The sequence below is a fragment of the Alnus glutinosa genome, chromosome 11 (genome assembly GCF_958979055.1).
Source record: "Alnus glutinosa chromosome 11, dhAlnGlut1.1, whole genome shotgun sequence".
Taxonomy (NCBI): domain Eukaryota; kingdom Viridiplantae; phylum Streptophyta; class Magnoliopsida; order Fagales; family Betulaceae; genus Alnus; species Alnus glutinosa.
In genome coordinates, this window is record NC_084896.1 from 1,904,446 (window position 1) to 1,955,451 (window position 51,006).

Below are 51,006 nucleotides of genomic sequence, written 5' to 3' on the forward strand. Positions count from 1 at the left end.
AATTGTAATTTCCAATCTAGTTGGACCTAAGCTTGGCCATGCCCCACAAACGCTAGCTGATCCAATATAACTCAATCTGAAAAATTAATGTCTGCTAATGATGCCCAAAGACCACTAACGATAATAGTGAAAAATAACTATTTATGGTGTCCATATTCTGGCCTGCGATGGCCCAAGCCAAGCAGTTTCGTAATTATTGAAACCAGAAGATTTGTCCAGGGTGGAGATTTGGGTGGTGCGGAAAGCGAAGGAGGAGACCCGGTAGATTTTTAAGAGCATCTCGGACAGATACTTTGTTTTGTTAGAAAGTTACTACAAATCAACTTTTAACAGTGGCAAGTGTGTTTTTACGTACAAAGTATATATATATATATATATATATATATATATATATATATATATATATATATATATATTTTTTTTTTTTTAAAAGAAAAGAAAATTGGATATAATTTTTACATATTTTTTTAATAGCATAAAAGACACATATAGCTTTTAAGAGTTAATTTGTATTAGTTTCTTAAAAATCAATTTATAAGAAATTTATGCCGTTATGTAATATGAATAATAACCATTTGATTTTGATGATTAATTAGATTGCAACAATTACTTAATTTAGACGTTGAATTTCAAAGATTACACATTTTACAGTATATCCCATGTTCTTGTATATCATGACCGTCAAATGCGAGAAAATAAAATCTTGATTATTCAATCACACTAAATCTTAAGAGTAATGTTTCTTGCATACATTTTACACACACTTTGTACACAAAGTCCTATGTGGCACATTGTTTTAATTTTTTATTTTAATTTTTTAAATTTTAAAACAGCGTGCCACGTAGGACTTTGTATATATAGTGTGTGCAAAAAATATTATTCAAATCCTAATAGGTCAAAGTAGCAATGGAGGGGCCAAGTTGTTAGCTAATGATGGTGATGGTGCTTGGACAGTTGGACTCATTAAAAAAACATCTAGCTATACTTTTAATTAGAAGGCAATGATATAAATAGGGTTGTAAAAAAACCAGTCCGTTCGACAACCCGCTCAATACCAACTCGATTTAGTTCTATTTGAATTTGAGCTCGATACTTTAGAAACTTGCTCGATTAGTAAGTGATATATACTCGACTCACTCGACAAATTTTGATAGGGGCTTGCAAATTTAACTTGTTTAAAGCTTGACCGGATCGCTCGTATGGCTTATTAGTTTGTTCATATCTCTTGTGTGTGTGCGCGCGCGCACTTGCGTATATTAATATATTACTAAAAGTGAGTTGTATACATTTAAGCATGTATAATAGTAATTAAATAATATATGTTATATATGTTACTTAATATTTATATGTGTGTGTATTAGTTACCATACTAACTAATTAGTTCATAAACTAACATATTAAATTATTAATAGTTAGTATATATATATCACATGACATATGGTTAACAATAGTTATATATTATACTTATATTATAGTTACTTAGTTATATAGAATATATTAGACTTATTACTTGCCAACATTATACATATATCATAGTTTATACTCTGTAGATATATATAATAACATATTGTTAATTTGTTACTTATAAAATATAGTTATGTACTATATTTTATAATATACCTTATATAGTTGTATATTATATATTTATGTTGTTAATAAATGTATAAAGATTATTCACAAACTCGAATTTGAACTCCGCTTCTAGTTGAGTCGAGCTTGTTAAGTAACTTGGCTTGGCTCGAGTGAAATTTTCAACAAGCTTGAACTCGCTAGAATTTTAAACGAGCCAAGTTTGAAGACACATTTCATAGCTCGGCACAAGTTCGAACTCAACTATTTAAGCTTGACTCATAAATGAGTCAGTCTTGAAATCTTAAAACTCGGCTCAAGCCAGCCCGATTAAATCCCTAGATATAAATGAGAGACGTGGAGATAAATATTTTTCAATATGCTCTTATCAATTTAGCAATATTTAACTTATAAATTATCCGAAGCATTATCTCATAGGTAGATTGGGATCTTCAACAATTTCTTGCCTTATTTATCAGAATAATTCTAGACGTCATACTCATGTCCATTTAATAATAATGTGACTTTTAAAATTATCATTTGACCAAAATTCAATAATGATCACTCAAAAATTCTATGGTGATTTTAAAATAAAAATCATTATTAAAAGGACATAAAAGAGATATGAGTATAATGTCTAGAATTACTCCATTTGCCGAACTACCTACATGGGTCCTATATATAGAAACTCTAGAAACTCTCACATTTGCTGTATCAATTACTAGCAATCAAGATAGCAAAATTACTTTTGAATCTCTATCCCCCATAGTCGGTCCAAGTATGCCAAGTGATTAAAAGGTTTTTTTTTTTTTTTTTTTTGGCAACTCCTTAAAACACAAAGCACTCTTCAAAACAAAAAAAACATGTCTAGAATTCTTATTCAAAAAAAAAAAAAAACACCTTATTGGTTCTTGTGGTTTGACAATTTTATTTTTTGCCCATTGTCTTTTCATTTGTATCACAGATGGTACCTGTGCTATGGGAAAAGACGGAGATGGTACCTTCGTCAATTTTTCAGTCCAAAATTAATGTCTAGTCATGTCATCAGACAAGTGTCGGTGTAATAATACAATACCTGTCCCCAGATGAAACGTTAGCGCTGACTAGTTTGGCTACCATATATATATATTTTTTTTAAAAAAAAAGAAAAAAAAAATTGTAGGGGTGGCTGGCACCCCATTTTAGCCACTCCCTTGGCCAAAATGGGGGTGGTTGGCCACCCCCATGTGGCCTAAAGGGGTGGTTGAGCCACACCTATAATTTTATTTATTTATTTTTTTAAATCCTTAATATATATATATATATATGTATGGTAGCTAAGTTAGTGCTGATGTGGCGCTGACGTTGCATCTAGGGACAAGTGTCGCATTATTACACCAACACTTGTCAGATGACATGGCTAGACGTTAGTTTTGGACGGAAAAATGGACGGAGGTACAATCTCTGTCGTTTCTCATAGCATAGGTACCATTTGTGATACAAATGAAAGCATATTGGGCAAAAAATAAAGTTGTTAAACCACATGTACCATTATTGTGTTTAACCCTAATAAATATGCCTAGTACACTTATAAAATGAAAAGAAAAATATGAATAAATTAATTAAGACAAAAAAAGTCACCAATTAGTATGTAGCATCTCAATATGCATAAAAGTGAGATAGAAACATTATTGGTTCTACAAAAATACTTTTCTTTGATGTATGAAACAGTATTCATTGAGCTTCCATTGTTGAAATAGTTATGCTATTTTGTGAGTAATTTCTTGCAATGTCAATTATTGGATTTGTGTCCATCATATTTTGACCTGTGGTAAGCGCTGGTTGCTTGGGTTTAGGTAGAGGTGCATGTTTATTGCTAATCATTGAGACTACCTCAGGCATGGTAGGTCAATCAGTTGGGTTGTCTTGGACACAAAGAAGGCTAATCTTAATGAATCTCACCATAATAGACATAGAAGAAGGATACCTTATTGTTGGATCCATCAACTCCAAACTTCGATCATCTATCCACAACTCCTAAGCCTAGTATCATTTCAAATAAATGTAAGTTTTATTGAAAGCTAAGGGCATTTCAATTTAATTATAAGACTAATGTACAAATTAAACATAAGGGATTTGGGAGGGTATAAAAGCTACTCACGTATATAAGAAGATTGAGTGAACTTCTATTATAGAATCCAATATTCTTCTTGCCACTTATAATCTCTAGGAGTAATACTCCAAAGCTAAATACATTAGACTTTATTGAGCACAAACCATCCATAGCATGCTCGGGAAATTTAGTAAATGAATTTATTAGTAGTTGACTCAACGAATTGAGCTGAGAAGAGTAACATTATATACCACACGAATATACTACTTTTATCCCACCATGTTGATGTAGGGCTGATCAATTGCTACTACACCTTGTCGTATCAGGATACTGGAATAAAAGTGGGATTTTGGCGTGATATATAGCGTTCCTCAGTTGAGAATTGCAAATAAAGTGCTACCATGGAACTACAACTTTTACTAGAAGCCCCTTACAAGCTTGAATAGTTGATAAAATAATTAAATAAAAAATTTGATTTTTTAATTTAATTAGTTAGTGATTAACTTATTAATCATACAATCTTAATTGTTTTATCAATTATGAACTATCAAATAAGTTTGTAAAAATGTTGTAGTTAGAACTGTAGTACTTCAAGTGTTTTCTTTGCATATACTAGATGTGAAATATATTGCATACTTACTAAGTTCCGACAATTCGATATGTGTTTGTTTGTATTTCATGTTCTCCAACTATTCAAGCAAGCCTAAAATTTGATATTTTTGGATTCATTTCACTATCCAGTAGAATGTTACTAGGTTTTAGATCTCTATGTATGATCCGTAATCTTGAATATTGATGTAGATAAAGAAGTCATTGAGCAATTCCTTCAATAATGCGTATGCGTTTCCTCCAATCTAACATCTTTTTCCTGCTTTGAACTGTTTAAACAGTACAACTAAGAAAATTATTGCCAAAAAAAAAATTAAAAGAAAAAAGTATCATAAAAAAGCATGATAATGAAACATGGACGAACCAAAAAGGTAGAAATCCAAACTTTTATGGGGCATGTACTCATATATTAACATTTTTTTTTCTTCTTGCTCAATATAACAACCCAAGAGTCTAACTAGATTTTTGTGCTGGATTTTGGCAATTAATATTGTCTCATTTTTTAACTCCTCAAGCCTCTGTCTAGATCTTTTTGAAAGCATTTTTACAGCAATTTCTTGCCCCTTAGGTGATTCTCCCTATGAAAGAGAACCATAAGCTTTTTAAACTTTCATTAAATTTTACCATTATGGGTTGTCTTAATTGTTTTGAAGCAAATTCATGAGAAGAATGAATCTTATATACCTTGTAGACTTGTCCGAAGCCTCCTTCTCCAAGCTTATTAGTTGTTGAGAAATTATTAGTTGTAGCTGATATGCTCTCATAACTGAACAGTGGTAACTCAACATCATTCTTCTCTCTTTTATTCAGATTATTGTCGGTGTTCATTCCACCACTGATTGCATGGAATTCAATATCAAAATCAAATAATAGTAGATTTTTGCTTGAATTGTTTTGTCCTGTTTGATATAAATTGATAAGAGCATTCATAATGAGTTCTTTGAAATTTCTAAAATTTTAATTCTAAAAATATACTTTTATTGATTTGGCTAGTCACTTTTTAAAACTATAAATAACAAACCCTCTAAATGTTTATCTACTTTCAATTCAAACTGGAAAATAAAGAGACTTCTAATTAACAGTGTGTGTGAACAGTGTGCAACAAAATATTAAATGCGGAATTAAAGGAGACAAATATTTTGTTGGCAAAGTAGAAACTCAATTAAGAGAAAAACAACTCTGGAACAGCCAAACCCAAGATATCCACTATTTAGAAGACAAAGCTAGTTACAAAGTAGTAACACTTACATACTCTTGATGTAGTGGTCGTACCATGAACTCTGACGTGTAACCCAACACGAATGCCTCCTACCTGAAGGGGTCTTCAATGGAATCCTTTACCTTAGGACCAACTCCTAAGATAGATTTTACAACTGATCAAATCACACACTGGCAAAAGCTAGAGAGCTAGCAGATCTTCAATATCTCCTTAAACACCATTTCTAAGCTATAAGGAATTCACCACCGAATTTTGTGTCGAATGCATGCCTAGAACTCCTTATTTATAGGCTTTAGAAGCCCTAATTCAAGTAAAAAACGGAGTCTCTGGCACGCACGTCCAGACGGTAACCTTGGGCATCCAAACGGGCAACTGTTTCTGTGTCCGAAAAGCAATTCTGGAAAATTCTAAATTTTTTGGCAGGGCCGTCTGGACGCTTGATGTTTCCACCGTCCGGACGATTCTATTGGCCGTCCAGACCATCAATTTACAACATTTTTTGTTAGCTTTCCAACGACGCCGATTTCGTCCCAATCCGATATTTGAGTAAAAAGTTATGACCAAAATACCAGAGGGTGTCCGGACGGCTTAACTGAGCGTCTGGATGGTTAACTACAACCGCCTTTTCAAAATAGCACTGAAAGCTTCCATAACAAGGCTGCGTTCGGACGGTGTTGCCCTAACGTCCGGACGGTTGCACTTTGACTGCACTTAATTACTATAATAAGGCTTTGAGCGTTTAGAGCCTGAAGGCTGATATTTGGACGGTTGAACTGGTGCACGCAATTTCCATATATGATGCTTGATTGTCCGGACCATGAAGATTGAAGTCCGGACGGTTGAACTTTGTATGCACGACTTGCCTTATATAGGACATCGTCCGGACGGGATCACACATCGTTCGGACGGTTTCAGCCGTCTTCCCATAACGGTGTCTTGATGCAGAAACCCTAATACTTGTCAAACACTGAATGGCGTCCGGACGGTATAGTCACGTTGTCCGGATGAATTTATTGGAACATTGGGATTTTCTCGAACTCTGAAGAGCGTCCAGACGATTTGCCATTACGTCCGGACAAATGGAAACTTGAACTATTCGAAGCTTCTAGACATTGATGGGCGTCCGGACGAAAAGTTTTTGTCGTTTGGATGGATGTTGCTGACTGATGAGCGTCCGGACGGAATACCACGTCGTTCGGATGGATGCAAGGGAACTGAACTGACTAATTTGAATTCTGCACTGAATCTTTTTGAAGCTCATAACTGAAGTGTAGACTTTGAATAAAGCAGGATCCCTGTGAAAGTAGCAACATTACATAGAAGTGATTTTGTCCAACATAATGCAACTAACACAAAAACTAACACAAGCCAAACGTTTTAGAGCATTCAATGCAAAAAATAATATAAAAAAAATTGTAATATTCATTTTTTTGGCTCTTTGAATGTAAAGAGGGGTTTTGACAAATCTTAAATTTAACATTCAATAAAGAGCTTGTTAAATGATAATTTTTGTTGATTTTGTTAAAAATTTAAAGAAAAACCAAATATAAAAGCTTTACGAGTACTCTAAAAATTAGTCGATCACTTTATGACCTTAAGAAGAAATTCAAGGCTTGAGGTGACATCATTAGAGTTCACCAGTGTTCAATCACTATGTGCATTGCCAGTACCCTAAGGTGAGTAAGTTTATTTAGTCATTTTCGTAAATAAATGTTATACTCATTCCCATTTCAGTGAAATGACCAAATAACGGGTTGGAGTTTGTAGGAGGATCCCCACAAACTGACGACACTAAGTGTTTTTCATTGTCTGGGAATAAGAAAAGTGTGTTAAGTGATATTCTCTAAGTGTTTCGAGTGCACTCCTGAGTATTGAGTCCTCCTTTAGAAAATAAATAAATAAATATATATAAATATATATATATATATATATATGCTCTTGAAAGACTCTATAGGTGATTCTATTCCTTACAAATTTGTATCAGAGTCATGGATCAGTTTTTGCTTAAATGAGTGTCTTGGTTTAGCTCCGATAAAGAGTGTGGATGGCTCTTGAAGCAAAGTTGCATTTGGTGACATATAATTGGTGCAACTTTTGTATGTGTGACACTCTTGAATTTGTAAAGGACGTGCGAGTGTCGAGTCTTACGTTGAGAGAAAAAACAAAGAAAAAATAAAATGAGTAGTTAATCTAGATTGGTGGACTCAAATATAAGCTCAATCTTTTGGGTTCAAATGGTATATATATACATATTAATAATGTGCTGTTGGTGAACTCCCTAGGATTGATTCTCTACCTAACTCTAAGAACAAGGATTTGTCACAGTTTTCTGGGGATGGTTAGGACGTCTACATTTACCTATGCGTTTGAGTCGTTTGAGATTTCTTTTGTTTGAAAAACAAATGAAGAGACATAAGATAAGGATGATAAGCCCCGTTGCTGTGACCAACACAGCTACCCATTTTTTGCCTGACTATGATGACAAGAATCACTGTTAGCTCAACCATAACAGAGAATGAAGTATAATTAGTTCATAACGAAAATAACATAAATTTGTCTATATTTCATTTCACCTATAAGACTTTGATGCTCAGCAGCAGAAAGTCTGAGATAGATACCTTGTCCAATACTCTCGGGGCCGCCATATGAGAGTTGCTCTAAGTTCAAAAGAACTCCTTCCCATATCATACAGTACCCACTCCTATTATAAGCATAAGCTGTGCAAGAACAATTTTCCAAGCAATCCAGTTCACATCTTCTAGCACTCATGGCGGAATGTGCTTTCGGGTAAACAGGTAATCGCATGTTTGAAATTTTCAGGAACCAATCTCTTCCTTCCAAAAACGTACTATTTTCACATTCCAAAAGAGATTTCCTCACACAGCCACCTGACCAATCATTTAGTGCGGTGTTTTCCATAGAAAATGGTTTAAAACCTTTTAGACATTCACAGGGGCTCGAGGAATTCTCATGGAACACGCCAAATGCACCACAAGAAGCATACACATCAGATAGTTCACTCGGATATGACCGAAATAAAGTCCATTCCAAAGGGCCAGACAGCCACACCATTAGCAGCATCTCTCCTGTTGAGTTCAACACAATTTTAGAACGGAAATCAAAAGGATCGAGGAGAGAATATGTAAAAATATATCTTCCATTTAATTCATTTGGCAGAAAACCGTAGATGAAGCGAGAATCCCGGCTTATCTCAGGAACAAAGGTGAAGCCGAGAGTTGTTTCATTCCAAAGTCCAGAAGTCCAATAGATTTGGGATCTGTTCCACGTTAAGAAATATTGATTGCTTCCATTTGGGTCTAACCCCAACGAGAACAGACCCGGTGCCGGATCTTCTGAACTTGTCCATGAAATGAGCTGCTGTGGTTTTCCAGTAATGTTATCGATCCCAAAGCTTTGCCTCTGGCAGCCATGTATCGGTTGGATGGTCGAAACGCTCCCAAAATATACAAGACACGTTCGACCTGTTTCTCAAAACAAAATTCCCATCATCACCAAGCACTGCTTCAGACATATTTGACCCGGGAAATGTCAAACTTGTCGACCAAAATGGGACCTTGGAGAAACCTTCAAACAGGAGTAGATTACCATCTTCTGAGAGGATAAGCCTTGAGGAAGATGGGTCAGACAAAGGGTTTTCTCTATTTGCCACCCAAACAATGTTCCTGTCATCAAATTTTTTTTTATACCATATGCCCAGGTAGATGTTTGAAGAAGTCCCTGGTATGAAGAAACCGAGCTCAAAATCGCTACCTTGACATGGTATGGTCTCGCCCTTTGAAAAGGAAAGAGAGTTACCTGGTGAAAGTGTATCACCATCTATGGAGAAGCATGGTCTGTAATGACACAGGATTATAAGCACATAAAATAAGAGCCATGGCCTACTCCTCATGTTTACTCGTCACGCCGGCAATAAAACTTGAAACTTTTCTCGTGACAAAGATCACTTGCAAAAGATTGCTGGCTATTTCTTGCAGAACGTATTACAGTTTTACGTATTCATCTATGATTAGCTGGAGGTTGGCATGGTGAACTGAAGACAGTTACATGAGCTGCTGGCAGAGCTTCATCTCCCATGCACGTGTTTAGCATTTAGCATGACTGATTACACGATAGTTCGCTTAGTTGTTTTCTTTCTGTTAACCAGTTTCAGTTTTCCATGTTCGAATATAAGCAGATATGTATCATTTGATTCATTTTAATGAGAATTCAGAATATTCCCTCATCTCTCTCTCTCTTTTATTCCGCACACTCTGTTATGCTCTGTTTTGTGAAATGGTATCAGAGCAATAATCGATTGCTTCTGTTTTCCTCTTTTCTTTCTCAATTCATGGATCCTTTATCTCTCATGCATGGCTTCCACAATATCTCTATTTACATTATATTTTAATTAAATATTTTACGTGTTGAGCTTCATTTATTAAAATGGAGTTTAAATTTACACGTGAAAGAGAATGCTAAAGCATTTAATTAATTAATTAAATTTATCTCTTCCTATCGATTTAAATTTTTAAAATAAATAATGATTTAACATAACATTTGAAAAACAGTAAGCTCTTCCTATATTAATGTCAATATCTTTCATTCTCTAAAGTGACTTCAAGTATCAACTTGACTCAAATTTTTAGCTCCATGATCATAATTCTTGGGATAACAGTAAGGATGGGCTCTTTAGTAGATGGAATTCTCTCCATTTTAAACGAAATAGATAAAATTATATCCATTTTATAATTAGAATTTAAAGTTTACATATCTAATTTTAAAACATAATTAACTACGTACCTACATATAAAAAAGATAATTACAAAGAGTATAAAAAAGTGGCATTTGCAGGAAATACAACCCAAGTCGTCGGAGGAGAGCACTGGGTTGTATTTCATGTTAGATGTGTTTGTGTATTCTCTAGTTTCTATGTACAGTTGTTTATGTGTGGCTCAAGTTTTACCGAAATTTTCTTTGTTAGGGGGCTGATTTGTAATTTTAGTAAAATTTGAGATTCTGTATATGTAATTGTTTTTTAAGTCAGATCCTTTTGGCTTAAGAGTGGTGGGGGTATGTCCCTAATTTCTCATGATGTAGCATGTGGGCTTTCAGATGTTTTAATAGCACATGCTATTAGTTCAAAAAAAAGAAAGAAAGCGGCCTTTACCTTCAGTTTTCAAAAAAAAAAAAAAAAGAGCACCCTCATATCTCAATAATTAACTACCTATAAATTTCATGCACAGATGGCACACAAGCAGTGGTTTGGTGATCTCAATAAAATTTCCAAAGAGGTTTGTCACGGAATAGGGAGTGGTTTCAACTCTCCGCAATGGAGAATAACACCCACACGCTTAATTAGTATTAGTCGCATTGGGTTCCATTAATGTTTTGATGAGGTTAGAGCGGTTATGACTTAATTAATCTTAAGAAAAGTATATGCAGTTCCCATTGTCTATCTTTACAAACACAACACTTTTTCATCTCCATTTTAAGGCATCGACATAGAGACATCATACAGATAATGGAAAGCTTGTCGTGTAACAATAGAGGTATGTTATTCTCATACTTGATCTATGCATGCTACGGAGAAAGAGCAAAATTATCAAGGAAACTTCACAAAATTCCCTTGAACTCTCATTCGATTTGAAACTATTTCTTTAAAGTTTAAAAACTTTCAATTCTTATTATTAATATGTCATATTTTTAACAGGTAACATTTTTCATACCGTTCAATGCATGAAACAATTTAAATTAACATAATTTGAGAATCTACAATTTTAAAAAAATTTATAAGGGATCCTTATCCTTTTCAACCGGCGTGTCACGCTCAATCTACCATTTTTTTTTTTTTCATTAAGATTGATTTAAAGGTAAATTAAACATAAACTAAAAATACTAAAAAAAAAAAAAAAAGTTAAATATGTCATTGAGTTTGTCTATCCAAAAAGGCTTTTAAGAAAAAGCCCATTTTCTCATTACACAATTTTGAGCTTTTTTCTTTTAAAAAAAGTCAAGTAAATACTTTTTAAATTTGTTATTAAACGAACACAACTTTTTTTTAATCTCAAACAAGCTCTAAAAATTGGTGAATACAACACAAACGATAAGTGCGGGTGTGGCTGGGAGCAAGCGAAGAGAGAATATGTCGGCATCATCTCACATGCTCTACCACCTCCTCCGTCCACCTCCGCCTCAGACACCACCATCACAGCTACTACCACCTCCCTCTTCTTTCTTTTCTTGGTTTCTCGGACTCAAACCCCGCCTCATCTCCACCGCAACCACCACCACCACAGTAACAAGCCCTCTTTCCAAACCCCTCCTCCAAACCCCACTCCGCAAAACGACCCACTTCACCAAATCTCCCCGTACCCTCTTCTGCCACTCTTTCTCAACTCTCACAACTTCCCCACCTCTTTCTGATGACCCATCTCCATCCTTACAACACCAAGAAGAAGAAGAAGAAGAAGATGATGATGCTGATGATGAAGAAGAAGAAGAGATTGAAGAATGTGATGGTGAAGTTGAAAGTGGAAGCGAAGAGTTGGAAGCGGGAGGGAAAGAGAGGGAGGGCTCTCGTGTGATGGGTGTGGGTTCTTCGTCGTCTTCATTGCCGAGTCTGAGCGTGAAGGAGAAGAAGGAGCTGGCGTCGTACGCGCACAGCTTGGGTAAGAAGCTCAAGTCCCAGTTGGTGGGAAAGTCTGGTGTTACCGCTAATGTGGTTTCTTCGTTCATTGAAACCCTCGAATCCAACGAACTTCTAAAGGTATCAACTTTTGCAATAAATAATTTTTTTTTTTCTTTTCTTTTACTTGTATTCTGGTCGATTGGCTGGTAGTTTGGTGATTTGGGTCATGACAATTGGAGTATGGGGTTTAGGGTTTATGCTTTGGAAAGTTTTTGCCTCGTAGTTAAGCAGATAATTAGGCTTGCAATTGTCAATATGTGTAAGTTTACCATTCCTTTTGGTACTGAAAAAGCAAAAAGGAAAAGGGGAAAAAGAAATTGTTTGGTTTTAATTTTTAGGGCCAATTTTTTTGAATCTCCAAAATTTGGGGAAAATTGCACGTTTCATAACACAGTAGAAAGAGTTGATCTTTTCTGCGTAGAATGTTGATTTTGCACATGAATCCATGATTAGCATTCAAGCGTAGTCTGAAACTAATGCACTGTTGTTTGATGAGAGTCCATGGTTGATTTCTTGAAGCACTGTCTTAGCTTTAGCAGCAGTTGCAACTATTCCCCTATTTAGAGTATCTATTTCTTAGTGTTTTTGTAGTGGGAAAGTTGGATTGATGAAACTGATACTTGTAGGATGCATTAGCTGGCCAAAGGGGTCATGGACATTTGAAACGGTCATTATAGAATAGGTATATTTGCAATTTGGGAATATAAATTGTGAATCTCAAATTACAGTCCTTGAAGCATCATCGTGAAATGGGTATACAGTTTGGAAGGGTCAGCCAATATTGGTGCATCACTAACTTTTAGTTTATTTAATGTGTAGTTCTAAACTATTAAACTCAGCTTGCTTTTAAAACTGGAGATATTACCTTGGAATCTTCAAATCAAACCTCTTCCTAGTTTTTGTCAAGGGACAACCGGGCAGGAACCCTCCATCCTGCCTGAAACTCGTCCTCAAAATGGATCCAGTTTCACTTCAAGCTCTGCATTTTTTATGTGTTTTTCATCTGCCGCCAGAACTTGGCTGAACCACCAAGATATATGGCAGCCGTATTCACCAACGCTTCCTTGGACGTAGTTCGACAAGCCACTCCATATCCCAAAAGTCTTCAATCCTTAGCATCTCAGATGTCAAACAATGCCTTTGGTTTCACTTGATCTGAATCATCTTTGTCTAGGTCTGCAAAACTTGCGAATTTCTACAGATTATGCTCAGGTTATGAGCCTTTTTTAAGCCGCTGAGATGCTGGTCACTACTCACTAGTCCATTTTCCTAACCAGAATTAGCATATGGCACAGGAAAACCATAATGTTTTGCCAGCTGTATTTAACTTGGACAGAATGGCATCTCAGCTTACACTTACATACTAATATATGAAACTCCCTACCGGCCATCTTGTCTAAAATTTGATGTTGCTGTAAACTTTGTTCTGTTTCCTTTCTTGTACTCTGTTTCTTTAAAGAACTTAGCAGTGTTTGGTCTACTGAACTAAAACATTCTGCCAATTTAAAAATTGTAAACAGATTAAAATACACAGGACCTGTCCAGGGGAGCTAGATGATGTGGTCAAGCAATTAGAGCAAGCAACTGGTTCACTGGTTGTTGGTCAAATTGGTCGAACAGTGATTATTTACAGGCCCAGCCTCACCAAGTTGAAGGCAGAGCAGAAAAAGATGCAGGCTCGGAAGGCTTTCGTGAGAAAAATGAAACCCACATTGCCGGTAAAAGATAGAAAAACAAAAAAGTTTCTTTTGTTATGCACAAAACTAGGTTTGCCTGACTGCTGATCTCCCTAATTGTCTCTCCCAAAAATGCAGAATAAAAGACATGTACCAACACCATCTGCACGTGGCCGTCGAGGAAGCAGCAGGTTTAAGCTCGAAAATGACTTTTGAGGCAATGCTTGTGTTGTGTTGATACTCCATGTTGAACTTTCGGTCCCAATTTCGACCTCCAATTAAAATTAGCAGGGAATCTGCGACTTTTGGTCATTAGGAGGTGCATGCGCCCAAAGAGAGACCCTCGTAGTTTGTATGTTTCACGATACTTGCAATGCAGGTTAAAGAACAGTGAGGCAGCGGTAGGTTTTTTTTTTTTTTTTTTTTTTTTTTTGTGGGTGGGGGAGGAGTTGCAGCGTACAATCCGAACTGAGGACGGGTTTTTGGTGTTAGCTCGCCCTTGCGGGATCTTGACCTTTTGTGCCGGCCATTGTAGCACTTGTGTCGTCCCGGGCATGATGACTTGAATTATGCTAATTTCCTATTTATACATTTTCAGTTGCTTCTGAATTTTGAGAATGAGGCTAGTTACCACGTTTCAAAGTGCAGATGAATCTTAATGTCCCTCTTCCACCCATGTAGTATCAGAAAAGTGGAATTAATTTGAGTAATTGCAATTCTTTGCATACTTATTGAATACTTGGGATTTCTCTCTTCGTTAATTAAATATTTATATTACTTATTAAACTCATTACTGCATTTAAAATTCACATCTTCTGTTTAACACCTTCGGGGCCCTTCCCCATCCCCCATATCAGTAAAAGTCATACTCAACCTCCCCATGTCTTTCTTGTTTTCTGGGTTTTTTTTTTTTTTTTTTTTTTTTTTTTTTCAAATTTAATTTAATTTTAAAAATAAAGTAAAAAAAATTATCTTTCTTATGGTGTGTTTGGAATTGTGATATTGTAGATAAAAAGTGCAATTATAAACTAAATCATAAAAAATGAATTTGAAAATTGCATTTTAAAAAAATTACAATTTGAAAACGCAAAAAATTGTTTTTTTAAATTGGCGAAATCACAGCCAATGGGATGCTTTTTTGAAAACGTAGAATTTTAGAGGCTAACCTGAGATTTTAAAGGTCAAACTCTAGTTTTGTCAAATACTTAATTACGTTTTTAAAAACAAGCACATTTTAAAATTGCACATCAGAAAAATTGGAGGAGATAAAAGTCAGATTTAAACACCGAGTAAATTGAAATCGTGGAATTAGTTAAAGAGTGATTACAAAAGCGCCGAAACATTTAGGGTAAGTGAAGTTTTTTCAAAAAACTTTTCATGTAAATAAACAAATAAATAGGGGGGGGGGGGGGGGGGGGGGGGCAGTGAACGATGGTGATATTCGCTAACGTTTACAAAAGTCTTCTTGAGCACACTTGTTTTGCAAATTAATTTTGGTATGTCCACTTTTTGTCTTTTCTGAGGCTTGTTTCCTTCATCGGTCTGGATATACAGTTTACATGGCCATCAGATTTTCCTTCACAGAAGCTACAAGCAACGTTGATATAAGCTTTTTCCTTTCCCATCCTGTCCTCTGTAAGCATTTACATTTGGTTCTGATCTTGACTCTTGAGACCATTGGAGAAAGGAGTTCGCAACAATTTTATGTAATTAGAGGTTTTGGTCACCCCAATCATGTGCATGTCAAAAGGTTAAACCGCCAATCTTTTATGCATGCTCTTAATGGGATTGAGATCTCCAACAATTTGCTGGGCATGTGAAAGAGTCCATAGAGTTCACATTAGATCCATTTGCCCGAATTCATTTTGGACTAAACTCTCTCATGCAATTTGAACAGCAGATTATTGGAGATCTCAATCATTCTCAAAGACATTTGGATTTTCGATCAATTTACTGCTGCAATAGCTGTAATAATAACTCCGGCACTGAATTTCTCATCCTCAAACACAGGCCAGCTTCCAGGAAGTATTTTTGGGTACAGAAGGCATTTGTTACAGAAATAATGAAGATGGTGCAGTGATTCCATGAATATAACTAGCAACTTCAATTAATTCTTAAGCGGCACAGAATTCTTTCTTGTCAGATACAAAATAATACAACTGACAAGTAACTGCTGGCCGTGGGGAAATACATATCACAGCTCGAGGCTGTGAGGCTTGCATTGCTTTTGCTTTTAGCATCATTGAGGCACAGAATGAAAATTTAATCTTTAGCCACAAGGGCAATAATATGATATTCAATTTATTATTATTATTATTTCTTTTTTTTGGGTAATTCATACGTTCTGTTGGCTAGAATAATGAATTGAGTTCTTGCTAAATAGATTTTCGTATATGTTCATGTGGATTCCTAAACTAGGTAGCTCTCAGCTTTTCCAAATTATACTGACTCAAATCATCAGAGTAAAGTATGCCATTCGGAGAAATAAGGCGCCGAAGAGAGAGGAAAAATCGAGCCTGAAAAAGAAAACTTTGTGCAGTCAGATAAGTTCAAATAGATAATATTCGCACATGCAAGCAGGTAACGTTACTCTTCTTACCCATTGAAATGCTGCAAGTCCGAACCAGCAGCCAGGCAAACCGTATCCTCTACTGCTTACAAGCTGGTGAAAAGAAAGATGGGAAGGGCCTTGTTAATGCATGGTGAACGAAAGAACATGTACAAAGGACACCAGAAGAGCATGAAACATATCTATATATACCAGTAGGAGTAGAGCACCCATGGAAAAGCATCCAGTCATTGAGAAGCTAATAAATTTAAGATCCCGTCCAGCCTGCAGAAACAAAACAGACACTTTAATATTAGAATACAAATTTGTGACTATTCTTATGCAAGTAACTGCAATATAGTAAATAAACTTGATTGTGAACAGGGTGGGACCCCAGCCCAGCAGACCCCATTTTTCAAGACAGAAATTAGCTACAAGCTGGTTTTTAGCTAATAGCTAATTCCTACAAATCAGTCTAATAAAGTGACGTGTTTTTAAAGCATGTAAAAAGCAAATGCTTTTTTTTTTTATTAACACTAATAAACTAACATGTGAGAAGCACATACTATTAAAAAAAAAGTGATTCATACATGCTAAAGGATACGAGTTACTTTATTAGACTGGTTTGTAGGAATTAACTTACAACTGTCCCCATTTTCATTAGCAGGGTTTGGGCTCCTATTTCAGGTTTGGCGTGGGGTTGGGCAAATTATACCATCGTATAGCCATGAGAATGTGACCTTGTGCTTTGTTTTGATGGTGTGGAATTATAGTATTAGTGTCTCTCGTAGGATAAAAGACCATAAGCACAGAGGTGGAATCACACCTATAATCTCTCTCTCTTCCCACCCATTTTTTTTGGTTGAGAATTTTGGCCACCTTGTCCTTCATGTGCAACCCTTTCATTAAAGAGGAGAAATAATACAAGAAGTAGCTGTCACAGAAAACCACCTGGGTAGTTGCTCCATGGCCAAAGGGCACAGGCTATCCTAAATTCATTTCTTTCGAAAGTGCCTGAAGATGACCTGACTAAACCCAGGGAGCATGAACCAGACCCTTTTATGAGCTCATAATTCAAGTGGCTCCTGAAATTAGGAGAGAACAAAAAAAATCTAAGTCTATCAAAAGAGAGTTCCATTCCCCGCCCATATTCGAACAAACACTGTAATACACGGCAGAGCCACATATTAAATAAACATACACATACTTGATGCAGCCATGGAAGAAAGGTCAAGTTGCTGTGTTTAGAGTAATTTCCAGTTTTAGCAGCTTAAGAGCTTCTCATATGTGGGGCCATTATGCGACATCAGAATGAAGCAAGACCTATATGCTTTTAAAGCTTATATTGTAAGTGTCTTAGCATTAAAATAGTTTTTAAATTGGGTCATTAGTTTATAAGTTATGGGCTTTTTTTAATGTGCAATACAAGATCTGGAATTTCATAAACTTCCTGCATATAATTTTATTTTAGGATTATTTTCTGAATTATGTTTGGTCTAGAGCATTCTAGAATTTCCAATTGAATTAGTAGCCTTTTTATTGAGTTTTACAAATCTTTTGTTTACCAATCAAATTAAGAATCCAAGTCCTAGTAGATTACCCAAGAGTCAATAAGTTTATGTAAATATGCTTCATTATATTCAAAGAACTCAAACTTTGATCAATGGAAAATTGGGTGTCTAGAGTACTGAGGCATGTTTTTATAAACTTCCTGCATATAATTTTATTTTAGGATTATTTTCTGAATTATGTTTGGTCTAGAGCATTCTAGAATTTCCAATTGAATTAGCAGCCTTGTTATTGAGTTTTACAAATCTTTTGTTTATCAATCAAATTAAGAATCCAAGTCCTAGTAGATTACCCAAGAGTCAATAAGTTTATGTAAATATGCTTCATTATATTCAAAGAACTCAAACTTTGATCAATGGAATATTGGGTGTCTAGAGAACTGAGGCATGTTCGGCTCAATATGTTCTTTTATCCCTGTTCTTCTTTGGCAAAATTTACATGACAGTCGAACAACCCCCAAACAGTCAAACTTTTCTCTTTTCTTCCCTATTTTGTAACCTCAAATTGAGCCATTGCCCATACATGTCGAAACCCTGGTCTGTTTGGTTCGAAACTTTTTCAATATTCTAATCGGGTTTTATTCAAAACTCGGAAACCGACATCAAACCTGAATAAAACCCGGATTTAAATATTCAAATGGCATGATTATTTCAATCATTATCAACATTAATTTTCATAACACCAATCATTATACACAACTTTTCATTCAATCCAATCATTTCCTACCATTGAAAAACATTTTTTCCAATCTCAAAAATTTAACACCAATCATTATACACAACTTTTCATACAATCCAATCATTTTCCAATCACTTCCTACCATTAAAAAATACTTTTTTCCAGTCTAAAAAATTCAATACCCAACACAAATTCAAAAAGAATCTGAATTCTATTCAACATCCAAACACATTTTCATTGCCTCGAAATCCGCAAACAGATTCTCTAATATTATTCTTATTCATAAAATTCAACACCCAAACGGACCATAATATTCACCAAATAACCCTTTCAGAAACCTGTTTGCTTCGATTATTTCCTGTCTAGTCAATCTTTGAACCAAGCCCTTTCTTCTAAAATTTTAAACCCTAATCCATAAATTCTACTAACCGTAAGTCCACCACAAGCACAGGTAGAAAGAATCCATAAATCTATCCTAAGTCAATACTTCCACCGGAGCCTGAAATAGACATCACTCTTATATCAAGTTTCAGCAGGCTATGCTAAAAAATTATCCAGAAGACTTGCATAAATAAAAATCATGAGAAAAACTTGACGGAAACTTCATATTAAAATAAAACCAAGTGTACCAGCAATGTTCCCTCAAGGCTGTGAGTTGGGGGTGTGACAGCTAATGCAAGAAAATATGGAATGAGAACCTTGTGCATCTGCGTGGAAACAAGATATATCAAGAAGAATCAGATAAGGCTTACTTTGCCATTTGCATAAGATCACGAAAATGCATATGTTTCCAATAGATTATCTGCACCTTAATTAATTTCCTCTACTTTAACTAACCACACAAATAAGATCTATAGTGCACGTCAGACTTGAGATATATGAATTTTGACTTACCAATGAAATAGCACAAATATGATAATATTTCAAAGTGTAATAGCTACAAATAAAACAATGTTAATGTTAATTTAAATTTCTCAGATTTATTTTGAAGTTATAATACTCTTTGAAATGAGAAAGAAAAACACCTCATGCATACTCTAAATCCACTGATTGGGCCTGGAGCTCAACAACTAATATCACTAAAAAGATGATAATTTAGTATAAAAGCAATTGTCATAATCTACTTAATGCAATCTGTTAAGGCACAAAGCGGCATAACTCCAAAGGCTATAAAAGAACTGATACTACCACCAAGGGACAAACTCAAAAAGTAAGAACTAACCTCCTGTATGACATTCTGATCATGTGTAAAAATTTTGGGGAACAACCAAGGAACACATGTTCCAACAATCCCTAATAGCAACCCAGCTATTCCTCCAATGATGACAAGTGACTTTAGCAGCATTCGAGCCTGTTGTATTTCACTAAGCACTCAGAAATCTTTCAACAAAGAAAAATCAATATAGAGACAAATAACATGGTGTCAATACTGTCAAGAGAGAGAGAGAATCGGAAGACAGTGACTTTACCAAAATGATACATCAATAAGATTTAAGATAAAACACGATCGTAACAGCAACTGATACAACTTTAGAAGGCTGCAGCATCAGAAAAATTACCATCACTAACCTTTTCCAAATTTCGACGGGCTCCATATATGAACTCCGGCATAAATGATTGTGCGGTTTGCGATAGAGGTTCACCCCATACCGTACACATACAGAACGTTTGAACCATGACCTAGAGTAAAAAGTAAGTTTTCAATGCAAATGGCCATTGTTTTTGTCAAAGATGGGGAAGCTAAAGCAGGGAAGATGGGACAAAAAATTACAAGTGTAACTAACCTGATGAGCGGCCATGGTGTGTGTGCCCATAGATGTGGCAAAATATATAAGGAGGGAATAGAAAGCCACCTGAAGCATCAAAATGTCTGAGAAAAATAGAGATATGACATGAGACGAAATTCAGCTACAGCATTGAGTAATACTATAGTCTAACCTTTGACATCATTGTTAAAAAAACTGGAGCAGCAAGCCCAAGTACTGTTGAAAGTTCATGAGGTGATGGAACAGAGATAGCAAAAGCATTGTATCCTTTTTTGTTCAGAGTTTCAATCATCATATAACCTGCAATAACCTACAACAAATGCTGGTAAGTGGCAATGGAAAAAGAAATCAGTGTATATCTGCTTGGCTTCAGTGAGAATGCATCAATAAGAGCATATTATAAATTATATTCAGCCTGAAAGAAATCAATATTGAATCTTTCAGTCAGCACACCTGAGAAGCCATTGTAGCCCATGCTGCACCAGCAATACCATAGCCTAAGAAGCTGCACAGGAATATATCACCAATGCCATTTACAACACTGGCAACCGCCAAAGCCTTTAAAGGTCCCCAGGAATCTTTCATGCCGAGACTGGAAAATGGAGGAAAACATCAGATACAAACTTAATGAAGTAACAAATGTTTCAATTTCATTAAACATGCCAATATCTCATTTGAGATGGGCAAATCAAATTGTATCATAATCAAACACCAAGCCAATATCTTATAAACACAAAAGATCAATATCTTATAGCAGTCAGAAAAAATTGTACGGAAAAGGATGCAAGCAGCACCAAATAAGGCTTTGCAGATTTAACAAAATTTGTCCAGTACGGCTCATAGCTAACGAGTATATTCATTAGCAGGTCAAGAACAAGTATGAACAGCCATACTAAGGCACTGTGAGCTTATTCAGTAGATAATGTATGGGAAGAGATATGGTTCATCAGAAGCACCTTGCACTTTGAGCAACCCATCCAACGAGAAGTGCAGGCCATGCTAAGCCTCGAATCTACAATCACAAAAGATTCAATTAAATGCATCAAGTGGAGCAGAATATTAAATGTTACAGACATGCAACCAGAATCCATCAGATATTTGTTCTCATGAACAAATGTTCACAGGCAAAACTCTGTGTCAGATTATATTAGCTGTCAAAGGCAGTCAATGAAGACAAAAGATACTGCAAGCCAGTGCATAGATGTTGATCATTCATATGATAAATGAGTGACAGCAAAAAGAAAAAATATTACATTATTAAGTATCTCTGAATTCCAATGCGAATGGGGTCTTTTCCGCAGAAAAGCAAGGGGAACTTTTTATGTTATTTTATTCTATTTTACTTTTTTGAACTTCTATTCTTCTCCTGTCCCTTCTATAACTTGGTTTTATGATTTAATAACAGGAAATAATTCTGCACAAAAGGAATAACTGGAAAAATTCAAAGTATATATCAAAACAAACCATTACATTTAAGAGAAATGTACCTGAACATATGTGTTTGCTGCAGGTACAACATGTGCGTTCTTTGGTCCAGTAAAAGCTGAAAAAAGTAGTATAGTCATCAGTCGTTGGATTGTGTCTGGAATTCATTTAGTAAAAAACACCTGCTGTAATCCATTAAGTGGTGAAAGAGATAGAACTACTGACTACCCAAAAACAATCAAACACTCCATTTATCAATCGTAATTTGAGAAATAGCCCAATGCAGCTCCAAGCCTTATTACCAGTCAGTGCCCATGAACCAAAGAACTTTGTAAACAAAAGCATCAAGCAGCCACAAGTGAACCCAATAAAGAGTAAGTTAGATATGTGATGCTGGACTTCATTTTTATCCTGTATCAATGCCATACCGTTAAAACAAAAATGAAAAAATAAAAAATAAAAAAATTGCAGCATAAAACATCGAGGAGCAAAGAGACATTAATTAAAACAAATGATCAAAAGTGAAGTAACACACCCTAAATGCAACAAAGGCCTTCAATTGTTTAAGAAACGAACCTTTCTGGCAAGGGAAGTAGCAACCATATTCGAAGTAGCAATCGAAAGGAACATGAACGTATAACTCATATAATCGCATATAACCGTTGCCGGGCCTGTCAGTCCAAATTCACAATCAAATTAAACCATAACTTAACTCAGCAATTAAAGCAAGTAAGTTTGAGCCGAAGTTCCTCTTTTTTCCCCAGCGAGAATTGTAAAATTAGAAACTTTTCCTGCTTTTTCTCAGCAAACAAGCAGAGAACTAACTCTAAACAACACCAAATTCACAGGAGAACACAGTACCTAAAGCAGCGAGCTCAATGGAGCTACCCTGACCGATCACCACGGTGTCAATCAGACTCATCAAGGGCCCGCAAATCCAGAGCCCCGTGGTGGGCCCAGTGAACTTCACAATCTCCTTCATCTGATTCCATATACTCTGTCTCTCTTCACTCCCCGATTCCTCTCCCCCCACAACCCCCAACACCTTTCCCGAAACCGAAACGGTACCGCCATCGTTTTCGCCCGAGGCTTCGGTGGGGCTAATGCAAGCGGTTATAATCCGATTTCGACGACTTTTCGGCGTCGAAGCGAGCGACAAATTTGAAGGGAAAAGAGGCGCGTGAAAGCGAGGGTAAAGAGAGAGTCGTTTTTGAGTGGTGTTTTGGAAGAGAGGGGTGTGAGAAGGGCAGCCTATTAGGGTTTGGAATTGCATTTTTTGCTTTTTGCCGTTGGAAATGGACGCCAAAATATGAAAAAGCGGGGAGGACAGAGCCGAGACGAGGAAGAGAGAATAATAGCACATGCACAGTTGAGGAGTTGGTCAGTTGCGAAGACCGAGTCTTGACTCTTGACTGTGGTTTGGATTTGCCATTTAAAAATAATTATTTTAAAAAATAAAATTGTAGTTAAAGTTTTAAAATTTTACGTTTTTTTTAAAAAACTCATTGACTGTTATTTTAAAAAGTAAATTTTATGTGTTTTCAAATCACAATTTTTAAAAAATGTAATTTAAAATGATTATTTTCTTTGATTTAGTTTAAAATCACATTTTTTTATTTATGAAATCGCAATCTCAAACGTATTCTAAGTGATTTATATTATAATAATTTTAAATGAATTTCAAAAAGAGAAATTCAAGTGCATTAAGCATATTTCTTGACGTGACAAACAAAATTATCATAAGATTTAAAATTTAATAATAATTCACTCAAAATTTAATGATAATTTCTAATGCCACATAAAAAAGTATTTGCTTAAAAGTATATGTAGCATTTTTCTTTTAATTTTTTAAATTTGAGAAATCCTAGGATTACAAAGAGATTTACATACACAAGCATATGAATGACGTGGCAGGAATATGGCATTGCCACGTCAGTTTAAAAAAAAAATAGTTATATTTTGTTGTAGTGATAAGCATTATATAACGATTACAATTAATGTAAAGGTTACTTAGTAGAATGTTTGGGTGGTAATGATTAATGCGTGAGGCTCAAATAATTAGAGCCGTCGGTCACCACAACCATGGGTCTGTTAAGGGTTAAACCACCTATCTCTGATGTATGCTAATTTTGGGTACAGAGAGCATTTGTCACAGAAATAATGAAGATGGTGCAGTGATTCCATGAATAAAACAACCAACTTCAATTAATTTTCAAGTGGCACAGAGTTCTTTCTTGTAAGATACAGAAAAATACAACTAACTAACAAGCAAGCAACTCCTGGCTGTGGTGTAATACATATCACAGCTTGAGACATACATTGCTTTTGCTTTTAGCATCATTGAGGCACAGCATGACAATTTAATGTTTGGCCACAAGGGCAATATGTGATACTCATTCTTTTTTTCTTTTCTTTTTTTTGTGTGGGTAATTCATAGAATAATGAATTGGATTCTTGCTAAATTGATTTTCGTATGTGTTCATGTGGGTTCCTAAACTAGGTAGCTCTCAGCTTTTCCAAGTTAGACACACTCAAATCGTCAGAGTAAAGTACGCCATGCGGAGAAAGAAGGCGCCGAAGAGATAGGAAAAATCGAGCCTGAAAAGGAAAAACTTTTTGCAGTTAGAGAAGTTCAAATATATAATATATTGGTACATGCAAGCAGGTAACGTTGCTCTACTTACCCATTGAAATGCTACAAGTCCGAACCAGCAGCCAGGCAAACCATATCCTCTACTGCTTACAAGCTGGTGAAAAGAAAGATGGGAAGGGCCTTGTTAATGCATGGTGAACGAAAGAACATGTACAAAGGACACCAGAAGAGCATGAAACATATCTATACCAGTAGGAGTAGAGCACCCATAGAAAAGCATCCGGTCATTGATAAGCTAATAAATTTAAGATCCCGTCCAGCCTGCCGAAACAAAACAGACACTTTAATATTAGAATACAAATTTGAGACCATTCTTACGCAAGAAACTGCAATATAGTAAATAAACTTGATCATGAACAGGGTGGACCCCCAGTCCAGCAGAGCTCATTTTCATTAGCAGGGTTTGGGCTCATTTCAGGCATGGCATAGGGTTGGCCCGTTGGGGAAATTATGCCACCATATAGCCATGACAATGTGACCTTGTGCTTTGTTTTGATGATGTGGAATCACAGTAAGTTTCCCTATAAATTAAGCTATATTATGTATTTTGTTGAGTAGAAAATGCAACCATACTAATACTCACCAGAAAAATTCTAGTGCCATAGAAATTCCCAACATGAAAAGAAAGCATGATATAAAGTTGAGGACATTCAGGTCTTGTTGTGTAGAACTTATTTATTTGAGATAGAAACACCTTGTGAGTACAAGATATGTCACACAGCAATTCTATGGAGAAGGAAGGGAGAAAAGGTGCGACCTTGAGAGAAGGAAGGGAGAAGATAGTAGAGTGGATTGGGAAGTGCCAGTTGCGTGGCAGTTTGTGAGTGGGTTGCTGAGGGGTGCGGTCCAGCAGGATGGGCCATGTGGTGCGTTTTGAGCAGCTGTGTTTTGCTTATTTTAGTGTCGTTTTGTGCTTTCCTCAGATAGTCGTTTTATGCTTATTAGTGTCGTTTTATGCTTTCCTCAGAATAGTCGCTTTATGTTTAATGGGATGCGTTTTGTAAGGGACATATATAAGTCCCAGGGACGGGTTGTCTAGGTTATCTTTGGAATGAAACAGTGAATTGTCTGGAGGTTGGCATCCTCGAATCTGCCATATCAGTATTTTCCAATTCCATTAAATACAATTTCCTAATTTCCATTATCATCTCTGAATTCCCATTCCCGCTAAACCCCATTTTCCCTTAACAACTAGTCACAGTGAACAGCTCTGATACCAATTGGAACAGACCTGTTCACTGTGACTAGTTGTTAAGGGAAAACGGGGTTTAGCGGGAATGAGAATTCAGAGATGATAATGGAAATTAGGAAATTGTATTTAATGGAATTGGAAATTACTGATACGGCAGATTCGAGGATGCCAACCTCCAGACAATTCACTGTTTCATTCCAAAGATAACCTAGACAACCCGTCCCTGGGACTTATATATGTCCCTTACAAAACGCATCCCATTAAACATAAAGCGACTATTCTGAGGAAAGCATAAAACGACACTAATAAGCATAAAACGACTATCTGAGGAAAGCACAAAACGACACTAAAATAAGCAAAACACAGCTGCTCAAAACGCACCGCATGGCCCATCCAGCTGGACCGCACCCCTCAGCAACCCACTCACAAACTGCCACGCAACTGGCACTTCCCAATCCACTCTACTATCTTCTCCCTTCCTTCTCTCAAGGTCGCACCTTTTCTCCCTTCCTTCTCCATAGAATTGCTGTGTGACAAGATAGCAAGGAGCATAAATGTCTATCGTAAGATAAAAAATCATAAGCACATAGGTAGAACTAGACCAATAACCTCTCTCCACCCGCCTTTTTTTGTTTTCTTGGCTGAGAATTTTGATATTAAAAAATCTAAGTCTATCAAAAGAGAGTTCCATTCCCCGCCCATATTTGAATAAACTTCATAATACTCGGCAGAGCCTATTGGATTAGACTTGTTATTAGATAAAGATAAGTGTAAAGTGTTAGAGTTAGATCAAGACTCTGTATCTGTGGATAATCTTTAGACTAGTTATATTCTATTAGTCTAGGTCTCTTTAAGTCTTGTGATAAGGTAGATAGTTATTAGTACTAGAACTCTTCATGTAAAAGATATCTAGTGTTAGCTAGATGATTTATTCTCTATATATTCCAACACTGCCATACAATTAAAGTATGCAGTTTTACCTACATATCCTAAATTCCTATAGAGCCACATACTAAATAAAAATACGCATACTTGATGCAGCCATGGAAGAAAGGTTAAGTTGACGTGTTTAGAGTGATTTTCAGTTTTAGCAGCTTAAGAGCTTCTCATATGTGGGGCCATTATGAGACATCAGATTGAAGCAAGACCTATATGCTTTTGAAGCTTATATTGTAAGTGTCTTAGCATTAAAATAATTTTTAATGTGGGTCATCAGTTTATAAGTTATGGGCTTTTTTATGTGCAATGGCAGATATGGAATTTCATAAACTTCCTGCATATAATTTTATTTTTAGGATTATTTTCGGAATTATGTTTGGTCTAGAGCATTCAAGAATTCCCGATTCAATTAGTAGCCTTTTATTGAGTTTTATGAAGTCTTTTGTTTATCAGTCAAATTAAGAGTCCTAGTCCTAGTAGATTAACTAAGGGTCAATAAATATGCTTCATTATATTCAAAGAACTCAAACTTTGATCGATGGAATATTGGGTGTTTTGAGTATTGAGGCATGTTGGGCTTAATATGTTCTTTTATCTCTCTTCTTCTTTGGCATACTTCACATTACAGTCAAACCCCAGAACGGTCAAAGTCTTCTATCTCTCTCTCTCTCTCTCTCTCTCTCTATTTTGTAACCTCAAATTAAGCCCTTCTCCTTACCTGTCAAAACCCTAATATTCACAAAATAACCCTTTCAGAAACCTGTTTGCTTCAAGAAACAGTACTATGGTTTATTTCCCGTCTAGTCAATCTTTGAACCAAATCCTTTCTTCTAAAATTCTAAACCCCAGATCCACAAATTCTTCTAACCCTAAGTCCACCAAAAGCACATGTAGACAGAATCCATAAATCGATCCTAAGTCAATACTTCCACTGGAGCCCGAAATAGACATCACTCTTATATCAAGTTTCAGCAGGCTATGTTCAAAAAATATCCAAATGACTTGCAAGAATAAGACTCACTAGAAAAATGTGACAGAAACTTCATATTAAAGTAAAACCAAGTGTACCAGCAATGTTCCCTCAAGGCTGAGAGTTGGGGGTGTGACAGCTAATGCAAGAAAGAATGGAATGAGAACCTTGTGCATCTGCATGGAAACAAGATATATAAAGAAGAATCAGATAAGACTTACTATTCCATTTGCACAAGATTATGAAAATGCATATGTTTCCAATAGAATATCTGCACCTTAATTAATTTCCTCTACTTTAACTCAGAACTCAAATAAGATCTATAGTGTAAGTCAGACTTGAGATATCTGACATGAGATACCAATGAAACAGCACAAATATGATAATCTGTCAAACTGTAACAGCTACAAATAAAACAAAGTTAATTTAATTTAAATTTCTCAGATTTATTTTTAAGTTATAATACTCTTTGAAATGAGAAAGAAACACCTTATGTAACATGTATTCTCTAAATCCACTGATTGAGCCACTGGCAGCTCAACAATTAATATCACTAAAAAGATGAAAAATTAGTATAAAAGCAATTGTCATAATCCTCTTAATGCAATCTGGTAAGGCACAAAGCGGCATAACTCCAAAGGCTATAAAGAACTGATACTACTCACAACAGATAAACTCAAAATGTAAGAACTAACCTCCTGTATGACATTCTGATCATGTGTAAAGATTTTGGGGAACAACCAAGGAAGACATGTTCCAACAATCCCTAATAGCAACCCAAGTATTGCTCCAATGATGACAAGTGACTTTAGCAGCATTTGAGCCTGTTGTATTTCACTAAGCACTCAGAAAACTTTCAACCAAGAACAATCAATATAGAGACAAATAACATGGCATCAATACTGGAGAGAGAGAGAGAGAGAGAGAGAGAGAGAGAGAGAGAGAGAGAATTGGTAGAGAGTGAGTGACTTTACCTAAATCATGCATCAATAGGATTTAGGGTTAAATACCTTTTTGCTCCTTGGGTTTTAATAACTTTATTTTTTCCTACCTCGGTTACATTTTGTGAGGTACAAAATAAAGTATCTGCTCTATGGTGAGAGAATTTTTCAGGCTCAGATCTTCCGCCTCCTCTTGTCTTCACCTTGGAAGACCGCTCACATTTTTCCCCTGAATCTGGATGCCAGGATGAAGAGAGATTAAAGCCAAACAATAAATAGGTATAACCATAAAAGACAAAAGAAAGAATAAGACAATACCCATAAACAGTAACCCATTTGAGGTTCCCTGTGGGCAAGCAATTCCTCTGTATCTCTAGTCTTGCAACTTCCCTTGGGGGCAGAAGTGTGATCAAAGCAACAGGCTGGACCACACCCTCAACAGGAGAATTCTTTCCTTTCTCATCTTGCTCACTGCCACTCTTTGCAGGTGTTGTAGGCGACCACCAACTCAAACCCGCCAAACCCTGTTGGTTTTGTTATGCACCCATCATGGCATAAGAAGTGCTTGTCTCTAATTTCCCTATCCCTGAAGTCAAGAAATCTTGACCAAAACTCTGGATTGGAGTTCTGGGGTCTTATTTGACTTCTGGAGATAATGGGCAATCTGGAATTCCAGATTCAAGGGAAAACTTTGAGCGGTCTTCCAAGGTGAAGACATGAGGAGACGGAAGATCTGAGCCTGAAAAATTCTCACGCCATAGAGCAGATATCGCAGCGGAAGATATGGCCAATGGACGAGGCCTTGGGGGCCACCCCCAAACCTGCCCTGGGGTGGAGCCACCCCTTCATTATTATTTTTTTTAGTTTTTTAAATTATTTTTCAATATTTTTTTTTTCCTTGATTTTTAAATTTAAATTTTTATTTATTTTTTAATTTCTTAATGATGTATATAACATGTGGCAAGTTTTGATTGGTTTGGCATGAAAATCTGTTAGTTTTCTTGATGGTAGATGGACGGAGGTACTATTCCCGTATATGCCCATAAGCGAAGTACCATATATGATAGAAAATGAAACAAAGGTAGAAAAAATTGAAGTGGTTAAAACTCAGGGGGCAAAAACGTATTTAACCATAAGATTTAAGATAAAACATGATTGTAACAGCAACTTATACAATTTTAAACTGCTGCAGTATCAGAAAAATTACTATCACTAACCTTTTCCAAATTTCGACGGGATCCATATATTAACTCTGGCATAAATGATTGTGCGGTCTGAGATAGAGGTTCACCCCATACTGTACACGTCAAGAACGTTTGAACCATGACCTAGAGTAAAAAGCAAGTTGTCAATGCAAATGGCCATTGGTTTTGTCAAAGATGGGGGAGCTAAAGCAGGGAAGATAATAACAAAAATTACAAGTGTAACTAACCTGATGAGCGGCCATGGTGTGTGTGCCCGCAGATGTGGCAAAATATGTAAGGAGGGAAAAGAAAGCCACCTGAAGCATCAAAATATCTCAGAAAAATAGAGATATCACATTAGACCAAATACTGCTACAGCATTGAGTAATACTATAATCTAACCTTTGACATCATTGTTACAAACACTGGAGCAGCAAGCCCAACTACAGTTAAAAGTTCATGTGGTGATGGAACAGAGATAGCAAAAGCGTTGTATCCTTTCTTGTTCAGAGTTTCAATCATCATATAACCTGCAATAACCTAGAAAAAATGCTGGTGAGTGGCAATGGAAAAAGAAATAAGTGTATATTTGCTTGGCTTAATTGAGAATGCATCAATAAGAGCATATTATAAATTATATTCAGCCTGAAAGAAATCAATATTGAAGTTTTTAGTCAGCGCACCTGAGAAACCATTGTAGCCCATGCTGCACCAGCAATACCATAGCCTAAGAAGCTGCACAGGACTATATCACCAATGGCATTTACAACACTGGCAACCACCAAAGCCTTTAAAGGTCCCCAAGAATCTTTCATGCCGAGACTGGGAAATGAAAGAACATATCAGATACAAGCTTAATGAAGTAACAAATGTTTCAATTTAATTAAACATGCCAATATCTCATTGAGATGGGCAATTCAAATTGTATCCTAGTCAACCACCAAGCCCAATATCTTATAAACACAAAGGAAATATATCTTATTGCAGTCAGAAAAAGTTGTATGGAAAAGGATGCAAGCAGCACAATACGGCATTGCAGATTTAACAAAATTTGTCCAGTACAGCTCCTAGCTAACGAGTATATGCATTAGCAGGTCAAGAACAAGTATGAACAACCATACTAAGGCAATGTAAGCTTATTCAGTAGATGATGCATGGAAAGAGATATGGTTCATCAGCAGCACCTTGCACTTTGAGCAACCCATCCAATGAGAATTGCAGGCCATGCTAATCCTCGAATCTACAATCACAAAAGATCCAATTAAATACATCAAGTGAAGCAGAATATTAAATGTTACAGACATGCAACCAGATTCCATGAGATATTTGTTCTCGAAAACAAATGTTCACAAGCAAAACTCTGTGTCAGATTATATTAACTGTCAAAGGCAGTCAACAAAGACAAAAGATACTACAAGCCAGAACATAGATGTTGATCATTCATATGATAAATGAATGACAGCAAAACATGGTTACATTATCAAGTATATCTGACTTCCAAACCGAATGGGTTTTTTTTTTTGCCCCCACAGAAATGCAAGGGGAACTTTTTATGTTATTTTATTTTACTTTTTTGAACTTTCATTCTTCTCCTTTCTCTTCTATAACTTGGTTTTATAATTTAATAACGGGAAATAAATCTGCACAAAAGGAATGACTGGAAATATTCTAAGTATATTTCAAAACACACTGAGGATTCGAAGAGAAAATGTACCTGAACATATGTGTTTGCTGCAGGTACAACATGTGCGTTCTTTGATCCAGTAAAAGCTGAAAAGGCGAAGTAGTATATTCATCAGTCATTGGAGTGTGTCTGGAATTCATTTAGTAAAATATACTTCCTGTTATCCATTAAGTGGTGAAAAACATAAAACTACTGACTACCCAAAACAATCAAACACCCAGTTTATCAATGGTAGTTTGAGAAATAGCCCAAAGAAGCTCTAAGCCTTATTACCAGTCAGTGCCCATGAACCAAAGAACTTCGTAAACAAAAGCATCAAGCAGCCACAAGTGAACCCAATAAAGAGCAAGTTAGATATGTGATGCTGCACTTCATTTTTATCCTGTACCAATGCCATACCGTCAAAACAAAAAATGAAAAAACAAAATTGCAGCATAAAATATCGAGGAGCAAAGAGACATTGATTAAAACAAATGATCAAAAGTGAAGTAACACACCCGAAATGCAACAAAGGCCTTCAATTGTTAAAGAAACCAACCTTTCTGGCAAGGGAAGTAGCAACCATATTCGAAGTAGCAATCGAAAGGAACATGAACACATAACTCAAATTATCGCACATAACCGTTGCCGGGCCTGTCAGTCCAAATTCACAATCAAATTAAAGCATAACTCAACTCAGCAATTAAAGTAACTAAAGCAAGTAAGTTTGAGCCGAAGTCCCTCTTTTTTCTCCAGCGAGAATTGTAAAATTAGAAACTTCTCCTGCATTTTCTCAGCAACCAACCAGAGAACTAATTCTAAACAAAGCCAAATTCACAGGAGAACACAGTACCTAAAGCAGCGAGCTCAATGGAGCTACCCTGACCGATCACCACGGTGTCAATCAGACTCATCAAGGGCCCGCAAATCCAGAGCCCCGTGGCGGGCCCAGTGAACTTCACAATCTCCTTCATCTGATTCCATATACTCTGTCTCTCTTCACTCCCCGATTCCTTTACCTCCACAAGCCCCAACACCTTTTCCGAAACCGAAACGATACCGCCATCGTTTTCGCCCGAGATTTCGGGGTCATTGTCGATGAGCTCTTCGGCAGGGCTAATGCAAGCGGTTATTATCCGATTTCGACGACTTTTGGAGGTCGAAGTGAGCGACAAATTAGAAGGAAAAAAAGGGGCATGAAAGCGAGGGAAAAGAGAGAGTGGTCTTTGAGTGGGGTTTTGGAAGAGAGGGATGTGAGAAGGGCGAGCTATTAGGGTTTGGAATTGCATTTTTTTTTGCCTTTTCCGTCGGAAATGGAGGCCTGAAAGAAAATTAAAAAGAAGCGGGGAAGACTGAGAAATGAGACGAGGAAGATAGAATAATCAGTGAGGAGGAGAGTTGGTTTATATAATGGATTTTAACTGAATTTCAAAAAAGAGCTGGACTCAAGCGGCTCTGCTGGCGGCTCTTTGTGATCGTGCGTGTGTGTATTAATTTCCCTTTTTGTTTACCCAACCATGGTTAATTTAACCCACAGAATTAATTTTAAAAAAACGCAGAAGTATTTTAAGAATTTTGGTAGGATTTAACAGTAAATTATTAAGGAGTACTCTTAAGTGAGACGTCTGAAAACGTGAATATCTTAATTTGAAACGTTTGCTAGTTTAATATTCTTATCTCAAATTAATGTATAATTTGATCAGATATGATACATTATTATCCCAAAACACAATTCTTGATCATCTTGTTCAAGGTGATCACCTAGCTAGTTTTAAGTTTTTTTTTTTTTTTTTAAAAAAAAAAAAAAAAAAAAAATTAAAAGTAAAAGTTGTTACGTGGACAAAAGTGATCAAAAGTTATGTCTTTAAGTGACAATATATCGTATCTCATAATTTGATACTCTTTTGTGTAATTATTCTTAAATTTTTTCTTTTCTTATCCTTTAGAGGGGAGACTTATCCAGTAAACACATCTTTTTTCACACTTAACGCCTCGAAACTATCATATAATATTTCAAAAAGCTGGTCTAGTGATGAATAATCAGGGTCGGAACTAGCTAGGTGGCCGGGAGCTATGTCCCTTGATTTCGAAACTTCATTAAAGGCCATCCCGCTTGTAGAACTTCATTTCTACTTGAAATTTGGAAGTAGCCAACCCGTGAAAGAAGACCCAAGTTTTGTTTGTGACAATAATTTTAAGATTTTAAAGAATCAAAAAAATAACACAATCATACATTAAAACAAAATTTTACGTTTACGTGGTTAAAGAAAGAAAAATATTTGGTTTTCATCTTTTTATTCATCTTTGTATAAGAAATGAACAAACCTACCATTGAATATGTAGAACCAACTTGTAATTTCACAAATTAAATTATGGGTTTTCAAAAAAAATGAACAAGAGATAGATGTGTAACAACTCCCAAAAATAGAAATTCACTATCAATTGACAGAGCTACTCAAAATCTAATATTTTATACACCTAAATCTCACTCTTTCCCTCGATGCCGCATTGAAGTTTCTCTATCATTATGGAAGAATTGGTGCTCGTATATAGAGCTTGAAAGATGGTGCTAAAGTAGCAATGAATCTACCATCAGTAGTGGTGGTTTAGTGGTGTCAGGGTAATTTCTTGACCATTATTTTCACCTCTACCAAACACCGTAAAATGTCAAAATTATTTTTCAGAAATCATTTTACACTAAAATAAACGAAGCATTAGAGAAAAGAGTTTTCTGGGGCTCTAATACGTACCAGAATAAACTTGACTTAGGATTAAGTTTTATCCAACTAGTGATATATAGTTGCTAGAAGCAATGTAATTATTGTAAATTAAGGGGCTATGGTAATTAAAAAACAAGTGCTCAATTTTTTCCACAGAAAATGCCACAGGATTTCATCAAATCCAATTTGGGTGCCACTATTGGTGACTCTGCTATGTTGGTGACCATGATGAATTAGCTAGTGGCCTTTTTTTAAGGGTTTGTTTGATAACTCTTTTTTTCTTTTTCTTTTTTTCTCTCTTTTTTGTTATTATTTTTTTTTTATCAGATTAAAAATATTTTAACTTTCACCGTTATGACTTATGTCACATTATAATATATATATATATTTTTTGTTTTAAAAATAAACAAACAAAAACAAAAGGCATCATCTAAGAAAAACATGAACAAATTAAGCGTAGAATCTAACGACACTAACTCCTACCTCAACCACAACTCCCAATATTGGTTTCTTTTCATGTTCTTCTAAGTAATCAATGTGATGCCCTTAGGTCTTACTTCATTGTTGTTAAGATCTTGTATCACTTATTTTAAAAGTTTAAATCAATGAAAAATAACAAATTTAATCATTTAATTAATATTCTAACAATTATGAAGCAAACCCTATTAGCCATGCCATCATGAATATGTGAAATTTATGGGTAGTTAATTATTGACATATGAAGGTGCTCTTACTTTGTGAAAGGTGTAAAGACTACTTCTTTGTGCTCTTATCTCTGACCGGACGTTTTAGAGAGAGAAGCTCCTTCTTCTCTCTAGGAGTTCACTGGTTTTCGGCCATAGGAGGGAAGCTTCCCTCCCCCATCTTTTTGTACCAATAGTCTCTTTGGAGGCTCCTCTTCCCTTCTCAATAATGAGCTCACTAGTTGTCCCCTTCTTTTACCGTGTTTTGTGTGATTTTTGAGAGTGTTGTTAAGTTGAAATCTTTGAATTTAGATCTACATTTCCTTCTCCATTATCTCACAACATGGGCCTCACCATTAGGTTTGCTGGACTCCTCCGAGTCTTTCGTTGGCCGGCGTGCCCCCAATCGACCCCGGCACGTGGCACGCATGCGCCAGGATCTGTTCTGGCGTGTGGCGGCCAGCTGGCCACGTGCCACCTCCCCTTCTCCCCCCCACCTCGGCTAGCAATGTTTTTTGGTGGATTCGACGTTTTTTTGACGGCGGCATCCCCTCCCCTCCCCTCTCTTGACTGGACCTCTGTTGTTGGGTTTATTATTGTCTTGTTTTTTGGCTTTTTTAGGTTAGATCTCGTAGTTTGCTTGTTGCATGTTCAAAGATTGTTAGTTTTTATGGCTTTTTTAGTTCAGATCTGCCCTCTGTTAGTTTTTTAGTGAGCTTCATTGTAAAGAGAAGTTCTTTAATGTTGTACTTGTAATCCTTGTATTTGTTTTGGTAACTGCTCCCAAGTCAATTTTTAGCTTTGTGTTTAAGGAGTCTTTTTAGGAAATCTTTCTGGTCACTGTAATTTGGCCCTTTGGGGTTTTCTGTTTGAATGAAGATAGAATTTCTGTTAAAAAAAAAAAATTATGATAATTTCTTTTTTTTAATGCCAGGAATTATTAGTTTAACTCAAGTCGATACTTTACCCTAAGACACAATTCTTGATTACCATTGCTCACGTGACAACTTTTAACTTTTAACTTTTACTTTTTTATTTTTTATTTTTTTTTAATACTCTAAAGCTAGTTGGGGGGACCACATTGCCACATGAGCAAGGTGATCAAGAGTTGTGTCTTAAAGTCCGGTTTGAAATTCTTCTTCCTTTATTTTTACTTCTTCCAAAAAATTTTAACTTCAACACATTCTTTAACTTTTTTTTTTTTTTATTCCACTTTTTATATCACATCAACATTTTTTTTTATTACTTTTTAAATAAAAAACTCATTACAATATAAATTCTTTTCACTTTTTCGTATAAATTATTTCAACTTTACATCACATCAATCATTCAAAAAGAAATTCCTGAAGTGAAGGGTGGGGGGAAATTTCAAACGGGCCCATATCTCTTATAAGGATAATGAAGAATATTTTGGCGGTTTGAAATTGTAGTAATATTGACTGCTAAAAGAAAAAAAAAGGATGATCATGTTCAACACGACATCGTCGACATGTTGGGCTCGTTTGGCAAAGGAAGGGGAATGAGAATTTCCCTTCCTCACTTATTCTAAAAATAACTAACTTCAAAACATTCCAACTTCATATCATATCAATAATTTTTTATTATTATTTAAATAAAAAAAATTAACTATATTATAAAATTTTTTCACTTTTCTATACAATTTTTTTTTACTTTATATCACATCTATCAATTCTAATTCTCACTAGTACCAATTCTCCTTCCCTTACCAAACAAGACCGTTAGTCTTAACGTTGTGCAGAGCCGACGGCATAATTGGGTCTATTCACATTCATGAGCTCGATCGGCCCAGACAAGTCTTTGATCCTTGGCATCTTTCGTGCCAATGAGTCGATGACAATGACGCGACAATGTGGAAACTATGAAATAAGCTGCTGCTTCGATTTAATTTCCAATAATCTTATCAATCCCAACCTTCCACCTAGCAGCCATGTATCGGTGGGATGGTCATAATCTCCCAAGAGTAATGATTCACTACCACCTAAATATACAACTTTTCACCACCTTGTCTATGTGGCAATGTGGTCCCCCACTTTAATTTATTTTTAAAAAATAAAAAAATTCAAAAAGTAGGTGAAAAATTGTATATTTAGGTGGCATTGAATCATTATTCATCTCCCAAATATAGCTGGACCCGCAAAGACTTGATAAAAATCAAGTCATATGTTAACACCGAAGGTCCCAAGCAACTGCCGGAAATGAATATGATGGACACAGATTCAAAAATTAACAGCGCAGAAAAATGCTTAGTTCACAAAGAAAATGGAAGCCGGACGACTGATTCGTACATCAAAGAAAAGAAATGTTGTCTTAGTTCACTCATAATTTTTAGTTTCTTTTACCAATAATAACGCTATCCACACAGAATTTATTAGTTTTTGCAGAATCCAAGTATAATTTCTCTTCCATGTACTATCCACGTACATTAGTTAAAAACTAGCCTATAACCCGCTCGCTATATATGCACGGGTTATATTAGTTATAATTTACTCCAAGTGTCTTTAAAACATTATCAGTAACCAATTCTCTTCCTCTTAAAATATTATTTTGTGCTTACTGCTTATGCTGAAGTGAACTTCGTCACAAGAAAAGGTCCTAGTTTTCTTGTAATAATACCAACTGCGGTACTGCAGGTCTGCAAGTTAGAGACTCGGAGAGGGATGGGTGCGATGAAGAGTAAGCCATGGCTCTTATTTGTTCTGCTTCTGATCCTGTCCTATTACAGAGCATGCTTCTCCATAGCTGGTGATACCCTTTCACCAGGTCAGTCTCTTTCAGGGAGTGAGACCAAATTATCTCAAGGTAGCAAGTTTGAGCTCGGTTTCTTCAAACCGGGAACTTCATTAAAAATCTACCTGGGCATATGGTACAAAATGTTAGATCGGAAGGACATTGTTTGGGTAGCAAATAGAGAAAACCCGTTGTCTGACCCATCTTCCTCAAGACTTGAACTCTACGAAGATGGCAATCTAGTTCTGCTTGAAGGTTCCTCCAATATCCCAGTTTGGTCGACAAATTTGACACTTTCCCGGTCAAACTCAACTGAAGCAGTACTTGGTGATGATGGAAATTTTGTTTTAAGAGATAGTTCCAACCAGAATACTATCTTTTGGGAGAGTTTCGACCATCCGACAGATACATGGCTTCCTGGTGCAAAGCTTGGGATCGATAAGATTACTGGAAAATCAAAGCAGCTTATTTCATGGAAAAATTCAAAAGATCCTGCACCAGGTATGTTCTCCTTCAGGTTAGCCCGAGATGGAAGTCAACAATTTATCTTGGAGTGGAACAGATCCCAAATGTATTCCAGTTCTGGAGTTTGGGATGAAAAAAACAAATCTTTCAGCTTAGCTCCTGACATGTTGTTGAATTATATTACCAACCCCAGTTTTGTGACAAATGAAAATGAAAGCTATTTTACTTATTCGATTAAAAACAGTTCTCCCCAATATAGGTTTGTCATCAATTCTTCAGGACTGCTCCAGCAACTCTCATGGTCGGAAAGATTTTGGGTTTGGAATTTATTTTGGTCTCGACCGGTAAATATATCTGATGTCTATGGTTTGTGCGGTGCATTTGGCGTGAATTATACGAATTTCGCAAACCCCTGCGTATGTTTAAATGGTTTCGAACCATTTTCAATTGAAGAAACGTCCCTGAGTGATTGGTCAGGTGGTTGTGTGCGTAAATCCCCTTTGCAATGTATGAAAAATACGTATGCTAATGGAAAAAAAGATTGGTTCATGAAAATACCAATCCTGAGATTCCCTGTTAATTCAAAAGCACATTCGGCAGTGAGTGCTATGAATTGTGAAGGGGCTTGCATGAATGATTGCTCTTGCACAGCTTATGCTTATAATAGCAGCGGGTACAGCTGTATGATATGGGAAGGAGCTCTTTTAAATTTACAGCAACCCTCAGATGGTGGCAAGGCTGGACAAGATATCTATCTCAGACTTGCTGCTGATGAGTATCAAGATACAAAAAGTAGGATGAATAAAATGAAATCTACACAATTTTATGTTATCTCTCTTTCTGAATGTATGAATACTTAAATCTCAGTTATAATTGAGCTAATAGTGATTCTTATAATCAGAATCAGGCAACAAGCGGAAAGTGTGGGTGATTTTAGGAGTGCTGGTCACTGCAACCGCAATCGGGCTTATCTTATTCCTCTCAATTTGCTTTTCAAGGAAGCGAAAGCTCAAACACAAGCACAAAGGTAAGTGTAAAAGTTCTAATCATATACATAGAAATTACTTAAAAAAATATACGAACTTTTATTTTTCGATCATCCTTAAGCAATTTTCAGAAAAGTGTCATTAAAAATTTAATTCTAGACGGTTTCTAAAACCGTCTAGAAAAACTGTCAAGAATTAGTCTTTTTTTTTTTCATGATCATGATGATCAGTTGGTGGAGATAGTGCTCAGGGTTTTGAAATGATTATCTGCGGATCTGACTAAAGCAATTGACACGGGACATAACTAAAATTGTTCTGACAGCGTATGAAACAATAGAAATTATGAATTAAAGATATAAAAGAAAATCTAAGAAGAGAGAAAATAACAAATAAGGAAGAGAAAACTCTTAATTGTCCAAAATAAGCAAACAAAAAAATAATTCTGAAAGACTTAAAATTTAATTGATACTTCAAAAGTTGTTTCCAAAATAATACAAAAATAAAGAAATAAAAATACAAAACATAACCATAAATTTAGAGACAAAGTAAAATTCTTGTATAGAAAGTACAATATATTATTTTAAACATAATCTTCAAATATTTTGTACGATTCTTTTCATTTTCGGGATGATCTTATTCAAGAAATAATCTTCAAATCTTATTCTCAATTTTCTTATGCATCATAAACTTAATTATTTACCGTTGTGTACTGACATGGCTCATAGTGTTATTTGATTTTCCATGAAAGTGACAAATTCTGGTCATGCTATATCAAACAGGAGAGGAGACTTCAAGACATGATATATTGTTATTTGATTTCAGTACTGAACTTCATGGAATCAACGATGGAACAAACACTAAAGATAATGTTAATATAAGAGGGAAGAAGGATGGTGAGTTACCAATGTTCAGTTACAAGAGTGTATTAACTGCAACTAATAATTTCTCAGCTGTCAATAAACTTGGACAAGGAGGTTTTGGACCAGTCTACAAGGTATATATGATTCATTCTCTTGATGAATGTGCTTCAAAACTATTACGACAACCCATAATGGTAAACTTTCATGAAAGTTTAAAAAACTTATGGTTTTCTTTTATAGGGGAAATCAATTAAAGGGCAAGAAATTGCAGTAAAGATGCTTTCAAAAAGATCTAGACAGGGGCTTGAGGAGTTTAGAAATGAGACAATACTAATTGCCAAACTCCAGCACAGAAATCTTGTCAGACTCTTAGGCTGTTGTATTGAGCGAGATGAAAAAATGTTAATATACGAGTACATGCCCAATAAAAGTTTGGATTTCTATCTCTTTGGTGTGTGCATATTTTTGTTATCATGTTTTTTACAGTACTTTTTCTTTCTATCTTTTTTTTTTTTTAGCATTAATATTCTTAGTTGTTATGTAAACAGATCCAACCAAGAAAATGATGTTAGATTGGGGGACACGCATACACATTATTGAAGGGATTGCTCAAGGGCTTCTTTATCTTCATCAATATTCAAGGTTACGGATCATACATAGAGATCTAAAACCCAGTAACATTCTATTGGATAGTGAAATGAATCCAAAAATATCAGATTTTGGGATGGCTAAAATAGTTGGAGACAACGAAACACAAACAAACACACATCGAATTGTCGGAACTTAGTAAGTATGCAATTTATTTCACATCTAACATCTGCAAAGAAAGCACTTGGGAATATTACAATTTTTACTACAATATTTTTACAAACTGATGTTACCGTCTATAATTGATAAAATAACTAAGAGTGTACGGTTGACAAGTCAGTAAAGTCAAAATTTTTTGCATAATCATTTAACAAATTATAGATTGTCACATCAAGTTTATGAAGGGCTTGTAGTAAAAACTATAGCACCCATAGCATAAATTTATTTGCAATTCTCAACTGAGTAATGCTATACTGCACAGTAATATCTCACTTTTATTCTACGATGCTAACGTGACAGAGTGCAGTAGTCTTTGAATTAGCCATTGTTGAAAAAAGATATCTAATGGCTGCTTCACCCTGCCACATCAGCATAATGAAATAAAAGTATAATATTTGTATGATATACAACACTAATATTCTAAGCTAAATTCACTGAGCAAGCAACTAATAAGGTCTTTTACTAAATTTTGGAATGCAGTGGCTATATGTCTCCTGAATATGCTATGGATGGTTTATACTCAGTAAAGTCTGATGTGTTTAGCTTTGGAGTATTGCTACTAGAGATTGTGAGTGGTAGGAAGAACACTGGCTTCTATAACTGCGAGTCACTCAGCCTTGTTAGATACGTATGTAGCTTTTATACTCTCTCAAATTACTTATGTTTTACATTAATCTTATAAATTAAAATGCTATTAGTCTTTAATTAAATTTAGTCTGATTTGAAATGAAACTAGGCTTGGGAGTTGTGGAGAGATGATCGAAGTTTGGAGATGGTGGAGCCAACAATAGGATATCTTTCTTCCACTTCTGTTCTGTTGAGATTCATTAACATTGGCCTTCTTTGTGTCCAAGAAAGTTCGACTGATCGACCTACCATGCTTAGTGTAGTCTCAATGATTAGCAATGAACATTCACCTCTACCTACACCCATGCAACCTGCTTTCACGAGAGGTCGGAATGTGATGGACACAAATTCAACCGTCAACAGTGTAGGAAACCTAACTATTTCAATAATGGAAGCTCGATGAATACTATTTCATTTTCATACATCAAAGAAAAGTGTTTTTTGTAGAACCAATGCTTTTATCTTACTTTTATGCATATTGAGATACCACATACTAATCGGTGAATGTTGTCTTAATTAATGCACTCATATTTTTCTTTTCATTTTATAAGATTATAGGGTATGTTTGTTAACGTGTTTTGGAGGTTATTTATTTATTTTTGTTTAAAAAATTGTTCTAATGTGACAATATTGTGAAATTTATTTTGAAATGTTTTATGTTTTGGAGGTGTTTAATTTGTTAATGCTTTTATTTTGAAAATAAAAAACAAAAGACAGAAAAAAAAAAATAACAACATTTCTGGGGCTCTAATACCCAAAATAAACTTGACTTAGGATTAAGTTTAATCCAATTAGTAATACATAGTTGCTAGAAATGTTAGTGAAGGGGCTATGGTAATAAAAAATTAAGTGCTCAATTGTTTCCACACTAAATACCACAGGCTTTCATCAAACCCAATTCGGGTTTCACTTTTTTATTTTTCAACATAAATAAACACTGCAAAGTATTCAAAACTTCTTTTTTATTTTTGGGTCAAATTAAAACTTTTTTTTTTTCAAAAAAAAAAAAAAAAAATACAAAAAGAAGCATTAACAACGGAGCCTAGAATCTAACTCCAACTCCAACCTCAACCTCAACTACCAATTTTGGTTTCTATCCCTGCTCGTCTAAGTAATCATATGAAGCCCTCAGCCTCAGGTCTGTCTTCATCGTGAAGCAGGGTGCTCTGTTTTTTTGTATTTTTTTGTGAAAAGTGAAGGTAAATGCCACTTCTTTATACTCTTATTAGACTTATTATGATATTTTCTCTATGTTGTAGTCTACTAAAGATTGAGTAAGGCAATAAAGAGAATTCATGTCATTTTCTTCTAAAACTGATTTGACTTTTAAAATTACTATTACATATGTAATATATCATTATTAAATTTCAGTATTTTTGACCTAGTTGATGGTTGTATTTATAGGCACTTCTGTTTTTTAGGGTTTCATGCTATATTGACGCTTCATTGGATTGTTTCTCAAGAAATAGTGAAACATTTCTGCAACTTGGCGGATCTCAGTAGTAAACCATGTAAATCTCTGTGTTCGTATTTTTTTTTTTTTTTTTTTTTTTTTTTTTTTTTTTTTTGTTTTTCTCACTAGCTCTGGGAAATAGGATTTATTTCCTAACATGTTAATGGTAAAAAAAGTTTGTTTTCTGAAAATATCAAACATGCAGTTGCCTATTTATTGGAAAGCATATTTGGCCGTGAATGCAAGAAGAGTAGAAGATGTGAATTGGCTTGCTTGGTTGAGCTAATAGTGATTCTTGTTATAAAAAAAGATAATGACGTGAGAACTACATAATTAATGAAAGCAAAATAGATTATGTCATCATCATGATATAATATTGTCTGAATGTAATGTGTAGATTGCAAATTATGAACAATACTCTTAACAAATAATCTTGTAAGCGTAGAGAAGAATAAGAAGAAAAAATGTGTTAAATCAAATCTGCTTAAAGTTTTTCTTTTATAGAATTACAGAAGCAATTTATTGCTGCTGAAATGACAGTTTTTAAAAGTCAATATTATGATTATTGAAAAAGCAGTTAAATACTGTTAAAAAAAATGATTGTTGAAATAGTAGAAAAATACACACGTAAATAATAAGCTCGTGACTAGTGCGAGTGTGCGGCGATGAAAGCGTCAATGCGACACGCGTATGAGCAGCTAGTGATAGCATGTGTCTACCCAAAAGCCATTCTAGAATAAGAGTAAGGTAATTCCTTATAAAATACAAATAAATCTCCTAACTTTTCAATATGGTACAAAGTGTAAGACAAAAAATAAAAGGAAAGTTGAAATTTTGAAATTGCAGAGAGTGACTTTAATTTTCATGAAATAATTTTCAACTATTCTTGTCATAAGAATCGGGCAACCAAAAAAATAGAAATAACTTCTTTTTTTTTTTCTAATTAAAAATGGAAATAGCTTGTTTGAATTACTTGTTTCCTTCTTTCTTCACTAAAAAGTAAAAACAATTCAATTCTAATCCACTGCGTGAACTTCAAAATTTGACTTTGTGAGATAAAATTTAAAAAAATTTGAAAAAAATTAAATAAAATATAATTTTTTTTGACAAAAAAAAAAAGTAAAAAACATATTGGAATTCTACTTCATTGCCATGCGAATAGTTTCTAAGTTTAACTCGGTAGTTGACTTGGAAATTGGATGCGGAAGTCTTGCAATACAGGCTGTGATAATTGTTGGTCTCTGCTTTGGGAAATTCCTTGATATCACAGTCGAAAGGATTTTCCTACCCATCTTCTCCATTAACCTGCGCCAGAAAGACTTGACTCTGGCTCTTCAAAACCTCTGAACATTCAAAAAATTTGAAGAAAATCTGCTCTTGATAATGACTAAAACCAAAACGAAAAAGAATAAAAGATCTCTCATCACCCGTCTCTTGCCTCCCTAATTCTCGTGTGGAAATTGAATAAAGGTGAAGAAGATTAGACCATGTATACAGTGGTGATAATTGTACGTATAACGCGTCTTTCTCATAATAAAACAAATAATTTGGCATATGGTCCACAATTGTAAGGAATAGTCAGCAATACCTTGGAATTGAACTGTTACGAGTCTACGTTAATATGGAAATATGTTATTTATCTAATAAAAGTATTAAAATATTCTAGTAGTAAATAATTTGACTTGATTTTTTTAAGTCTGCGAAGCTTTCTCCTCGAAGAAGTAAAGTCCTCTCCGTGATTAGTTTCAGGAGATATTTTATGAGAAGATATTTTTTGAAGCTGAAGAAATAATCAGACTTAAGGGATAAGTCATAACCCAGACTTAAGGGATAACCTGAAGTGCCACGTTGTTTGAGTCTTACTTCTTAATGAAGTAAAGACTTTACTTAATGAAGAAGTAAAATAAATATCTTCGGTTCTCTTCCCATATAAAGAAAGAGTCGGGTTTGAAATATTTAGGGTGCGTTTGAGATTGTGATTTTCGTAGACAATAAGTACGATTTTAAATCAAATTGCGGGATATAAATTGTTTGGGAACTGCGTTTTTAAAAATTGCAATTTCAAAAAGTAGATTTTTCTGCGTTTTCAAATCGTAGGTAAGATGATACTTTTTTGAAAACGCAAAATTTTAAAAGCTAATTTGTGATTTTAAAAGCTAAACTTTGATTTTACCAAACGCTTAACTGCGTTTTTAAAAATCACTTTTTAAAATCGCACATTTTAAAATCGTTATTTTAAATTGCACTTTTTCAAATCGCAAAGTCAAACAGATCCTTAAAACAACCGAAACAAAGAAAGACCAAAAACAAAAATAGAAGCATAAGAAGAAAAGTTTATTCTTCTTGGTGTGCGGCACAAAGCAAAAGAAAGAGAGGTTTTCTCTTCTTGATGTGCCGTACAACAATACACAAAAAGAAGGATTCTTTGATTTTCTTTTTTAGAGTGAGTGAAATCTGTGTGTATTGGGGCTTTGGGCTTTGAGTGATTTTCTCCCTACAATAATGAATTTTTTTTGCGTCTCCTACAGTAGATGTACCTCAATTTGAAGGATCCATTTAAATCTTGGTGTTATGTGTGATATGATTTAATTTTTCTTGTCTTTTTAATTTTTTGCATCTCACGGGTCTTGGGAAATATGACTTATTTCCTAACAACTGCTATCATAGCCATTTTTTGGTTCAGGTGGGAGCGATGGCAGGAGAAGAAGGGAAGATTGGCATCGAAAAATTTAATGGCACATATTTTGGGTCCTGGAAAGTGCATATTGAAGATATTCTCTATGGGAAAGATCTCCATCAACCTCTTTTGGAAGAACAGCCTAACGACATGTTTGATAACAAGTGGACTCTGCTTGATTGTAAAGCCTTGACAGTTATCAGGTTATCATTGTCAAAATCAGTGGCACACAACGTTGTAAAGGAGAAAACCACAGCAGGTCTAATGGTAGCTTTGTTAAGCATGTACGAGAAGTCATCGGCTAACAACAAGGTGCATCTGATGAAAAAACTGTTCAACCTGAAGATGGAGGAAGGGGCTTCGGTGGCGCAACATCTCAATGAATTCAACACCATCACAAATCAACTATCCTCGGTGGAAATTGATTTTGATGATGAGATTCACGCGTTTATCGTTTTGGCGTCTTTGCCAAATAGCTAGGAAGCCGTGAGAATGATTGTGAGTAACTTTGCAAGTAAGAGTAAACTAAGTTATGAAGATGTCAGGGATTTGGTTCTTGGTGAGGAGGTCCGCAGGAAGGATGCTGGTGAATCCTCCGGTTTTGGTGCAACCTTAAATCTTGAAGAAAGTGGTAGAGGTCAAGAGAGGAACTCTGGGAAACGCAGATTTAAATCTAGAAAGGCCAGAAGCAAATCCAAGTTTAGGTGACAACCAGAGTGTTGGAACTATGGTAAGACAGGCCACTTCAAGAAGAATAATTGCAAAGAACAAAGGAAGAAGAAGACTGACGACGATTCTGTAAACATCGTGGTGACAGAAGAAGTGCAGGATGCTATACTTATCTCTACTGACAGTCCTCTTGACTCTTGGATCTTGGACTCAGGAGCCTCTTTTCATACCACATCAATCTGTGAAATTCTCCATCAACCTCTTTTCATACCATTCCCTCCCCTGGGGGGTGAAGATCAAGATCGCATAGCAGCATTGGAAGCCCAGATCGAATCCTTAACTAAGCAGAATGCCGAATTGTTGCGCAAGAGGCCGGTGCAGCCCAATCCTGAGATGAACAGGGATGAGCGTGAGGAAGAAGATCGCAACAACAACACTAATCCTCTGAGGGAGGATGACTGCCAAGGAGATCTAAGCAGAGTAATTGCCGAGCTGGAGAGAAGATGCACATACATGGAGATGAAAAGAAAGGACAAAAGCAGATCCGTAGTGGTGGACAAGCTCCTAATGGGTACAGACTCACCCTTCACCAGATGGGTAGCAGAATATCGGCTTCTCGAGAAGTTTAAGGTATCCTAAATTCTAAGTTATGCAGGAGACGGAGATCCCCTGGATCACCTAGAGAATTTCCAAACTCATCTAGACCTTCACGAGACACCCGATGAAGTAGCGTGTCTGGCTTTCCCTCTTACTCTTTCGGGGAATGCTCGAGACTGGTTCAGGAAGCTGCCCCCGAATTCTGTTGATCAGTTCAAGGAGTTGTCTAAAATATTCCTAACGGAATTTCTAGCTTTTTGGACAAAGAAAAAGCCTTCAAGATATTTGTTATCGTTGCACCAGCAGAGCAACGCGAGTCTTAAGGAGTTTATGACTCGGTTCAACGAGAGAAGGTTACGGTCGAAGATCCGACTGAGGATATGATCTTTGCTGCCATTTATCAGGGAATTTCACCCGAGGAGCCTTTGATGAAGAAGTTGGTCCGGAAGCAATCGAGTACCTTGCAGGGCCTAATGGATAGAGTAGAAGAATACATCAATCAGGAAGAGACGCTAAAGGCTATGGCCAATTCTAGGCTACCCCAAGTGACAGCCCCGAAAAAGAAAAGGAAAGAATTCAGAAAGCTGATGGGGAAGAGTAGAAGCAGGTAAAGAAGTTCAAAGATTACAACTTTACACCTCTCCATGTTGAGATTTCAGAAGTCCTTATGGAGATAAAAAAAGACCCGGCGTTTCGGGAACCACAAAAGATACCAGGTAATGCTCCTTACAGGAATGCAGGCAAGTATTGTGATTTTCATAAGCAAGCAGGTCATTACATCGAGGTGTGCGTAACCCTAAGGTTGTTAATAGAAGAATTCATAAAGAATGGCAAGTTGGTTCGGTTCTTGGGAGAGCAACGAAACCCGCTAGAAAATAACAGGCCTCAGAATCATCGAGACTATTAGTCCCGAGATCAGCAGCCACGGGATTACTATCCCCGAGACTATCCTCAGCTAGACGAGAGGCATCAGGAGAATGATCCCCGAGATGACATAGAAAGAAGAGAGGACCGAAGAAGAAGAAGCCCACGACATAGAGAGCCGAGGCAACAACAGAATCTACCCGTGATCATGTAGAAAGGACTCTCGGAAATTTCAGGCTTGCTTTTATTTTTTAGCATTTATGTTTGCAAAGAACTAGACTTTTATTTTTAATTCAGACTATTTATAATAAAAGACAGAAAATTCCCCAGATTTTGGGAATAAGTATTTTCAGAATAAAAGAATAGAGCTGACTTAAGCATCGGAGTGTTCCCGGTCTAGGGACCAGGAACCCGTTGTGTCGCTTATTTTGTAGGTAAAACCTCTCGGATCAGTCCCAGCCGAGAGCAAGAAGAAAGCCTCTCGGATCAGTCCTAGCCTAGGGCAAGATAAAGCCTCTCGAATCAGTCCTAGCCGAGACCAAAAAGAGAAGCCTCTCGGATCAATCTTAGCTGAGAGAAAGAAGAAAACTCTCGGATCAGTCCTAGCCGAGTCCAAGAGGAAACCTCTCGGATAAGTCCTAGCCGAGAGCAAGAAGAAAACCTCTCGGATCAGTCCCAGCCGAGTGCAAGAAGAAAACTCTCGGATCAGTCCTAGCCGAGAGTCTCGGATCAGTCCAGTCGAGAGCAAGAAGAAATCTCTCGGAACAGTCCTAGCCGAGAGTCTCGGATCAGTCCTAGCCGAGTGCAAGAAGAAATCTCTCGGAACAGTCCTAGCCGAGAGCAAGAAGAAAACTCTCGGATCAGTCCTAGCTGAGAGAAAGAAATAAAGAGAGCCAGGAGGGTCGGATTTAACCCTCAGGTTTTGCAGGTTTTTCAGGAGTTAGCCATTCCAAGTGACAGGGAGAAAACCCTAAGGAAAAACAAGAAGGTAATAGGGGGGGGGGGGTAAGATTTAACCCTCAGATTTTGTAGGTTAGCATGTTTTCAGAAGGAGACAAAGCTCGGGTTTCCTTAGACATGGAATTCCCATTATTCAAGCAAGTTTCGGATAAGAGAATTGGGGGGTAACTGTTGGGGATAAATTCCATTCAACCCGATCCAAGGAGGAGATAGACATTTAATAACTACTTCAGATAAATCGGAGAATTGGGATAGGACTCATGGTCCAATCAAATAGGAAAAATTATCAGATCAGAAGTCTCAGAAGATATCCAATTAGAAGTCTAATAAAGGGTTAAAGTCCAATTAGAACTCTAACAGCAGTTCTAGATAAACAAGGAGCATGAGTCCTAATCTAGGTTTGACTCTATCTCTTTGCCTATAAATAGGCCCATACCCCAGGTATAAACTAAGACTCAATTTTATGCATAGAGCATTATTTTCTCATAGAAGCTAACTTAGACATCGGAGCGGGATCCCCGGAAGGGTCTCTAGTTTTTGTTGTTTTGCAGAATTATTGAGAGGTGTGAATAACATCAAAGAACATGCAGATTTACACCATACCGAAAACTGTACCAACAACATGACTCCTTATCCACGAGGACCACAACTAATATCATAGAAAATACTTTTTTTTTTAAAAAAAAATAGACATAACCCCTCAATTTACCACCACATTGACAATGTTCCCCCTCCCCCCCAAAAAAATACCAATTGTGTTAATGTCATTTCTAAACTACCAAAAAATGTTAGTGCCCCCCTAATAACAAAAATACCCTTCATAAAATTATTAAAATAAAAAAAAAAAACTAAAAAAATTATTAAAAAAATATAAAATAACAAAAATTTATACATAATAATAATAATAATAATAATAATAATAATAATAATAATAATAATAATAATAATAATAATAATAATTAAAAACTAGTTTTTCTTTCTTTTTCTATTTGTTTGTTTGTTTTTTTTTTAAAAAAATGTTTTGTAGTTTAATAAAAAACAGTTTTTTTTTTTTTTTTTTAAAAAAAAAATTATTTTATAATTTTTATTTTATAGTTTTTTTTTTTTTTTTTTAAAATCGTTCTTTTTTTTATTATTTTTTTTCGTTTATTTTATTTTATTTCTTTTTCAATTTTTGTTTTTATTATTTGTTTTTGGTTTTAGTGTTTTTTTTTTTAGAATTTATAAAGACATTTTTGTCATATTTAAAAAAATTTAGGGTCATTTTTGTCTTTTTGTTAGTCTTAGAGGGGACATAACATTTTTTGGTAGTTTGAGGGGAAACATTGACACAATTAGTAATTTGAGAGGTATATTGATAATTGAGTAATAGTTTGAAGGGATATGTGTACTTTTCTAAAAAAGAAAAAAATCATAGAAAATAATGTAAGATGATGGCCCATGTATTCATTCAACATGACTTTACATGCATAATTCCGACATCATTTAGGACTATGCATTTAATAGCCCAGGAAAAAAAAAAAAAAGAAGGACCCATTTGACCACCTTATTAGCAACGTGTTCTTCCCACTCTTATGAGCCATACGATTAAATTTTCCTTAATCCTTGTCATTGGTTTTACTTCAATCTCATTTAAAATCATAGAAAAAAAAAAAAAAAAAAAAAAAAAAAAAAAAAAAAGGAAGAGAGGAAGAAGAAGAATATTTATGAGTAGACTAAAACAGTATGAAAAATGTCATAAATGTGTAAGAAGCTATTATATAATAATTGTTTTAATTAATTTTGAGCTTAAAATATTTTATAGACTTTTATTATAAAAATTATTTTGTGCTTAGTCTCCGCCACTGCTGAACTAATGTTCAAAATAGGTACATGACAAAAAAGTGGTAAGCGTTTTGCAAACGATCTGTTAGTCAGCAATATTACTGTCCCACAAGAGAAGTACAAGTTTTCTTCCCTGCGTTCCTTCTTGGGAAGCTTCAAAAGTCTAAAGGAAACCCAATCAGAGAGCCAATCTTGCTCCAAAATGGGTGCCCCCATTTTCTACAATTCTTATGGGTATACTCTTGGAACCCTCCTTTGGATTCTTTTCTTTCTTCTTGTTTGTTGCTACTTCCCCTTCTTCCTGTATTGCTCAGCAAAAAAAAAAAAAAAAGTCCTAGTTTTTTGTAACTACTCACTGCAATACTGCAAGTTATAGAGAGGGATGGGAAGCATGACAAGTACGCCATGGCTCTTATTTTTTTTTATATTTTTATTTTTAACATGTCCACGCAAGAGGAGTTGGGGGATTCGAACTAGTGATATCCACTTCATGATGCGTGGTCCTCAGCCGATTAATCTACCTTTTGAAAACATTTGTTTTGCTTCTAATCCTCTCTCATTACACAGCATGCTTCGACGTAGCATGCTGTCAACGGGCCGTCCTTCTTGTGACCACACAGACCCTATTCCCATGATTGACACATCACAATCCATCCGACCATTCAAAAAATTTGGGTAGTATGAT

General features: G+C 35.6%; 6 protein-coding genes across 8 annotated transcripts; 3 read left to right on the forward strand and 3 right to left on the reverse strand.

The window, feature by feature from the left end:
- Nucleotides 1-8,015: 8,015 nt before the first annotated feature.
- On the reverse strand, nucleotides 8,016-9,399 carry LOC133881991 (G-type lectin S-receptor-like serine/threonine-protein kinase At2g19130). Its single transcript, XM_062321072.1, has 2 exons — nucleotides 9,306-9,399; nucleotides 8,016-8,971 (listed from the first exon to the last, which is right to left on the reverse strand). The coding sequence occupies exons 1-2, from the start codon at nucleotides 9,397-9,399 to the stop codon at nucleotides 8,016-8,018; spliced, it is 1,050 nt and encodes a 349-aa protein (XP_062177056.1).
- Nucleotides 9,400-11,553: 2,154 nt separating this feature from the next.
- On the forward strand, nucleotides 11,554-14,591 carry LOC133880928 (uncharacterized). The gene is made up of 3 exons (XM_062319893.1): nucleotides 11,554-12,255; nucleotides 13,698-13,895; nucleotides 13,992-14,591. Exons 1-3 carry the CDS (start codon nucleotides 11,632-11,634, stop codon nucleotides 14,067-14,069), a joined length of 900 nt encoding a protein of 299 aa, XP_062175877.1. The 5' UTR covers nucleotides 11,554-11,631; the 3' UTR covers nucleotides 14,070-14,591.
- A 676-nt stretch (nucleotides 14,592-15,267) lies between these two features.
- On the reverse strand, nucleotides 15,268-23,223 carry LOC133882691 (protein DETOXIFICATION 46, chloroplastic-like). 3 transcript variants are annotated; one of them, XM_062321901.1, is made up of 15 exons: nucleotides 22,701-23,222; nucleotides 22,416-22,510; nucleotides 22,142-22,250; nucleotides 21,902-21,957; nucleotides 21,371-21,426; nucleotides 20,868-21,006; nucleotides 20,587-20,724; nucleotides 20,433-20,501; nucleotides 20,218-20,328; nucleotides 19,871-19,999; nucleotides 19,278-19,355; nucleotides 16,615-16,686; nucleotides 16,453-16,515; nucleotides 16,307-16,369; nucleotides 15,268-15,753 (listed from the first exon to the last, which is right to left on the reverse strand). In XM_062321901.1, the coding sequence occupies exons 1-15, from the start codon at nucleotides 23,200-23,202 to the stop codon at nucleotides 15,724-15,726; spliced, it is 1,710 nt and encodes a 569-aa protein (XP_062177885.1). In that variant the 5' UTR covers nucleotides 23,203-23,222; the 3' UTR covers nucleotides 15,268-15,723. The 3 variants fall into 3 exon arrangements, 2 of the variants coding, with proteins under 2 accessions (XP_062177885.1, XP_062177884.1); XM_062321900.1 differs by lacking the exon at nucleotides 15,268-15,753 and having other exon boundaries at nucleotides 15,934-16,369; XR_009902707.1 differs by lacking the exons at nucleotides 15,268-15,753; nucleotides 16,307-16,369 and adding an exon at nucleotides 17,353-17,486 and having other exon boundaries at nucleotides 16,452-16,515; nucleotides 22,701-23,223.
- A 794-nt stretch (nucleotides 23,224-24,017) lies between these two features.
- On the reverse strand, nucleotides 24,018-32,834 carry LOC133882688 (protein DETOXIFICATION 46, chloroplastic-like). The gene is made up of 14 exons (XM_062321895.1): nucleotides 32,235-32,834; nucleotides 31,941-32,035; nucleotides 31,676-31,784; nucleotides 31,433-31,488; nucleotides 30,903-30,958; nucleotides 30,402-30,540; nucleotides 30,121-30,258; nucleotides 29,967-30,035; nucleotides 29,752-29,862; nucleotides 28,289-28,417; nucleotides 27,692-27,769; nucleotides 24,682-24,753; nucleotides 24,524-24,586; nucleotides 24,018-24,437 (listed from the first exon to the last, which is right to left on the reverse strand). Exons 1-14 carry the CDS (start codon nucleotides 32,668-32,670, stop codon nucleotides 24,336-24,338), a joined length of 1,653 nt encoding a protein of 550 aa, XP_062177879.1. The 5' UTR covers nucleotides 32,671-32,834; the 3' UTR covers nucleotides 24,018-24,335.
- A 4,628-nt stretch (nucleotides 32,835-37,462) lies between these two features.
- LOC133881992 (G-type lectin S-receptor-like serine/threonine-protein kinase At2g19130) lies at nucleotides 37,463-40,623 on the forward strand. Its single transcript, XM_062321073.1, has 4 exons — nucleotides 37,463-38,789; nucleotides 38,899-39,024; nucleotides 39,763-39,977; nucleotides 40,392-40,623. The coding sequence occupies exons 1-4, from the start codon at nucleotides 37,463-37,465 to the stop codon at nucleotides 40,407-40,409; spliced, it is 1,686 nt and encodes a 561-aa protein (XP_062177057.1). The 3' UTR covers nucleotides 40,410-40,623.
- A 514-nt stretch (nucleotides 40,624-41,137) lies between these two features.
- Nucleotides 41,138-41,680, forward strand: LOC133881993 (receptor-like serine/threonine-protein kinase SD1-6). The gene is made up of 2 exons (XM_062321074.1): nucleotides 41,138-41,278; nucleotides 41,387-41,680. Exons 1-2 carry the CDS (start codon nucleotides 41,138-41,140, stop codon nucleotides 41,678-41,680), a joined length of 435 nt encoding a protein of 144 aa, XP_062177058.1.
- The last annotated feature ends 9,326 nt before the right edge of the window (nucleotides 41,681-51,006 follow it).

Bases quoted from the DNA above. Each gene is read 5' to 3' on its own strand.
- LOC133881991 (XM_062321072.1), bottom strand. From the start codon at position 9,399: ATGAGGAGTAGGCCATGGCTCTTATTTTATGTGCTTATAATCCTGTGT. The intron at 8,972-9,305 runs GTAACTCTCTTT...TTTGAGAAACAG, and splicing joins TGGTGATACACTTTCACCAG to GTCGAACGTGTCTTGTATAT.
- LOC133881993 (XM_062321074.1), top strand. From the start codon at position 41,138: ATGTCTCCTGAATATGCTATGGATGGTTTATACTCAGTAAAGTCTGAT. The intron at 41,279-41,386 runs GTATGTAGCTTT...AAATGAAACTAG, and splicing joins CACTCAGCCTTGTTAGATAC to GCTTGGGAGTTGTGGAGAGA.
- LOC133882688 (XM_062321895.1), bottom strand. From the start codon at position 32,670: ATGCAATTCCAAACCCTAATAGCTCGCCCTTCTCACATCCCTCTCTTC. The intron at 31,489-31,675 runs GTAATAAGGCTT...TCGCCTTTTCAG, and splicing joins TGGTTCATGGGCACTGACTG to CTTTTACTGGATCAAAGAAC. The intron at 30,959-31,432 runs GTACATTTTCTC...TTGTGATTGTAG, and splicing joins CAGCAAACACATATGTTCAG to ATTCGAGGATTAGCATGGCC.
- LOC133882691 (XM_062321900.1), bottom strand. From the start codon at position 23,202: ATGTGCTATTATTCTCTCTTCCTCGTCTCGGCTCTGTCCTCCCCGCTT. The intron at 20,329-20,432 runs GTTAGTTACACT...TTTTTACTCTAG, and splicing joins ACACCATGGCCGCTCATCAG to GTCATGGTTCAAACGTTCTG. The intron at 19,356-19,870 runs GTTAGTTCTTAC...GTTTCCACGCAG, and splicing joins ATCAGAATGTCATACAGGAG to ATGCACAAGGTTCTCATTCC.
- LOC133881992 (XM_062321073.1), top strand. From the start codon at position 37,463: ATGGGTGCGATGAAGAGTAAGCCATGGCTCTTATTTGTTCTGCTTCTG. The intron at 38,790-38,898 runs GTAGGATGAATA...TCTTATAATCAG, and splicing joins TGAGTATCAAGATACAAAAA to AATCAGGCAACAAGCGGAAA. The intron at 39,025-39,762 runs GTAAGTGTAAAA...TATATCAAACAG, and splicing joins GCTCAAACACAAGCACAAAG to GAGAGGAGACTTCAAGACAT.
- LOC133880928 (XM_062319893.1), top strand. From the start codon at position 11,632: ATGTCGGCATCATCTCACATGCTCTACCACCTCCTCCGTCCACCTCCG. The intron at 12,256-13,697 runs GTATCAACTTTT...AATTGTAAACAG, and splicing joins AATCCAACGAACTTCTAAAG to ATTAAAATACACAGGACCTG. The intron at 13,896-13,991 runs GTAAAAGATAGA...CCAAAAATGCAG, and splicing joins AAATGAAACCCACATTGCCG to AATAAAAGACATGTACCAAC.